The sequence below is a fragment of the Pecten maximus genome, chromosome 16, assembly GCF_902652985.1.
Source record: "Pecten maximus chromosome 16, xPecMax1.1, whole genome shotgun sequence".
Taxonomy (NCBI): Eukaryota; Metazoa; Mollusca; class Bivalvia; order Pectinida; family Pectinidae; genus Pecten; species Pecten maximus.
Window position 1 is genome coordinate 24,352,324 of NC_047030.1, and position 72,089 is coordinate 24,424,412.

The following is a 72,089-nucleotide window of genomic DNA, read 5'->3' on the forward strand; positions in this document are numbered from 1 at the left end:
TCAAATTTATGATGGAGAAACATCTGGATTTTATAAACCAATTGAGGAAACATATGATACTTACACAGCAGCTGCATGTGTGTTTGGCAAAGGCAACTTGCCCAAGCTTTAGTTGATTATTTAGATGCTATGATCACCAGCTGGCAAATGGATTTTCCCCAGTCTGGATAAGTTAGGGGAACGTTCTATGTCTACACTGATGTTGAAAAATTCATAGAACTTTACAACAGATCTATAGTATATCATGATGCATGGCGTTCAGATTTTTCAAACTCGACCTTCAGTTACAGACTTATGACACACAATGAAACGAAAAAATTATGATATAAATAATAGAAATCACTGGTACAATGCATATGATCCACTGTTCAACTGTTGATAGCTCATGTCACAAATAAAAGAAGAAAATTCAGATAAAAAGTTTTCTGCTTAACCACAAAATATATTGTCTCCAGTAGAGACACTCATGCACAAAGCACACAGAAATTGTAATTGATAACATTCACCAACCATTCTTTGGAAGCTGTTTTCGTCCTATCAGATCCCAGTTTGTCCCACCACAGATCAGGAGTTCTCCACTCAGCATGGATCCCTCCAGTGTCTAAACAGTCAGTCAAATTTTATCCATGTTTTTACACAAGGGAAAATCAAGATATTATGATGTATACCAATTAAAAAAATACAGTCAGGATATCCTGACCTCAGATGCTGGTAGTTACAGACCATATGATATATTTCACAAATATCTTAAGCAGTTGACCCTTAATTTTTTAGCAATTTCAGAAGTCAATTATCATTCAGAAGAAATTATAATTAGTGTATCTCAAAATTATGAAGGGTCAATATCTGTAAAATAGCCATGTCTCTTTATACCCAAGAGTTTAATCTTATTTTGGGAAGCAAAAAACATGTACTCAGGGGTCTACCAGATGCCATGGTCTAAAATTTAAAGCAACTATAATGTTAAAAATCACTAGGAGAAAAAAAAATACAATGTGTGGTAATTTCCAAGAGTTTGTTTACCGAAATTAAAATTGACTTCAAGAATTATACTTTGTTGATATCTAAAAAATAAATTTAAACAGAGTGGTCATGATCTAATTAATCTAATACCAATCATAGCCCACTCGGACCTTTCCATCATATATTCGAGAACAAAAACACATTTTCTTTTCAACGTAAGTAAATGACCTCATTACGTGACTAATCACATGACCAAATCTAAGGTAATAGTCACTTAAGTTTTTTTTTCTCAAAAAGAAGGCACACACTTTATTGTCTCATTTCAAAACAAAGTTTTCCCGTGCCATGCTCTTTGCGTCAATTACAGTAGATAATTTCATATTGACATGAATTCCCTACGCTCTTACTTTGTAGCACTAATTACAATTCAAATGATGACAATGACTTTTTCATATATATACAGTCATGAAGTCCAGCCTCCTCAAAATAAAATCAAGTAAAAAATTGTAAAGTATTCATATTTATAATTGTATATCATGTAAAATGTCAAACATAAAAAAAATGTGCAGTATATGGTACATTGTAGTTAGATACTATTGTCTGTCTAGTCTAAATTAGTAATATTTAAAAACGATAGTTTAGAAATAACACCTATAGGTATTCTGGCTATGTTTTAATATAGTAATTATATATATTGTGAATATAAAAATATTAGACTAGACATGATCCTCAGGGCCTGTGGTCTGATTGCTGGCTGCAGGCCAAGATATTAAAATATTAATAATATTTATTAAATATATTGTCATTTCGTTTATATTATCAGGCCTAATACTTTATACAATCAAAGTTGTAGGGCTGACGACACACAGTAGGCCCATATTTTAACAAAGTGCACCATGTTTACATTCTAAATCACGTGACACTGACAAGGGGTGATGATCAAACCAACCACGCACATATACTTTGTCTAAATAAATAAATGACAAACGCAATGTCATCACTGCACAACAAAAAATCCAAAAAGAACCTGCGAATCGCAATAAATAACACTTAACTTTCGAAAAGAATAAACAATAGCCAGTAGCATGAAACATTCATTTGAACAGACAAACAGGAAGGGAGGGTGGAGGAAGCAGTCGATTCTTTGTTGTGAAATCGATCTCTATCATATTGGATAAGTGATCACAACATTAGTCTTATTTATAATATATTCACCCTCGATCAGCTGATCACGATATTGAACCGGACCTTTATTTGTGTGTTGATATTAATACGGTGTTATGGTCTCTTTAATATGTTTCGATAACTTAGGTGTGACATCTGTTATAAACTCACAACGTCTGGATATTCTCCAACCACTTCTGTAGAACCATTGTTCTCTGCATCCTCTCTTGCATCGTCGTCAAAATCATCGTCTGAATCGTTGTTCTTCTTCTTCTTACGTTTGACTGCGGGATTGACATCGCTATCCGGGTTTCGCTTCTTTGGAGGCATACTAATACTTCTTTGAGAAACACTTTTTTTACTGAGTTTTCTTTGTAGTTTCCGCTGTTTTTAGAGTTTCTCTTAGCTCAGTTTCAATTATATTTTCAATTCCCGCGATTTCGCGTGCCTCACGCGAGACCTTTGGCGCGAAGAAGTTGTAACGCCAATTCTGATTGGATAGCTCCGGATCCCAGACAGTCAAAGGTCATTTGGAAAAATCATTGATTTCTATGTACAGGCCTATGTACATTACTCAACAGTAGAATATCAAGAAAAAATATCGATCGTCTTTTATAAAAGGAATAACTTAAAGCAGCAACACAAGTTCGACGTACATGCCACACAATCTCTAGTGCATCTTATCGATTTTAGAAAGCGTTACACTCGCAGTCCTAACACATTTTATGAAAGCGGCACAGTTTTACAATGTAGGTCTACCCCAGGCGTAATAGATAGGTGCCAATATAAATTTAATTGTTCTATCACAGACTTTGCATGTATTGGTGATACCAGAGACCCATATAACTATCTGTTATAGGTTTCTGGTAATACAGAAGACCATACTTAGCTTACTTTGTATGTTAATATAAGAAAGAATACACTATATAGATCTATATAGCCTAGTTCTATATGTGTATTAATTGATTAAAAGTATTGCAAATGAGAGTAAATTGATTTATACATATGTTGTCAAACTTTTGACAACCTTAAGTCCACTGCTCTGCAGACAAACGTATATATATTTAGATCTACACGGATTTAATTAAATTCATTAAACATATATATATTATATATATGCAGAGACGTATATATATATACCTGATATACAAGTCTCTGATATATGTTACTGAAATACTTCAGAATATTGTATCAGAGACATATATACACATCTCCTGTTATAGATGAAAATATCTTTATATTCCGAAACATATTAAATGTGTATATATGTCTCTGATTGTATCAAGTACATTTTGTTAAAAACCCGACCAAACATAACAAAAAATTTTTTAATTATAACCTATATACACTGTATATATATAATTATCTTTCTAAAACGTTTTGCTCGACAGAGCTGGACGGGACTCGGAACGCATAACCCGAATAAATCTCGAATCTTATTATCTTTACTCGACAGTAATATATCGTATATAGTACCAACATTAAAATATTTTTTAAATCACTCAATTTCAACTATATTAAACGAGCGGTTATAGGGACATCTCGTATAAGTATATTGCGGTGTGAGAAATCACGTATAGAATATAGATCTGTATAATATAGGTCTAGAAGTAATACAATTTTAGACGCGAATAAGTTTTATTGTTTCATCGTCTTCATTCGTCAGTCCATGAAAAATTGGATATATTGCAACCAGGTAATATGGCATTATGAAGAAATCAAACATTGTATGTAAACATGACTGATTTAAAAGACGATCTTTAACAAGCTATACCGTATACGAGATTCTCGACTGAGGTGATACCCCTCCCTCCTACTATTCGCCTTTGGAATACCTTGGACTTTGACGTCTAACATAGGCAGAATATGCCTGTCTAGAAAATTGCTGACGTAAACATTCCCATTTAAATAGTTTACATGCCAGATTAAGAAGTAGTAATAATAATTAATTTAAGATCACGTACCGCAATTTGAATTGATTTCCAACTTTGTCAATGTGGACATTGAATTAAAATTGACCATTTCTTCTTTGATTGTAACAAGTATGTAGCTCAGAGAGTAAAATAGTACCGTGAATTAAATGAGGTCACCCCACTAGACCTATATGACTAATTTTACAGTGGAAGTCGTGGATTATCAAATTAATAAAATGAAACAATATGCAAACGCAGCAATATATCCTTGATACTAATGGATTCAGTGGTCCTTTGGGCTGTAAGGCCCCTGGAATAAAATTGAATTGAATTGAATTGAATTGATCCCCTTCCGCGCCATTTCTCTCCCTCTATCACCCCCTTTCCTGTCAATCAAAGATGTTTAGTTTAGTTAAAATAAAAAAAATTAAAGATAAAAAGTATACAACTTACTTACGTCCTTTCCGTAACAAGGGCATATATACAAAGTTTGTCACTCAACAGATTTATACTAATATTTAATTTTAACGAAGACGAGGATAAAGATATAAAGAAGCAGATCGAGTAGATCAGGATCACCAACAAAAATAGAATGTGTCCCTTCAATAATATAATAATTTATTATCTATAAATGTTTGTATATGTATAGCAAGTCAGTAATGTACACTAACTTTTAAATTAAATTAAGGACTGCGTCTTTGATATTTCTCGACTCATATAGCACTTGCGAAACGGAGGTATCATAAGGAAAGAAAAACATGAGGCGAAAGCAAAAAAAAAAAAATCTGTCAGGATCGAGATATGAAGAACTTTGAACAGCCAAAATTTAATTATGGAATATCAACTGGTGATCATAGCTAGCACCTGACGCCTGTCATAATGTTTCCCTCGTCTTGAGCTATTTATAAGACATCGCAGCTAAACTAGGGTCAGCTGGGTCGGGAAGATTACTCGTCTAAAAACAAATATTTTCAAAAATTATTCGTAACATATTCTTCATCAACTGTAAACGAAGGAGACTTTCACACTTCCTTACATCCCCATCTCCACTCTTCCTACGCTCCCATTTCCTAAACAAAAGATAATTATATCTAAATTCTAATGCCATCTTGTGTAAAATACTGATGTGTTCTATAATATCGTTTGGATATGGCTTCATAAAAATAAAATCTAAAACTTCAATATCGCATTCAGTAATATGAAGTAAACAAAACGTCAGTCAATACAGGAAGGAATTATGGTTTTCGGTTTAGAATTTAATTTTTGATCTATACACTTCTGTCACGTGTCCTCGGTACGAATTCCCATACATATGAATATGTATTATAGTATCCGTAATACATTTATATATCGACCGTGGGTTGATAATTCTGTAATAGATATAAGGACCGCAGGTAAAGCATTCTTACCATGTCCCTGTGCTTCTGTTCACACCACCATTTTTTCTGCCTGTTACAATGGCATCGGTATCTGATAGAGCTGGATTGTACTTAAAGACATTTGAGGTTGGCTATTTTTATAAAGATGTACAGAAATATGTTTCATATATCGAGGTTTTTTTCTCTCATTGGTTTGGGATAGGGCATTCTTGTCTAATTTGGGAAGAAACTTGGTGAATTGGGAAAGATTTGTTATGAGTAAATTGCAAGTTTCGGGAATTCGGCTTAAATATGAAATAATTTCAGTGGGGAATGTGGCCCATTAACGGCTCCTATATATGTTAGATCAATTAACGTGTACACCAACGCTGTCTTTATGAGGATTGGATAATATAGTTTGGCAATCTGTTCACTCAACTACAAATCTTTCAAATGACAAAATATAGATGTATATATTAAAATGTATGCCTGACAGGATATGATTTTACAGCCAATTTAGATTGTAGTACCGCCAACAAAATAAACAAAAAGACGTACCTGTTGTCTCTTTCACGGTATTTCAATAAAGATCATGGGTTTACACATGTTTTATTTGCTTCAAAAGCATAAAGAATTAGGCACAAGTTATTACAGCATTACTAAAGCCTTCTCCGCAATATAAATTGAGAAATAGCATAATATGATCTCAACGAATACCATCTTTACACGAGTAATTCATATAATATTACCGAAACATTTGGCTGGGTTTCATATAATTTTCCTTGGAGCAGTAAATCCTTTAAATCAATGACATTTTCCAGATTTAATTTTTTTAATCTGAGAAAAGGGTATATCTTTGTGAGATATAGTGAGGAGAGATGAAAAGGAAACGATTGGCATTCTCACCGGGATTTCCACAAGAACACCCAGAAGTTTCTGTTAGATTTACTCTAAAATGTTTAATGAACTACATCTGTACCTAAACTTAGTATGCAAAATATTTAATTTTCTTTAACCAAAACTGTAGAAAGAAGGTGCATTTTGGTGATTTACTGGATGTGAAAAAGCGGATTTAAAATAGAGAGGGAGAAGATCCTGTTTCTAATTTCTAGTGACACTAATCAGCTTTCGTACTTTGGCCTGTTAGTAAAGCATTTCCTTATTTGTGTGAGCGCGTCGATTTCTGTTTTTTTTATGTCCTGTTTTTTTCCTTTGGCGAGACACTTTACCCTAATTGTTCTGGGTGACATATGCGACGGGTCTCCCGTATGTTGTTTAGAGGTTTGGCTTTACATTGTTCAACGTCCTGTCAACAGCTAAAGTAATTTAAGAACGACTTGTTTAGCGAGGTATTCACCAACTGCTACAAGGAGACCCCGCCTCAAATGTTTTGTCTTCAGAGAATCCTACTTATCAAGCCATTTTTTACGTAATTTTACTTCTGGATTGCATTACGTATTTTACTTTCTCGTTTGTACGACGTTTTTCCCCCCACATAAATGTGTTTTTCCTGTGTAGGTCAACATTGCAACATAATTCTACCCCCGCCAAAAATATGGTAGCGAAAAACGTAGTGGTGATTGCGATCATCACGTAGAAAGTTGATCAACCAAACGCTTAATTGGTATGCTCCTACTCGATTCTACATTGAATGGGCATGCGTCTCGTTGAGCGAGACTAGAAGCTAGTTGTATCCCGCAGAGTCTTTGAAATTCTTGACTGTAAATGAAAAGGTTGAAATGGGTTGTTTACCTTCAAAAGACAGCTCGAACGTCGACAAATCTCCACAAGCAGGGTATTTTGCAGTATCCTACACATTTCAAGAAATGAGTAGATCAGATGAGACACAAGAAACGGAACAAGAAACTACCGTAGAAACGAAACCAGGACCGACGCTTAGTCCAAAGACCAGGACTTCTTCTGCAAAAGAAAAGTTAGGGAGGCCTTTATTTGGTGGTGGCCTAGCCTCTGGATTTGGACAGTTTGACACTATGTTTTCTAAAAGAGTGAACGAGGAACAAGTGAAAGAAAAACCAAAGCAATCTGTTTCTAGGGAATTGGACATGACGCTTGTCTATCAGGTTCCAAGAAGTAAACTTAATATTAACCCTCATGCTGACGATACGAAAGAATACTTTGTAAGTAGAAGTCATCTTTGCCACACTTATAATTCATATACTGACCTTTCTGGACACAAGTTTTCTATATCAGACGAAGTGACAATTCTTTGTTAGAATTGCCCAGAGATGTTCTTCTTTTTCCTATGTATAGGGTCAGACTCAAAGGACCGTGGGAGATGGTAAATAAGAGGATTTAAAAACATTTTTTTTTGTTATGATATAAGATAAAATCAGGCTACTTATATATGTAGCAGGCCGGGTTTTAATTGTAAATACTGTACATAGTTGTATGGTCGCCTTCTAGCTTCCGGCTAGGGGGAATTTCCCTTTAGCTTAGTCGGTAGAGCGGCGGACCAGTAAGCCGAGGGTCGCGGGCTCGATCCCGGCTGGCTGCACACTACTACTCCTTGAACTTTTACATTGGTGCCGCAGACCACTCCAAGTGAAAGCAAGAGGCTTCCTTGGAGAGAGAACCTGGGTTGGTATGTTCGGGGGCGAACACGTTTGAAGGAGGGAGTAGTGTAGCAGGCCGGGTTTTAACTGTAGATACTGTACATAGTTGTATGGTCGCCTTCTAGCTTCCGGCTAGGGGGAATTTCCCTTTAGATCAGTCGGTAGAGTGGCGGACCAGTAAGCCGGGGGTCGCAGGTTCGATCCCGGCTGGCTGCACACTACTACTTCTTGAACTTTTACATATATGGAAGATGGTAGCAAGGGTTTCAGATCTATCTCCCTGTTACCTTTAACATTAATGTTTGATATGACAGAAGTTTGAAGTAATCATAGTAATACTTTTAGATAATTACAAGCTGTGTAAGTAATTGATATTATGGAAAGCTGCTTTCCTTCATGAATGTGACATTATCTTGCAGGTGCATGACTGCCGAGTGACCGGTCTGAAGGACACAGATGAAAATACAAAACAGTTATTGGACTATTTTCGGATCTCGCCACCATGACACAAAGTTTAAAACATTTTATGTAAAGTTGTGATATCCTCATAACCTTGGAAAGAGAGGAATCTCATCTATGGTTACATGTGATTACAGCATCCACATTCATCAGGAGGCAGTAAAGACATTTTCTTAAACCAATTCCATCTGAGAAGTGTCCAGTCAAAGAAAGGCAATTGGTGATCATCCCATACATTTAAATGAAAACTGTCATAAAGCTAACTTGATAAAGTTGATGAGTAAATGGGTGTTTGAGATTGCAAACTGAAAAAAGTGCTGGAGTGCTTATATTAATTTAATGTGTGCAGTTAAGGACATAGTGATTACAGCTCTGAGCAAGCTAAAAGATAATACATGTAATACATATGCATGTACATATATATACAAGTATTTATAAACTTTTTTCATGCTGAAATCAAGCTAGATACACCTTTAATAACATCATGATTCATGAAATAGATTAATAGATTTTATAATTGAAACAAGTCCGCCATGCTGTATAATAAACCATTTGATGGCGGTTAATCAGTGTGCTGAAAAGTAGCATTTCGGCTTACATGTGTAGCCTAAGTGTTTAGATTATTAATTACAGGATTGTTTCCTTATTTTGCCAGCTATACTGTTCTTGGTCAAAATGGTTAACTTGGGCATAGATATGGAACATCTGCTTATGCCAATACACATGTATGCAAATGACATTTTTTGCACTTGTCGTTCTGCACTTGCATCCTGTTGTGATGGATATGTAGTACAAATAAAATGAAATTAATAGAATACTTAATTAATTTAAAACATAGAAGATTGGCTCTCCGGAAAAAAATTATAGCCTGTTAAAGATATCTTTATTATGAAAAATTCATTAATTAAATCTGAGTTTGGAAAGGACAACTTGACCTATTTAAAAAGTGGAAAAAAACTCTTGACATTGTTGATTTTCCAAATGTGTTTGTTTTTTTTTTGTTTTTTTTTTAAGTTTTAAAAAAATGTCATTTTTAAGGATAATGTGTGCAAGTTACATGAGTATTTAGAATACAAAATGTATATCAAATCATGTATTAATATTTAAAATGAAATACCTCTGTAATTTCTCTAGTTAGCAGCAGATAAGTATTGGTAATCACTCGCCTTTAAATATTTGTTCTATCTTAAGATTTAGAATTGTTTATGATTAACCTCATAAAAAGTGTTCCTCTAAAAAAAAGTAAGAAAAATATACTAAATGAATATAATACTTTTATTGAATTTATTGTCTTGTTATATGCTGTTGATACTGTTTTTTTTCATTTTTGTTTCTTCTTGTTTTTTTTTAAATTGGAAACTTCAAATTAGAAGGACTCGCATAACTGAATATTTTACTATATGTTATTACTAGTGACTCCATCCGCTCAATCACTCATTGAAGTTCAAATGATGTTAAAATATGAAATTAAAATTTGAAGTTTTTACCACCTGATAGGATGTTATGGTATAGGTTGATAGCAAATAAGAACACACAGGTACCCGAATGACAGTAACCCTGACATTTACAGTGGACGCAATTAACGCCTTTTCCCACCTGTGGTCCTAAGTCATTCTATTTTCAGTAGAAGTTTATATTTTGTTTTCAAGTCTTAAGACACTACTCTTTTCTTGTATATAGGAAGTTTAGTACCTACAGTATTCCAGATGTTAATTAACCAAGAAACTAGCTACAAACCTAAGAAACATATTTTTGTTAGGGCTTTGATTTAGGTGAAACACCAGCTGAATGGCTGATTAACTTGTGCGAGTCCTAAAGGACTACCAGAAGCATTTTTTTTCCTCCAAGAGTATTTTTAGATATGCAAATTGAAAATCATTGTTGATGAAAATAAAATTAATATATGATATTCTTTTACTGAAAAGGTAAAATATAAGTCATGTAAACAATGCAAAATTCCATATTGTGAACAGTTTGACATTTCTACGATGTATATATATTATATACTTTGTTTATAATAATAGCAGTACTTATTGTTTATAACAATAGCAGTACTGGAATGTGAGTATATGTTTTATTTTTATGTCATAATCCAGTTTTCCTGTATGATTCTGTCCGTACTGCAAAGCTAAATCATGTTGATTTAAATGTATCTTAATTTATGCATTTTCATTTGTGTGAATGATAATTAAAACCTGAAATTTCTCATCTTATCTATATAGCTGTATATGACTGATACAGTTGTACTTATAGCAGTAGTATAATTTATGGAAAAACTCATTGTTATAACATTAAGCTCGGTATAATTTTCCTTTGCAACAACACTACTGTAAAACATGAACTGATCTTAAAATGATTCTCTTTTATGTTTGATTCTTATATCTATTTGTCATAATATTGATAAAGTGATCATATCAAGTCATAAATCTTAAAACCCTTCTTTGTTGTTTTTTAGCATGCCTGTCCAAAGGGCAGATAGACTTATGCATCACCTGGTGCAGCACCCGTCATGAATCCTTGTAGCAACAACCTTTTTGCCTTCCACAGGAACTGGTTACCAGGGAGGACTATATGTCTGTTTATCTTTTGGTCCACACTTTATCTTGTCCAGGCTTTATTCTGCACTAGCTGGTACTGGAACTTCATACTTAGTGGCATGGTTTCACTTAGGTGAGGCATTGTGTCCTGCATTAAAATTAGGTCACTCTGACCTACATTTTGATCTTTGACCTACATCAAAAATTGTCTGTACTTCATTTCCTACAGTTTTGATTCTGGAACTTCATAGTTGGGGTATGGTTTGACCTAGATGAAGCAGTGGGTCAAGTATCAAAAGTAGGTCACTCTGACCTCCATTTTGACTTCTGACCTACATAACAATTGTTGAGGCTCCATTTCCTGCATTACTTGTCACCGGAACTTTATACTTGGGTATGATTTGACCTAGGTTAGGCAATATGCCTTTTACAAAAACTTAGTCACTGACTGACATTTTGACTACATAAAAGAAAAAAATTGTTCTGGCCTAATCATATGCATTACATGTCTTCTCTCTTACTCTAACTTGTGACAAGGGTCTGAGGTATAATATACTTGGCTGTGGGATACTTCACTTGTCTGTGGTATACTATACTTGACTGTGGGATACTTCACTTGTCTGTGGGATAGTATATTTGTCTGTGGGATACTACACTTGACTGTGGGATATATATCTGACTGCAGGATATTATACTTGACTATGGGATTCTATACATGTCTGTGGTATACTATACTTGACTGTGGGATACTACACTTGTCTGTGGGATAGTATATTTGTCTGTGGCATACTACACTTGACTGTGGGATACTACACTTGATTATGGGATATATATTTGACAATGGGGTTCTTTACCTGTCTGTGGGATACTATACTTGTCTGTGGGATACTATACTTGACTGTGGGATAGTATACTTGACGGTGAGATACTATACTGGACGGTGGGATACTATACTCAACTGGGATACCATAATTGACTGTGGGATGCTATACTTGTCTGTGGGATACTATATTTGACTATGGGATACTACACTTGACTGTGGGATACTACACTTGTCTGTGGGATACTATACTTGACTGTGGGATACTATACTTGACTGTGGAATACTATACTTGACTGTGGGATTCTATACTTGTCTGTGGGATACTATACTTGACTATGGGATACTATACTTGACTGTGGAATACTATACTTGACTGTGGGATTCTATACTTGTCTGTGGGATACTATACTTGACTGAGATTCTATGCTTGACTGTGGGATACTACACTTGACTGTGGGATACTACACTTGACTATGGGATACTATACCTATCTGTGGGATACTATACTTGTCTGTGGGATACTATACTTGACTATGGGATACTATACTTGACTGTGGAATACTATACTTGACTGTGGGATTCTATACTTGACTGTGGGATACTACACTTGACTGTGGAATACTATACTTGTCTGTGGGATACTATATTTGTCTGTGGCATACTACACTTGACTGTGGGATACTACACTTGATAATGGGATATATATTTGACAATGGGGTTCTTTACCTGTCTGTGGGATACTATACTTGTCTGTGGGATACTATACTTGACTGTGGGATACTATACTTGTCTGTGGGATACTATACTTGACTGTGGGATACTATACTTGACTGTGGAATGCTATACTTGACTTTGGGATACTATACTTGACTGTGGGATACTATACTTGTCTGTGGGATACTATACTTGACTGTGGGATACTATACTTGACTGGGATTCTATACTTGACTGGGATACTATACTTGACTGTGGAATGCTATACTTGTCTGTGGGATACTATACTTGACTGTGGGATACTACACTTGTCTGTGGGATACTATACTTGACTGTGGAATGCTATACTTGACTGTGGGATACTATACTTGACTGTGGGATACTATACTTGACTGTGGGATACTATACTTGACTGTGGGATACTATACTTGACTGGGATTCTATACTTGACTGTGGGATACTATACTTGACTGTGGAATGCTATACTTGTCTGTGGGATACTATACTTGACTGTGGGATACTACACTTGACTGTGGGATACTATACTTGACTGTGGGATACTATACTTGTCTGTGGGATACTATACTTGACTGTGGGATACTATACTTGACTGGGATTCTATACTTGACTGTGGGATACTATACTTGTCTGTGGGATACTACACTTGACTGTGGGATACTACACTTGTCTGTGGGATACTACACTTGTCTGTGGGATACTACACTTGTCTGTGGGATACTACACTTGACTGTGGGATACTATACTTGTCTGTGGGATACTATACTTGTCTGTGGGATAGTATACTTGACTGTGGGATACTATACTTGACTGTGGGATAGTATACTTGACGGTGAGATACTATACTGGACGGTGGGATACTATACTTGACTGGGATTCTATACTTGACTGTGGGATACTATACTTGACTGTGGGATACTATACTTGACTGTGGGATACTAAACTTGACTGTGGGATACTATACTTGACTGGGATTCTATACTTGACTGGGATTCTATACTTGACTGTGGGATACTATACTTGACTGTGGGATACTATACTTGTCTGTGGTATACTATACTTGACTGCGGGATACTATACTTGACTGTGGGATACTATACTTGTCTGTGGGATACTATACTTGTCTGTGGGATTCTATACTTGACTGGGATACTACACTTGACTGTGGAATACTATACTTGACTGTGGGATACTATACTTGTCTGTGGGATACTATACTTGTCTGTGGTATACTATACTTGACTGTTGGATACTACACTTGATAATGGGATATATATTTGACAATGGTTCTTTACCTGTCTGTGGGATACTATACTGGACGGTGGAATGCTATACTTGCCTTTGGGATACTATACTTTACTAAGATACTATACTTTACTATACTATACTATACATTGATATGCTAAGAGAGAACAAAATGAAATACTATTAAAACAAAACATGAAAAAATAACTGAAGACAACGAGAGGGAGACTGGGGTTAAACATTTTTGATTGATATTAATAAGACATTTTTCAATATTTGATGAATACAACTTTGCAACATCTGTACAAAACAAGACAGAATCCATCTCGAGTACGTTGACATAGTGCGGTGTCCTCATATTGGCTGGCCGATTTGACAGGCCTAGTATTTTTCACCAAGGTAGCCGTTTGTTTTGATGTATGCTAATTTGATGTTAGTCTCTTGTTTTGGCTCATTATAGTCGCTGATGTCAACGTGCCTTTTATTTTCCCATTTTGCGATTCGTTGGAGGGACAGTCCAATAACACCGGATAGTGCCATGGAGATACCGGCTGCATAGAAAACTATATCGTAATCTCCTCTCCAATCGGACAAGGCGCCTACATAGAAACAAAGGTCCATTTTATGGAGACATCATCATGATCAGTTTGGTATCAATATCGTGTAAACATAGTGGGATGTACAGTGTGAGATGTAAAGTGTGCTATGTTAAGTGTAAGATGTAAAGTGTAAGATGTTAGATATAAAGTGTGAAATGTGAGATGTAAAGTGTGAAATGTAAAGTGTGCGATGTTAAGTGTGAGATGTTAAGTGTGAGGTGTTAAGTGTAAGATGTAAAGTGTAAGATGTAAGATATAAAGTGTGATATGTAAAATGTGAGATGTAAAGTGTGAAATGTAAAGTGTGCGATGTTAAGTGTGCGATGTTAAGTGTATGATATAAAGTGTAAGATGTAAGATATAAAGTGTGATATGTAAAATGTGAGATGTAAAGTGTGAAATGTAAAGTGTGCGATGTTAAGTGTGCGATGTTAAGTGTATGATATAAAGTGTAAGATGTAAGATATAAAGTGTGATATGTAAAATGTGCGATGTTAAGTGTGAGATGTAAAGTGTGAGATGGTAAGTGTGAGATGTTAAGTGTGAGGTGTTAAGTGTAAGATGTAAAGTGTAAGATGGTAAGTGTGAGATGTTATGTGCGAGATGTAAAGTGTGAGATGTTAAGTGTGAGATGTAAATTGAACATGTAAAGTGTGATATGTAAAATGTAAGATGGAAAGTGTGAGATGAAAGTTGAACAGTCATCTGTCGCATTGGCCAGACGCATTTTCACAATGATATTAGCACTATTTGGTAACTCAATATGCTTGTTAAGGAGAAAAAAGTGATGAATTTTGTGGCTTATTGACAGTTGCATTCAAAGGCTTCATATTAAGAAAATAATGCAGAACAAATTTACACACTGACATGATTTGTTAAATGAAGGCAATAGAGTTAAGTCACCGACACGTCACGAATTAAATTCGATAATGGTTATGATACCTACGAATTCACTGGATATCATTGGTTTTTAAATAAGCAAGAGTAAATCTATCATGAACTGATATTTTAGTTAGCAATATTAAGGACTAAATAGACTACTGTTTAAACAAATAGTAAATAATAATAAATGTCTATGAAAAGTTTTAACTTATAACATTTAAACAAATCATTTACAAAATAGATAAGTACATACCGCCACTCTGGGTAGATTTATAAGAGACGATAAAAAATGTTCATATACTTGTGTCAACATGTAATAGATGTTTGCACTGCTTACAATTAGTTAAGACATCGTCTCCTAAAATTATTATTAAATTTTCACAATCATTTAGATCCCTAGAATGTAAGCGATAATACCAAACCAAGCATTCTGTATAAAAGACACGCTTGCTATTTACCTTATATATTCGAAATATTCCTACATTATTCAAATAAGGTATTGCTACTGTTATCTTTCTTCTATTGAGATATCTCTTCATTTTGTATAATAAAGCTTTGATGCTCTTGACTTCATACAACAGATATACCAGTATCCTATAATTTGTTAGAATAAAGTATCTCTATTGATTTGACCTTAATTGTGCATAATGGAATATTGCTGTAGAGTTAAAGTATCTTTAAATTTTGTTTAACAAAGTAATGCTGTTTTGAGTTAATCAAATAAAGTTTCTTTCACACTTTCCAAATGGTATCGCTCAAATCATAATTCAATGTTTGTTAAAGTGAAAACACTGATATTTTGGGCTGCAATTATTGTAAAAAGTAAACTTGAATGTAACATTTCGTATATTACAATGCATTTTATGAAATATAGTTTACAAGTTCTTATCTTAAAATAACATTTTCGGAATAGCTAGTCAATTTTATAAGCTTGTCGATGACTAATAAAGTATACCTCCTATGGGAGAACCAGCGAAGGACGATATCCCCATGCTCAGAGACATCAGACCATATGACCTTGACAAGTTCTGTATACCCAGCAGCTCCACCATGATGATCGTCCTCAGGGTCATGAATACTCCTGTTAATTTAAAACAACTCAGATAAGAAAGGCCGTTGGAAGGGGCGTAACTCTTGTGACTTGTGGACCAATACTTTATAGACGGAGTCAGAAAAGTGAACATCATATGTACTTTGTCCAAGGATTACCTTGAATATATTTTTTATGTTGTAGAGGCATAAAAAAAATATAATGATAATAACGGAGTGTACTCTAAATTAACCACGACCCTTTGTTTGTTTGGTTTTTGTTTTGTTGTGTTAAACCTCAATTACATAGAGATATATTCAAGTTAACCCTTATAAAATAATCTATACTCTACAAAAATAATTTTTATTGATGGACTCTTTCCTATTACAAATCATTACGCTGTTCCATCCGCCAATCAAAAGCGACGTTATAAACGACGACGTCATTTGTTTACGTTATGGACTGATAACATAAATTTCTAGGCCAATGAAAATGTTTGTTGCAAAAAAAAATATTTACAAAAAATATTTATTATTGGAACAGAACATTTGTTTACTAGTCATACTCATAATTCAGACACATAATTCTTAAACCTTTATCTCGTATACACTGTACATTTTATTGTGTGCAATATTCTCTGTAAATATTGTCAAATCTGTTGATTTATTCTGTATTATTTCTGATATATATAGTAAAACTTCGTAATGTTATTGTAATGCTTTTTATCTATATTTTAGAATTTGCTATTTATGTTTTGGAATAAGTTATTTATGTTGCAAAAACTGGTATTTAAAATCAATGATGTTACAAAATGTTTTATTGATATTTAAGATTAAGCTATTTATGTTGAACAAATTGCAATCTATATTGTAGAATTTGCTATTTATTATGCAAAAAATTGTAAAACCTGTTAATAATTTTGTAGAACGTGTTACTTATATCTTAGATTTTGCTAAATCGTGTTGCAGAATTTGCTAATTAATGTTTTAGAATTCGCTAAATTATGCTAAAGAATTTGCTTAGTACTGTTGTAGAATTTATTTTTTATTTACGTCCCAGACAACTTTCACATGTTCTTCATCGTCCTGCTTCCCTCGAAAGTGTAGTCAGTGTTTTTGCTTTTGTTTTGTTTTGTTTTTATAATCAAATAAGATAGTAAGGGTAGTATTTTTGTTTTGCAACCAGGGGATAAAATATCGCCTTCATTAATGGAATGTGTAACGAGATACCTTATCTTCAGATGCAATCACATACTCTATCAAACAAATCGCCAACCATAGTTTGATATCGAACCTAGAAATATAGACTTTTTATTTTAGGTATTTCTTTATTTTTTTTTCAATTTGGGTAATAAGCTTTGTTAATTCAATTTTTAAATGTATTGGCATTGTTCACTCCCAAACACCAGAATCCATAAGTATTTTTTTAATTCACATTAAATTTAATGGAAGAGTCTTTTATCTTTCATGAAAACCACGCATAACTTTGTATTGTATACGTATGTAATATAAGATCACTTTTCTATTTAGAGCATAGCTGTAGAGAAGAAGAAAAGCTGCGGACCTCTACCAACATAAATGATGTTTTGGATTGTATTGATACAATCGTTTACTTTTATGATATAACCCATGAAGCAAATTATATTGAAACTTACAAGCTCTGGTATACATTACTGGTTTTCAATACAGAATTTCTTATATAAATAAAAATATTTTGAACATAAACCACTCATTTTGCAATATAAATAACAAATCTAAAATATAAATAACTAGATTATCAAATACAGCACGTCGACTCTACATAGTATGTCCATGGCTACACTGGATCATTTGTGATAATACAGGGTGTTCCGAAAAACTTGTCCCAACTTTTCGCCATCATAAAAACAATAAAATATTTAGTATGGAAAGATGAAATATGTTAGATTATAGAGTAGTAACATTTCATTAGTGTGTTATTTTCAATATTTAAGAAATTCCAAGCAGCATTGCTAAGTTAATGCAAAATTTAAAAATATCATGTGACGTCAATTTTACCAATAATGCAACATGTAACGTCATTTTATGCTACATGTATTCTTTTGTCTCAAACGGTTTAACATAAGTTTTAACATATTTTTTTCTTAAAAACTGATTCACTAGTGTCGACGATTTTCCATTTGCATAATTAAGTTTTACCACATCAATGTTTACGTTATTTTTGTTATCCATCTTGAAAAAAACACCCAGCTTACATCAAAAGCAATTATGACGTCATCAGTTTTTGTGCCGAGGTGGAAATAAATTATGAATATATATTCTCTCAAATGCAATTGACAGTTTGTAATTATATTGTCTAGGGGAAAAAAGATAAGATATATAGGGGTCCTTTTTTTGGAATACTCTGTATCATAGATATATTAGGATTTAAAAGGTCGTGCACTTACCTATGGTCGCTCCGGTAACTATGGCATAGACAGCCAAGACTTCAAACTGCCCATAGAATGGCACAAATATCGTAGCCACGCCCCCAGTAATGAGAACGACATTGTTAATCAGGATGCTGTTCGCCCAGGGTTTGTCGGATATGTATCCAACAAGGATTCGCGTCATAGTGTCCGATATACCTATAATTGATATCAGAAGTGAGCTTTCAAATGTTGACAGGTGTAGATCATTAGCCAGCGCCGGTAAAAAGTTGTATGGAACGAATGATCCTGAAATAAGAGTTTCATATTAGGGAAAGCATCGGTATGAATATATGTTATGTACAGATACTTCAGGATGGTTAGAATTCTCAAGGCTTTACTAAAAAGTTAAAAGCATAATAGTCATTATGAGAAATAAAATTTTATAAATATTTTTTATCTTTTTCATATCTAATTCTTCTATATATGTTATGTTCTTGTAATATTTTTCAGAGAGTTTTTATGAATACTTAAACTACCAATTAATATATATGGCTGAGTGACCCAGGTAATAGTTCTTAATAATGCTCATGATGTATGATATATTATGACTTTATCTATAAACATAAGTAACATTGTATTTCCTTGGCATATTATTACCGAGATGAAATATATCCTTACTGAAAGTTCCTTTTCTCGTTTGATTAGGAAGTTGTTGGGGGAAAAGACGTTCATAGATAAAACAAAGTGATAAAAATGAAAATAAAAGACTTTTGTATGCAGACATATCTTACCTAACATGAAAAGAAAACTAGATAACGCACTCACGACGACAACGGGTCGCGATAATAGTGACGTGTCAAATACATCGGTCAAAATAGCGCATACATGTGTACAGCATTTGTTCCACGTGATCCTGGTCACCTGTTCACCGTCATTACAGGTATTAGATTCATTTTGTTCAGACTTTTGACACGATCGGCCCAACGGCCGGAATAAAGAGGCAGCGACAGTTCCATTGAGCGTGATGGCTGACATGATCAACAAGGCACCACGCCATCCATATTTCGTCAGCAATACCTCGTATATAGGAGCGAAGGCAAAACACCCTATCCCTGATCCACACATCGCGATCCCAGTAGCTAGGGCCCGGCGTTTGTCGAAGTAGATACCCACGATCACTATGGAGGGTATGTACATCAGCCCAAATCCAAATCCTTCAACAGCCAATAAAAGACAAAATTTAAGGCAATGATTTGTTAAGTAAAGTTAACTAGCAACTGGACCATTTTGAAACATGTTTATCTTTGATGCAAGAAACGGTTGAAATATGGCTTTGCGAGTCAAGCCAGAGTGCAGAGGAGTGAGCCTTGGCAAACATTAAAAGAGTAGTTTGGAATTGGCAGTGTCAAAAGGCTGGTTTGCAGGTTGGAAAAGTCAGCATACAAATTTGTTGGTGTAGATAGAGGATAGTGGTGCATGTTGCTTCTGTCTTCTGATACTATGTGATTATTGAATGCCTTTCCTGAGATTGATTCCTGCAAATCCACAAAGGAAGAGTACGGTTAGCATATTCTGGAACATTTTCTTCAGGTTGGTAAAGTAAATATGATAGAAGCTATATGAAACAACCAATATGATATTTAAGAATGTGACGTTTCGATGACTACACTGTCACCTTCATCAGACTTATGACCAATGCCCAATTTCCAGTATTAAACAGTGACGAGGGTTCCACAGACTCTCGCATATCTATGACCAAGTGTTAAACAAAGCGTAGCCGATTCGACTACAGTACGTCATACTATCTCGTCCACTTCTTTGATTCTATTTTATGTTTACCATCTCGTCATACTATTTTCGAAATTGGTATCAATAGGATCATTATAGAGACAAAACATCCTAAACAGTCAATCGAGTCTGATGAAGGTGACAGTGTAGTCATCGAAACGTCACACTCTTAAATATCCTATTGGTTGTGGTGTGTTGTAAGGTTAACATGAATGTGATGTCTTGAAGAATTTATATTTAAATATTTTCAGTTGGTATTTTACCCTTCAAAAAACTGTAGTTCTCCATGGTTTTCTTGATAATGCATAATATATATTAGAAATAATACATGAGGTTCTTGATGAGAATAGGTGTGTGAATGTTCTTTCATGATCTTTTTTGACAACTGTTGATACCAAAGTATCTGTTGGTAAAATGTTACGCTGTAATTTAGTCAATAGCTATACTTATGATTGTTCCTGGTACAGGATTATCAATTGCTTGTACTCTTTTTCATTCTAATGGAAATTAATTAGTCAAAACAAATTTTCTATGTTAATATATGGGAGGACAAAGTGAAATCAGGCTAGATATGTTTTTTTTCTTCTGTTTTTCCCTCTTTGCCTTACAAGAGTGTCTATTCACAGTATACTTACCCCCGACGATGCCATACAGCAGGATCATTATGTCGAGATTAGGAGAAAAGGTGGAGAGAAAAATCCCGACACCGAATATTATCGATCCAGAAATGGTAACTCTTCGGGTACCAAACTTGTTCACTAGGGCTGCTGCCAAAGGACCTACATAGTATTAACAAGCAGTATATTGACCGTGAGACAGTGCATGTCAACATATGTTTTGATTAAGAGCAAATTTACAGTCGTTAGATAGATGTACTAATATTTCAACGCTTTTTTTTAGTTTCTTTCTGTGATAAACAAATGTAATGTTTCAAGTGACATATGAACAATATATTACATACCTGTGTATACTAAATATTTGTATATAATACTTACCTGTGTATATCAAATATTTATATATAATATATACATGTATTAACTAAACATTTATATATAATACGTACCTATGTATATACGAAATATTGATACATAATGTATTCTTGTGTATAATAAATATTTATATATAACACATACGTATTTTTACTAAATATCTATATATAATTCATATCTGTGTTTACTAAATATTTATCTATAATACTAACCTGTGTATACTGAATACATATATATACTACATATGTACATCACTGTGTATACTACATACATATGTATACTAAATATCTACATGTAGTATATACCTCTGCGTATTAAGCATCTACATATGCTACACACCTGTGCCAAACATGGTTCCAATCGATACAGAGTGGAGCATTTGAGTTTTTCCTTTGCTTTCTCCATAGAAGGACAGATATTCCGAGAAGAATACTCCAAAAGTTAGATTGACCCCGTCAGCAACAAAACTTATCATAAAGACTGAACACATCACCACCCACCCCCATCCCCCGTCTGGAGGTTGAGCTGACTTTAGTGGATCCAACCTGTCTGTAGATCCCTTCATACTTGCATCATTTTCATACGTCTTTTAGATTAAGCGTTTCTGGTTTACACAGAGGCAGTATACCTGCAAAATCAAGTTTTCAAGTAAAATTGAATGATTAGCATAATGATAGTTAAAAAATATCAAATCTAATAATCCATTAATTATTTTGTCAAATATACAAGTGATTTATGAACAGTGTAATATCAGATTGAGTCAAAGGGCGTGGGTTTGGATTAGTAAATATGTTTAAACATAATATACTAAATCATGTTTCCCTTAACTAAATTTTTAACAAGATTTACTTTTTAAAGATAACAGCTTAGTTCTAAAGAATGAATATTCATGAAGAATTAATTATGCATGTAGGGAGGAAGGTAGGTAAGACGGTAGGTAGTCGCTCTCTACGATCAACATGTAGTTGGATACTCTTGGGCTCTCCAATGTCCACTTACAGAAGACAAAGGAGAAATCACCCCGGTCATGCAGGGACCTTCATAATCTGTCCCCTCTTGGGACATGCAGTGAGATACAGCATATATATTATTGCCCCGCTTCTGCACGGGTAAATAGGCAATGGGCATATATATGCGACTTGTTTGATAACATATAATCTCTCTATTTGCCCATTTGCTACGGACGATTAGGGAGAAATACATCAGACCCTTTAACAGTCCTCATTCAACAAGACTACTGGATACACATAAATCGTGGAAGAAAAGCTTTGAAATATATCCGGAAATATTTGTGTTTGTTTCTTAATAACTCTGCGTGTTGACATTCACTTCCATCGGCTATCCATCTTTCTCGCGGCTGCTTAAATTAACTTCGTCAACACTACCACCCCCGAACCTTCAGCGTTTTATTCAGAATTATTTATTGGAAGAGCGCTTCATACCAGCTGTAGGGGAAATAAACATGACAATATTATGATTAAATATGTGCTTGAATGTTAAAAATGTTTGAACTTTGAACACACTACAAAAAACATGTACTCACCAAAGCTGTCTTTCGCGCTTCAAATCATTGTATCAGTACAGTTAGCGCTTGGCAGCTCATCCATGATACTGCTTAGTTCGAAAATGAATATTTGTGTGTACACGATTGGGGAGTGATCAACAGATGCACAATGATCGACTGCAAATACTTATACTTTTAAGAACAATCGCGTCACTTGTAGTTAGGTAAAGCATAAAATTCACAATATCTGTTAGCGACTTCTTTTAGTATTCCTTGCCTTACCTATATTATTATTTGTATAGCACTTCTGTAATCTTCCTTGTCATCCATGACTTATACATAATTCATGATATACGTCGATACATCTGAAGACACTAGCGCGGTTATTGTGATTTTGTGTCACGCTGAATTGAATTAAAAACTTAAGTTATATTTATTTAATACGCGTCGCGATTGGTACAACACAGTACTAAGAACAAATATGAGGGAAACCTTCTAACCTTGTACTAGAAATTCTGCTGAGTCAGAAGAAGATCACAAGACAGTGACCTCCTCACCCCCAACCCTGGTCAGGTACGGTTACGGTTACGAAAAACATATTACCAAAATACATGAATCGTAAGATCGTAAGATACATATGTAATAACACTACTGAGACGTCATAAATCAGTGTCGCGATAAAATTATAGATTAACCAAACCAAATAGAAAGTTTCAGATCACAATTCTCACACAATTCCCTTCGGAGTATTGATATGAATAACAATGTCCGTGACGTCGTCATTAAATGATGTCTATCTTTGACGTCACAAAAAATTGTGGCACCAGATTAAACATAGTTCATTGCAATAATCACAAACTCATCAATTTGAGATCAGCATTTTAATCAATATATATTTCACAATGAAAATACTCTCTTTTTTACAACATAGCTTCATTAATTGTAAAAAAAATATATACATATAAAAATAAATCAAGTTACATTGATCAATCTTTTTTTTTTTAATCCGGCAGCATAGGTTTTCGTGACGAAAAAAAAAAAAAAAAACAGTGAAAAAAAAAAAAAAAAAAAACCAACAACACTTCCGTGTTCCCGTCTCCGGTTAATTTAATTCCTTAACTTGTTACGATCATCACGAGTTCCATGACATTTGTCACTGCTTTCGGGTAAACAGAATAGGTTAACGGACATATGGACTTTAATGAAAACAGAAAGTCCAGTCAAAAGTATTCGAAGCTTGTTGATATACCTAATCGTTGTCACTACCCTTGTTCTCATTTTGAGAACGTGGATTAACCCGGATTTGACCTTGATTTACCAGGCGGAAGTCGTCGATGAAACAGAAGACGCTTACTTTTCCTGAACGCCTGGTATTGTTTTCATTGTTCTTTTTCAATGTGTCAAGAATAAGTATTTGATACAAGGATAACACAGTGGACGATCAAAGTGAAGACCAAACTGTTTTACTAAGCAAGGAGTTAGGATAGGAAATTGAAAATTTCAATAAACTTGGCTTGCATTAAAATAATTTGTTATTTGAAACATTGATACATACAGGAAGTAAATTTACAAGTCCACATTAGTGTAAACAAGCTATAGATTGCATGTCACACCTATAGGTAAAATGTGCATGTATCTTTTGTTACCATCCAAAGCTCCCCTATTGAATCCTTACTGATGTTATCAGTCAGTCACTGTAATATACACCGATGTATTTACGTTCTGTATTGTATGTGCCTATATGTCCTTAGCAAACTATATTGTAGTTTACGAGACTGTAGACTACAACTTACAGTGGTTCGGTCAGTGTAGGAATACAACTCTAGGTTTTATAAGTAAAATAAAATAAATGGCTACCAGCTAATTTCGGTATCTGTTACTATTTAGTCATATAAGCCACAACGAAAAAATAAAGCAACGTCACACATCATGACGCATTAGATTTATAATGAGAAGCGCCTTCTTCATTCCAACTTGGTGAATCTGTCACCATCGTCACACGGGCTCGGCTCCAAGTTTGAGATATGCGCAACACGACGATTTTAAACATTTATACAAACTGTGGAAATTGCAGTTATTAACATGGGTTTTTTTGGGATGCGTGTACATACAGGATTTTTAGTGTTATGGCTATTTCAACGGCTTACCTTACTCCTAAAATCCGAAACCGAGCATCTGTGAAACGATCGTGTCTATAACCGTGTAATACCCGTTCCACGTCGCATCACTTCCAAATGGTAACAATATATCAATGCGCTAAAAAAGGGGGAAAATAAAGCATTAATTATAAACTATCAGAGATTATACAGTTGTTAACATTTTTGCAAAATGTGCACATATATGTAAAATAGATGATAAAGCTGAATTTATGTAAAATCAATTTATGAGTGCATCGTTTACGATGACATGTGGAACTATATAACTCCTTGTAGAAAATTCGGCTGTTCTTGGAATTGAGCTTAATGACGTTATTAATATGATAATCGGGGAGTTCAGACGTGTTTTTGTCTCAGTCAGAGAAAACTATAAATGAATGAAAAGATAAAAATTGAACTGTTTCCAGATGCTAGTATATGGTCGATATGAATGGTGTGACACATCAATATAAATAATGACATTCCATTTACCGGTCACCTTATTTTATTCATAGAGACTGTATAATATCATGAATACATTTGAATGCTTAAGTATATTTATGATATATATTTTAATTTCACCAACACTCAATGATACGAGGATGCAGTCGGCCATTATAGAGAGTCTGAATTAACATATCTGTGAGATACTCGAAAGTTAAAACGAGAATATCATTAGAATGATAGATCTGATCGAAAATAGAAAATTCATACCTAAGAGCGTGGAAACAAAGGATAGTTATTGTACAAACAACTATTATAGTACAAACAATCATTATAATGCAAACAATCATTATAGTGCAAACAATCATTATAATACAAACAATTATCATTGTTGAAAAAGTAATTATAGAACAAAGGATTATCATAGTGCAAAGGGTCATGACAGTACAAACAATTATTAGAGTTCAAAAGATTATAGAACAAATGATTTGTTTATTGGAACAAAGGGTTAACATTGTACAATGGATTATTATAGTACACATGATTATTAAAGTACGCATGATTACCATAATACAAAAGATTATTATAATTCAAAAGATTATTATAGTTCAAAGGATTATTATAATACAAATGATTATTATAGTACAAAAGATTATTATAATTCAAAGGATTATCATAATACAAATGATTACTACAGTACAAAGGATTGTAAAATTTTGCAATGGTGAATATATTTAAGAATGAATTAAGCTGAAGATAAACTAAATTACGAAATACATTAAGCTATATAGGTAAAACACGTAACCCTCATCCACACAAACCCTGTCACTATGTTAACATGTTTTTTATCGTTTTCATTTTTCCACCTTCCATTCCACAAATTTGTTCCCTGGCCACACTGAAGAGTCCTATAAGAATGAGTGATGCAGATCTACATGCATATCATAATCCGGTATGGACAGTATCAATTATTAAAATGATATTCAAACATACAATTCACTTGCTTTTTAAAAAATCGTTTGGACGACTCTTCATTATTGCACGGGGCCAAAAATGTGGAAAATATCACAGTGTACAAAATGTACAAAACCACAAGATACACTTGTATTAGCAACTTTCAATTCAAATTGAGCGCAAGATACAGTAGAGCAGACTCGTCAGTAGTGATAAGGGTTGATATCAAGAAGGCGACCGGAAATCCTCAAAATGTCTGTGGGCATTATGTCGTATGTCGCGTTGTCACGCCAGTCCAATTCTGAATGTCGTATGTTGAATGTTGCGACACCTTCACACAGCTTATTCAGAATAAATGTCAAAATCTGAATGTAGAGGCACCAAAGCCCCGTAATTAAATGTCTTTGTGGGTACACAACCCCATAGTTCAATGGATGTGTGGGTGCACATCCCCATAGTTCAATGGGTGTATGGGTACACAGCCCTATAGTTCAATGGATGTGTGGGTGGACATCCCCATAGTTCAATGGATGTGTGGGTGCACATCCCCATAGTTCAATGGATGTGTGGGTACACAACCCCATAGTTCAATGGATGTGTGGGTGCACATCCCCATAGTTCAATGGGTGTATGGGTGCACATCCCCATAGTTCAATGGATGTGTGGGTGCACATCCCCATAGTTCAATGGGTGTATGGGTACACAGCCCTATAGTTCAATGGATGTATGAGTACACAGCCACATAGTTCAATGGATGTTTGGGAACACAGCCAAATAATTCAATGGATGTATCGGTACACAGCCCCACAGTTCCATGCATGTGTGGGTTCCCGGCCAGATAGGTCAATACAATTAATAATTTTCAAAATTAAAATTCAAAGGGACGGCAAGTACATGTGTTTATTCTGAACAGTGACACTATTCAAACGAAAGAAAATGTGACTATCAGTATATGGCAAACCTCGGGGTGTAAAGCCGTTCAGAAGTGTGAAGGGTCACCTGATAGAAACCGGGCTGAGTCAATTCCCATACCCCAATTTGTTAGAGCATCATTCTCCACGAACATATCGAGCATAGAAAAAAGATGTGCACACCGTCAACCAAACAACAGAAGAAGGGAGATAACCCGTGTATGCAATATACCAAACACTTGCGGGACTAGTACGGCGACACCATGGAGCGCCACACAATTAGGGAAAATGTTTCCAGATAGAAAACATTAGAAGACAATCGGACACTACAGATCAGCATCCATTCCTAAACTTAAACCATTCCTAAACAAATCAGTGGCGTAGGAAGTCGTCAAAAAGTGGGGGGGCAAAATTTTTTTTAACCTTAAATTTTACGCACTAAACAAATCGTATGCCATCTCCGCAAAATTAGCCAATAATTATCATTTCAACATCCCATGATAATTTTGATAATTTATGTAGTACAAAATAAGTTTTTTACGCAAATCAGAATATATATATTAAATATAGCAAAACATGAATCACCAGGCCCGGCCAGGATTTTCGAAAGGGCGGGGTGGGGGTGGTGGGGGTCGAGTAATTTAGTAATAATGCGAGCGCCGTAGGCGCGAGACGATTTTTTTTTTTGCGGGGTCCGAGGGGCCGCCCAGCGGGTCCAGGGCAGCGCCCTGATATCGGTTCAAGGGGGTCTAAGCCCTCCGCGAAAACTGAATATAGCACATTTCCAATAATTCGGGATCAGGCGCGGATCCAGGAGTTTTCGAAAGGGGGTTCAGTAATTAAGTGATCAAGCGAGCGCCGTAGGCGCGAGCCGATTTTTTTTCCCTTTTTGCGAGAGGTCCGGGGGCCGTCCAGCGGGTCCCAGGGTGGCGAAGCCCCCCTGTAGATCTGCAATCGAAAGGGGGGGGCAGTAATTTAGTGATAAAGCGAGCGCCGTAGGCGCGAGGCGATTTTTTTTTGGTATTTTCAAACCATTCCTAAAAAAATATAGTATTCCACGTCCTAGAGAATGGCATACACCACTTTAACTTCACTCATATCATTGTTTTGTTTGTTTCAGACTGCACATATTAAAAACAACATGGTACTGCAGTCGACACTTGAAAGACCGTTTTGTGTCAGCATGACGCAGTGACCTCGTGCTGGGTCAGGGTTCGAAGGTGACCACAGTGTGATATCGATGACGTCACCATCACTGTGCTGCCATTGTGTCGTGTATTGTCCTGATACGTAGAACCGAAAGTCTTGCTCTACAATAACAGTAAGATAAATGTCAGCCCCAAAAAAGTTTATAATCAGTAAAATGCAACTGTTGATAAACCAAAGAAAAACATTGATGTACAACAAGATCAAACTTCGCAAAGTTATCAGGACAAAAATGTGCGATTTTAAAGGTCATCTACGAAAAATCACTTTTCTGGTGCAATTCAAAAGAAATAATTTGATTTTTTTTGTTTTGTTATAATATTATATACATGTACATATCATGTCTTATCGTGAACCATGCAATTGCTATAATAGTATGTATCATGACTAACCAAAGACGAAGCTTTTGACATGTAATTTGTTAAGTTGTTTGTTTGTTGTTTTTTGGGGGCAAATGCACAAACGGTTATAATGTAAAACAGTAAAAAGTATCTTTTTTCCCCCTTTTTTAAGGTACAAGAAATTGTATTGCCCCAGAACATTTAACAATTTGGACTGCTGCCAGGGTTGAGGCCCTGGATTCAGTATCCTGAAAAATATGTCCTCGTGCAAGAGGGCTCTCATTCATCATCTTACATTCATTTACACATTTCATTCCTTTATTTTCATTCAATGTATTACACACATTCATACACACATATATGCACACCGTCGTTACATAATACATTACACAATACATACATGTACCTGCCCTGGATTCATTACTGCCTAAATAATTTGACTCACTTGATTGCATCTCGCACATTGATTTCGCACATACATACATACATACATACATACATACATACATACATACATACATCATACATACATACATACATACATACATACATACATACATACATACATACATACATACATACATACATACATACATACATACATACATACATACATACATACATACATACATACATACATACATACATACATACATACATACATACATACATACATACATACATACATACATACATACATACATACATACATACATACATACATACATACATACATACATACATACATACATACATACATACATACATCATATGATATTTCGATACTTCAGTCATGATCACCAGCTGTGAGTCAGTCTTGATATGGTCTAGCGTGGAAATCACTTACACTTACCATTACTGACCCACAACCTGTAATCGCACTTGATTGACCCATACCACATACATAATTACATACATACCACACATACATACCATACATGTACATACATACATACATATATACATACACTTCATGATAGTTGGATAGTTCAATCATGATCACCAGCTGTGAGCCAGTCGTGTTATGGTCTAGCGTGGAAATCCACACTTACCATTACTGACCCACAACTTGTAATCGCACTTGATTGACCCATATCACACATACATACACAATACATGCATACATACATACATCATACAAATGTACCTACACAAGTATACAATAAACATACGTGTTGAGTATATTCACCAAATATATCACAACTTTCAATCTCCTTTACTTTCGACACCGCTCTAATTTTCACACCAATTATGATCACTTGTGAATCCACACTTACCACTACTTGGAGGTATTCACAACATCACATAACGTATTACTTAATACATAATAATATGTAAATACACACAGTATATAAATACATATATATTTAACAAGGATGGATAGTATTGCAACAGCAATACAAAGTCCCCTGCCTGAGCTAGAATTGCACCTATTCATTTTTGAAAAATGGATTTTCGAGAAAAAAAATGCGGAATGCACATCAACTACATGTCATACTGATCATGTATACCAAGTTTCGTTAAAATCGGAGTAGTACTTTAGGAGGAGTTGTCCGGACAAGCCTCAACCAATGAGAAGCCGGCGGCCATTTTGAAAAATGAATTTTTGAGAAAAAAATGTGGGATGCACAACTACATGTCATACTGATCATGTATACCAAGTTTCGTTAAAATCGGGGTAGTACTTTAGGAGGAGTTGTCCGGACAACTGTTGCGTGACAGACAGACAGACAGACAGACGGACGGACGGAGGGTAAACCTAAAGTTCCCCCGTTTTTCAAACGGCAGGGGACTAAAAAAGTATCTTAACGTTGTCAGAGCGACCTCTTACTTAATAGGTTATTCTGCTGTATTTCAGTCTGTAGGACGGTTTGGCGGTCCAATGTTCTGACTTTCGCCAGCCAGGATCCCTGGGACACACACCAATCAGATGCACTGGTCTTATTCTGTCTCATTTCAATTACTTTGTAGGAAAAATCCCCAGACTCGGCATGTTTGTATCCCTGACTACGGTCATACACTGCGAACATGAACAAAACAAATGATTTTTAAAAAAAAACTGTTTCACTAGGATCTTTTTCTCGTGAAATATGAACTGTTTAACTAAGATGTTGTTCAATTGGGAAATTAAAAAAACAAATAGTTAAGGAATCTCTTTCATTTAAATGTTGTTCTAGTGAAATACGGCAAACTAGAGGATTTATGAAAACTTTTTTCACTAAGATCTGTTGTAAAATATGAACAGACCAAAGGATATAATAAAGAATTTTTCTGTGAAGTTGTTCCAGTGAAATATAAACAAACCAAAAGATTTATGAAAATTGTTTCACTAAGATATTGTAGTGAAACATGAACGAACTAAAGGATCTTAGACAATTGTTTTATTATTATCTTGTTCCAGTGAAATATGAATTAACCAGAGGATTTATGAAAACTATTTCGCTATGATCTTTTTGCAGTGAAATATGAACAAACCAAAAGATATAAGAAAATAACACGACTGTCATTGACATGATTACATTTTTCTTTTTGTTTCAAAAACTTTCTTCAGGGGGAAAGAGACATCAGTATAACAGTGTCAAAAACACTGGGCTCTTCGTAGAGAGTATTTGCTCGTTAAAATAACCCTACCTGTATTGTAGTAGTAGGGTACTTCGTCCCTAGAGTGCGTGGTTTTCCTGATGGAGGGATAGCCCTGACAGATTTGTCTTACCCTATCAAACGCGAATGACACACATCCATTCACGCTGTGACAGGTGATACAACATTGCAGTAAGTCAGCGCCATATGGCTGGAGGTTGATAAGCTTGCCCAAGTTCGAGATGGTTCGTATCGAGGCAAGGGCGTATCGACTTTGCATCGTCTCACCAACTGCAACATATACAAGTTAAAGAACGAAACAGCGACGGGTTCAGAGTATCAACTAACAGAAACCACAAGAGTCTGTAAGTGTCCTGTAAAAACGCATATGCATAATTGATCTTATCAGAAACATGCACTTTAGTGATATCATACTAAAGGTAAATGTATAAAAAGTCGAGTGATCGGCACGAAAGAGAATATATACATTATGTAAGCACTAATGAGGTATAATCTGTATGGGTCATCAAAGGATAGTATCAAAGACACACACGATATCAGCAAATTCAAAACAAAGTTTAGAGTTAGATACGGTTGAGTACAAGCTAAAATGGCTTCAGTGGCTTTGTACTACGAAGCTGCTTCCTCCTTCTAGGAGTCATCAGTAATGCTTAAGACCTAAAATGCTCATAGTAGGCGAAAAGTAATGACGTGTGCGTCACCCCAAACGTACTAATTCCTTAATGTAATATACTTATCATCTTTATGCTTAAATCATGAGGTACATAGCAGAAAACAAGCTATCAAAGAGATACTGGTTTAGAATCAGAATTGATTTTAAAATGACAAGATAAGCACGTTATCATTCTTAATAACAAAAGTTCATTTTATTCGTATCAAATGAAATCCTAACCTACCTTCCGGTAGATGTTTACATCCACCAAGGTCGAATCTAAGACACGGTCGATTCACCCATGACCTAGCGTTGATCCGGAAGTACTTGGCTGTGATTGGGGGACTGACGTCACTTCTAACAACGGTGCTTTTGTCAGTATTCCCGATAAACAACTGAAATGTTACGTGAATACATAAGCGTTCCAAATCAACCATTACTAATATAAAGAATAATATAAGAGTGTTGTTAACGGAGCAGGAGACGCCTGCCTCCTTGGATAATCTGGTCTTATTCTCCTTGTATATTTTCAAAGGAATCCATGTAAACCTATCTTTTTGTTACTATTTCGCCCTAGTTTATTTTGATTTTGATATGAAAATATAGTTTCGTTATTGTTGTTTTATTAACCTATCAAACTGATTAATTATTTCAATATCTAGGAATAGTTAATTTACCTCAATTTTGTTGTTTTACATTGGGCATCCCCGTACGCCATAAATGTGGACAAAATACCCATACAAGGTAGTGAAGTTGATTTTAAGGTTGTTTTTATTGGTATGTCGGTTTCCTTTGTTGTTTTTGTTTATTAAGATGTTTTATGCACTTTACCTTTCAAAAACTTATTCTGATTTCATATAATTGATGTATGAACAGCATGCTATTTATATACATTTGTATGTTGATAAACGTGTGGTTAATTGTAACATACTAAATCGAAATGGATGATAGAAATAAAAATGATAAATTTTCCCTAAGTTGAACAGAGCAAGTACATATATGTATCGGTAGTTTCCGTAATAGCATTACCTTAAGTTTATTGTCAGACGCCAGTACAGTTGTCCAGGAAACATTGTCTTTACTGTATTTCAAATAAAACTCCTTTACCCATTGTTCAACGTCACCACGGCCTTGTAGCGATACTGAATCAACGGTCGCCTCCGTTTCTAGTTCTACCTGTAAAAGAGCATAAGTGTATCACATTAGAAGTTGTAATGATTCAAATAGTATCGGAGTAAGATAGCTTTGTTACTAGGTAATTGTTAATATTTGCGAGGATTTAAATTCTCAAAATCGCTGTCATTAAAAAAAGCGCGAATATAAAAACTCATTGAATATTTATAAAGAAAAACATGGATAAGTCGAAGTCGACGGCACCAAGTAAAATATTCGACTTATCCGGTGGTTCGACGTAACCGTGTTTATATGTACGGAATATACAAAGACATAAATGACCCAAATCCATCGGTTGTTTACCATACACGTGTCCGATAACATTGTGCGACAAAGCAATATATGAAAGACAACACTTTACATCAATGAATTTTTGATCAGTTAAACAATCGTCTGACTAGCACTGGTCAGGTCATACACGTGAATACACACGCAGATACATGTTGTGTAAACAATTTGTATAAAACATACATTATAATATTATTCCATCTATAAGTAATCTAAGGATGGACATTTCCTTGCCCATGGATATATTTTATTTAAGAAATTCATTAGGTATTGCATCTATTGATGCACAAACTTTCTAACAAAAACAAATGTAGCAAATAAGATACGTCGATGTCCGTTTGGTATAACATTAAAACATTACTGGCATGTAATTGGAGGCGAAGATGAAATTAAATCAAAACAATCGTAAAACTTAAGGCCTCTAAAAATCAAAAATCACAAAAATAATTTTAAGAGTCCTAAACATGTTTTATTTGCGAATCATTGACAAAAAAGTAGCAATGATAATTTCGATGAATAGATTTTTCAGCATTCTATAAATATGAATATATATGCAGCTTGGTTTCAATGTTAACCATAAACGAATTCAAATACACATACACATACACATTTGTCCTCATCGGATGTATTCGACTTAAGCATGTGCACACAAATGTTTGCTGCAGAATGTTTGTAAGTCGGTGTTGCGCGAAATTTATTACCCGCGAACTAGTTGCGCCTGCGACAACCGCGAAATATTAACCCCCTGAAATTTAACAACTATACAGATCACTATCTCAAAATATATCTATGTAAATACATTTTTACCGTTAAATGCATGAAATTGTATCATTACAATAATCCACTATTCATCGCTAAATTTCAATTTTCCATTATGATAAGTTAACCAGTGAAAATACAGAAAATCGAGTCAAAATTGATTTACTTGTATGTATGAGTTAGTGTCTGCGATTTCCGAACACCATCCCGAAGAGCTTTCGTAGTTATGTTTTTCATAATACAGCCGTGCATTATCAGGACTGAAGTCCCCTTCCCCTGAATACGAGCTGGAGGCTGTAAATGATTCATTCGGAACACCAGAGAATCCCGACAAAAGGTATTCGGAACAAATCTTTGTCGTACCTGGAAGGAAAACAAGTAATTTTTGAACATCTATGATACGATATATCATATATGCATATTGTGTTGAAAAAAAAAATGAAAAAAATGACTATTTCACAGGATCGTACTAAAACCACATTAAGATGTTTCCTAAACTCATTACTGATTACAATATATAAAAGCTTTGCGTTAAGGATCGTTTATGAAAACTGTTACGCGCACATTTATCTTAGCAACATTTTATCAGGAATGGAAAAATCCAGGAGCAGCAGCCTTTAATGTAAATTCAGTAAGAGTTGCAGTAAATGTCCACCAATGAAGATACGTTTAAGAGTTTACTGTGTTGTCACCCACAAAACGTTTGGCGATTCAGAAAGGAAATTATGTAAATAGAGGGCCTGCATATATCACTGGATATTTCAGTAATCATAACAGAATACTATCATATAAGTTAACCGTTTTCTATGTTTGAGCTGCTTCTTCCAACAGTTTTTCACATGAAATTTGGGCCGAATCCCGTCGTTTTTTAAAAGAAATAAAGTATTTAAAAATGTTTTGCTATATATCCACAATTGGGTACTCTAGATCTCCAACCTCAAGGTGATTGACGTCTTTTGTTTATATAATTTTTCTACTTTGCCGAATAATACCACAGACTTCATTTTATCATAATCAGTCATTCAGGACTAGAAGCGATTGATAAAAAAACATATCTCAATTTCCTCTATTGGGCCCGTCCGTCCGGCCCTTGGGAAGCAACAACCTCTCTTTGTATCTCTATTGCATACGTATGCTCTAGACCAGGTTTCATCCAAAATCGATCCAGGGTTTCAGGGCAAGTAGCGATTTAAAGGAAATGTTGACGGACGATGGATGAACAATGCTAAGACCAACTGCTTACTGTCTAATGCTTGCTGGTCACTGTTACTACATGCTGCCTACTGTTTACTGCCTATTGTCAACTGCTTACTGCGTACTGCTGCAGGCTATTGTTTGATACTTACTGTCTATTTTCTACTGCATAGTGCCTACTGCTTACTGCTTCCTGATTACCACTGAATGCCTACTCCTTACTAAATACTGCATACTGCATATTGCTTACTGCCAACTTTCTACTGATTATTTCCAACACTGCATTATTCATTTAGTACTAACTGCTTACTATCATAAAAACAGAAACTCTGTACCTGTACTCTCCATTAGGAATAGGATAGTTGACAGTAGGCATTATTAGTTGACAGTAAGCAGTACTCAGTTAACTGCAAGCAGAATACAGTACGCAGTAAACATTCAGCAGTAGGCAGTAAGCAGTCGATAGTTGACAGTAGACAGTAAGTAGTAGGCAGCAAGCAGTCGATAGTTGACAGTAGACAGTAAGTAGTAGACAGCAAGCAGTCGATAGTTGACAGTAGACAGTAAGTAGTAGACAGCAAGCAGTAGATAGTTGACAGTAGAGAGTAAGTAGTAGATAGCAAGCAGTCGATAGTTGACAGTAGAGAGTAAGTAGTAGATAGCAAGTAGTAGATAGTTGACAGTAGACAGTAAGTAGTAGACAGCAAGCAGTAGATAGTTGACAGTAGAGAGTAAGTAGTAGACAGCAAGCAGTCGATAGTTGACAGTAGACAGTAAGTAGTAGATAGCAAGTAGTAGATAGTTGACAGTAGACAGTAAGTAGTAGACAGCAAGCAGTCGATAGTTGACAGTAGACAGTAAGTAGTAGACAGCAAGCAGTAGATAGTTGACAGTAGACAGTAAGTAGTAGACAGCAAGCAGTCGATAGTTGACAGTAGACAGTAAGTAGTAGACAGCAAGCAGTCGATAGTTGACAGTAGACAGTAAGTAGTAGGCAGCAAGCAGTCGATAGTTGACAGTAGACAGTAAGTAGTAGGCAGCAAGCAGTCGATAGTTGACAGTAGACAGTAAGTAGTAGACAGCAAGCAGTCGATAGTTGACAGTAGACAGTAAGTAGTAGATAGCAAGCAGTCGATAGTTGACAGTAGACAGTAAGTAGTAGACAGCAAGCAGTAGATAGTTGACAGTAGACAGTAAGTAGTAGGCAGTTAGCAGTCGATAGTGGACAGTAGATAGTAAGCAGCAGACAATAAATAGTAGATAGAAGACAATCGATAGTAGGCAATAGGTAGTAAGTAGTAGATAATAGACAATGGACTGCAAACAGTAGGCAGTAGACAAAAAGGTAGTAGGTAGTAAGTAGTAGACACTAATACGTAGATAATAGACAGTAAGTACACAGTTAACAGTAGATAGTAAACAGCAGATGATATAGGCTTAAGTCTGATGATCAATCCAATTGTTGATCAATAAAATATGTTGAAATGAAATAGTAGACAGAAGAGGGTCAGCAGACGATAGTAGACATTTAGCAGTGCGCAGTAGGCAGTTGGCAGTAATAAAAGAAGAATGTAATGGTATATAGCTGGCAGTACACAGTATAGCTGGTAATAGGCAGTCGAGAATTATTAGTAAATAATTATGTGTTTAGATAAATACATTATTTAATCATTTTATCGTGCATTTTCTATTTACACATGCACAGTTAATCAAAAGCTTATTGTCTACTTTTTCAATACTGTTAATGAGGTTTAACATTTTCACAAGAATGTAAGCACTTTCCGTTGGCCTCTTATCGGTTTCAGAAGTATCGATTTTAGGTAATAGGGTGCGCTAGGACGATTTATATAGTGAGTGATAATGTTCATACTTCGGTATTGGAGCTCTTCAGTATTTGAAGTATCAATGTCCGCATAGAAACGAACAGATGTTGATAAACGAATACAATGGAAAGGGTTAGATACCAGTTCAATTAATTATTTACAAACGATTTCCAAAGGCATGCGGTATGGTGTTTTCGGTTGTAGTTGTAAAAGCACCGTCCTTGTCGTTGCCATGACAACCGATCCAAACTGAGATCACGAATAACTTGACAAAGTGACAGTTTTATGCGCGACATGCCGTTTTTTTGTAATTAAAATTACAATCATACCTCGTATAGATTGATGTTGTGATATTAAATGTGATAATTTTAAACATAAGAAGAATGAAGACTTCGTGTCAGTCAGTGCAGCACAATACAGGACATAGTTATTAATTAAATTAGTTATTTACTTTGATTTCCAAAGGCATAAGGTATCTGATCAATTTTACCAACAACACAAAATGAAGCGTTCGTGTCAGGTAATGCAGACACAATGCGGGAGCCGTAAACAATGTGACGGAATGAACTTGCAACAATGTATATTTTACACGAATGCACTAATGAGCAACAAAATGGGACGCAACATTAACCCTTATGCGCAATATACGAATGAAATACTGAGATACTGAGGTACTGCGTCTGTGAATCAATGTATCACATGATCACAGAATCAATATCCATTTAGAGACGAAAAATTAATATCACTGTACTCATGAAAACTTCATATGGTCGAAGGTGCAATTTTATCTATACCTACAAATCAACATTAAAATGAAGTATTCATATGATCTAGATAATGTATCTAGATAGACTGTTTGTCTTTATGATCATGTCAGGATATCGTGCCGATCATCGCTGCACCATTGAAACGTTCTTTCCAAGAACGTGGATGTAGTTCAGTGGTATAAGCTGGAGGTATTCATGTCTAGACGACTTGGTGCAAGTGTAAGGTGTAAGTCTACCTTAAAGCTGAGGACGTAAGATCGTGTATATATATATTATAATCATACATACCTGTGCGTATAAAGTCTACATCAAAGTTCGTATGATATTCAATACAATTGGATACGTATCAATTACTATAGGTATCAAGTCTACAACAACCTTATTATGTATGATTGAAGATAAATTATATACTTACCTGAAGCAGGATGGATCAGTAGGAAACTCGCTGGTACAAAGAAGAAGAAGGACAAACACATCCTCGTTATATGTTTACCGTTCTTCCGTGTCATATTGTTCGCATTGTTCTTCTGTAAAGAAAAATATTGAAAGGGAGGCTGTTAGGTATACACGCTCTACCACAATGTGTGGATGTTATTAAACTCCAAAGGCATGACACAATCATTACAAATGTTGAATTTCATTCATTTATACCACACGTGGAATAAACATTAAACACGTTTTGATTGGCTGATACTGTAAGCTTTGACCGGAACTACTTTTCTAATCACGTGATTCAATATGAGATGTGCAGAATGTATACGTCTTCCGCCTATACAAATATTACCAATACGGACAGTGTGTGGTTCAAGTTACAGACATAATTAAGCATGCAGACAGGCAAAGGAGTACAATCAGTGCTTTTTTCTTAAAGAGATATAGATTTTGGTTTCGATCTATATAAAATCGTACTAGCTTCTGGTCAATTGTCAACAGAGCCACGTACAGGTTTAACATGATACTGTTTTGTGTGTCGGTCTTGATATCAATGCCAATAGCAGTTATCAATTAACTTTTAACCCTAAAAGATGACGTCGTTAGGTCGCGTTAAACCTCATCATCCCCCAACCTAAGAATATCTGAAACATCAAAACGTATGATGACTCCCTGGCCAATTTTGACATTGATGATTTCATAAACAACGAGTTTAACAAAAACACTAGAAAGAAAACAGACTGTGACGTCAATATAGTCGACAAGTATTTTCAACCTAAACACATTTTAATTTAGTTTTCACTTGTACATACACCTAAAATAATTGAAAGTGCTTAAATGACGATGATGATAAGTGAAATAAATGACGAGCTGAAAATGAAAATATCGCAAACCTTTAAAGACATAGATGCCTCACTATAAGCCAATTTTGCAAATCAAACCAACCACATATTCACTTCAAGGAATAAAAACAGATATGTCTTTGATTGCTATTTGTGAAGACTTAATGATGGATTAATGAAAAAGAGTAATATATTACTCAAGTGACAGTGAATGAAAACAATTTGGCGGGAAACACGCTTTGGTGAACAAGGAAAACGATAATGCTTCAGAAAGGTTTTGTGATAGAAATTAGATAGTATTCTTATATTTATTTCTGTTAATTTATTATTTTGAAGATAATAAATTCATCTGTATTTGTTATGGTGTGCAATAAACCATATCATTTGGAGATATTTTGTAAACGTCAGTTTTGCATATTATTTCGTGGCATTTCACTACCTAACATACCCTTATGGCCCAGCCGATAACGTAAACAGAACATACGTGGTCACAAAAGACGTTGGTACCTTCTCACAATAGCTTTTCTATTGTGTTAAAAACACAAACTCATGGTGGTTATATATGGTATTTTTTAAATTCTCGTTAGTTATATTTCGAATGTTTGAAAAATAACTAACGAGAGTAAAAGAAATATCATTTACTTTTTCTTACAAAAAATGTATTAAAGGGCACCAACGCTAAAATGGTATCTTATTTACACTGCCAACTGATTTTTTTTAAGGGGGGGAGGTGGCAGCGTCACTAAAATAATTGCATGCGGAATCGTGTATAAAATATATATTGTGGCAGAAACTCATAGATGTAGAAAGGTGATTAATTTTATAATTAAAACGCATCATAGATAAGTTTCCTCATATATATTGTATCATTGATTGATTATCCTTGATATTTCCACATTGTTGTTAACTAGCATCACTGACGAGTTCCAGAAGGACGGTTTAGATAAATACCAAATATATTATTAAATACAATATTACGGCGTCGTGATATCCGCCCCGGTACTTTCTACACGTCATTTACGTTGCTAGGTAGTAGGCGGCATCGGCCGATTTTATCAGTTACCCAGCTAAAGGCAAGCCTGCAAATCCTGAATGTTTGTACACAAAAGGCCAAGAGGTCCTGAATAGCTCCCCTGGATGTTTCAGAAATCACGATAACGTTATATATGTTTACTTACTTCTTGAGCTGCATCTCCCAACAACGGTTCAAAACAGGTGTGAACCAAATCCAGTCATTATTTTTTAAGTGTTAAGTTCTTTGCTTTATTCACTTTATTGGATCCCCTCTCTCCGGCGTCAAGGAAGCCACGCTTAAAACTCTACAACATTGAATCTGCTCTGGTATGATAAAGCTACTGATGCCCCCTGACTAGAAGGAAGTAACATTTCTGTTTTACAAGTTGGATATTATTTGCCTAGTAATGCTCCAGACAAAAATTACGTTACGGACTTGTATACGTCATAAATCACTTGTATAAATCACTTACTTCTATTGTCCGTATTGGACAATCTCCTGCAGCCCGAGAACTCCAAAACCTTATCCCAGTAATACTCAAGACCAATTTTCAGTCGTTTAGGATTAGTAGCTATTCAAAAGAAATGTTGACAGACAACGGGTGATATATAATGGTATAATCTCACCGGTTCTTGAGGACAGGTGAGCTAATAATGGTTTCAAATATTTGTTAGTCTTTTAATCGTAACAAACATATAAATCAACTTGTCTCTCTGTTAAAAACCAGATTTAATATATCTCTCTTATATCAAAACATTTGTGATCACGCTAATTCGTAGCTTATGAAGAATTGCATATTTTCGGTCGAAATAAGTGCTATTTGCCAAAATAAAACTTCGCTTTTCCTGTTCCGGTCACCAAATAACGTGTTAACAAAATGACCACAATAATTAACACATATAATATGTTTGAGCAATAATTGAAACCATTTCATCTGCTTCAACTGGCAATCGTGCTTGGCCGCAATAACACTACTTCATAATATTAATACACGAGCATTGTATAGAAGGAACGCTCTTCGACCATGACACAATCCATCGGAAGAAAACTTGAAATTATTCCTTAAAAGGTAATTCGTTTTTGTTTACTGCTTTTATGTATATTCATGATTTCTATATGCTTTTTTTCACAGTTTTTTACATTGCATTTGACAACACATGATGTAGGGATCAATTATAGTGCTTTACTTTATTATAAAATTGTTTACTAAGAAACTATTTAAAACTACTAAAATGAACCAGTTATGATCTCGACCTTGCACTAAAGAAAATCTTACTAAAATCAGATCACTCAGTGTAATGTTGTTAAGTGTAAGGTATAATCAAAAGTTATATGCGTGGTAAAATTTCATTATATTGATGTTTCACCCAACGCTTAAAAAAATACCTTTCATATATGTAAGTACATAAGAAAGAAAAAAACTTCAGACGGACCTTCAAATCTTAAGATACTGTTAGACAGCCATGACGCGCTTCCTATTCGCCAACAGAAATGTAATGTATTAGAACTTCTAACACATTTGTGTTCTAGTATATTCATACAAAATCTTTGAAAAACAGCTGTCATATAATATTTCAGAAATAGTGACAAGACGGACGTTACAGACGGATGATTCCGGACGAAACCCGGACGACAGGCGAACATGTCATTGCATTCTCATTATCTTCTAATATTATATAAAACATTATATAATATATATATATATACAATTAATCAAATATCATACATCTTAAACGCTAATGATATATCATATTTGTTTCGAAAATATCTTAGAAGATAGTTTTATGCTTATAGAATATATAAGAAATTTTATATAAAAGTCAAGACTTTCATCCTTAAGATATCTCGATAACCCATGTACAATACTAACTACTCTGTAATGTCGACACAAACAATACGAACTAATATCGTCATTAATGAATACAAACAAGTATCGTCACAAACAATACACCTGATATCTTCAACTATTGATACAAACAATATCCTCACAAATATATACAATATCACTTCACGAAGAAAAGCTAACCAACGTTTCACATATGAATTCAAATTAATATCCCCATAAAGAAATACGAACTTAAATCAAATTAATGTCTAATGACCCAGGAACGATTGCATAAAATACAAATTTAGGAGAGAGTGTGAAGTATGAGAAGGATACAATCATGATCTGCTGCCTATCAATTCTGACTTACCTTTCCAAAAGATCCTAGATAGACTTATATGTTTGTATTTTGTTATTCTCTACTTCTCCAGATCTCATTCAAAACATTGAGGAAACCAACACACTGTATACCTTTCTTGGTCTCTTGCACTGGACTAGACGGAAGCACGACACACCGTCTACTTCTTAACACAAGTAGAGGATCAGAAAACGCAATTAAGTTTTGTTCACTGTCGACACCTTTGGGTCTCCTTTACGTTACTATTACCAGTACAGCGGAGACAGCGCTAAACGACACTGAATGTTTTGGGAATGAATCAATAGTTTCTGTAACACGGTAATAAAAGGAGCAGAACACTGATACATACGACAGACCATGGCAGTACCAATGTACTGTGACAAATTGCTGTGAGAAAGTCTACAGGGAATTCGTACGAAAAATGCATGTCCGAAAGGAATTAAAGATATGGTTTTAATCATATTGATTTTTGACAATCTAGAACAATTAGAACAGGTATGTATTATGAACATCTAAGTATAGCACGATATTTGATTTATAGCAAGGAGTAGGCTTTAAGAATGCAAAGTGGTAGAGTCGATCCAACTAGAGACAGTTCGTATAATTACAGGCTTAAGATGGGAAACGAGCCATCATATCTTATATGAATAAACTTTTTTTTAACAACTTATTACAAGAAGAAAATAACATTAAATGTTAATTTCTTTAAAATTGCAATGATAATAATAAAAATCGCTCTCAACTTTGTAACTCAGCCATTTCTACGTTAATTTTTAGTCTTAGTTTTGTTATGTTTAAATTGATCAGAGGTGATAAAACAACCTTAATCAATACGAGGTATAAACGCAGTTTAACGAGAAAAGGGCATGTTGTGCATTAAACTTCAATTTTCATTTTTTGGTACATTAATTATTGCAGCTTGGATCGGCTGTTATGGCAACGACGAGGACGATGGTTTCCCAGAGTGTTGACTCTACAAAATTGCACGTACAACCGAAAACTTCTACACTACATCTTATGTCTTTGGAAATCATATGTCAACAATTGAAATAAAACGATCCTGTTCTGCTACACGTTTGGATACATTTTTGTTTATAAGATCTGAGGAGTTACCTCCCTTTAAGTATTATTTTCATTGTACGTATTTCCTAATATTCAAGGCTTCGTATGCGAGTTACTGCCCTTAGTGGAACTCTTTTTCGTCATTATTGTGAACAGTCGGCCATTACAACGATGAAGCACGTTGTTTTGATTTCTATTGAAATGTAGATATAGGCTTGGTCGAGCCATGAATGTAAGTGTCAAATCAAGCCGAAATAAGGCAAAAATAATGTATGTTTAATTGATGATGTTTAGAACCCCCATGCTTAGATAATTTCCATACTTTTCTGTATTTTGTCTCATACTTGTCGAAGCACATGGCCGCGTGAAGTCATTTCGGCCCAGACACTCGGTACAGTTGTTGCGGCAGTAGCGGATCACTTTGCATACAATCGCTGCACACGATTTTACGTGTTGTTGTTTTGACAGGTATTGTATATCTCCAGAAAGCAAATTTAATTACCTTTCTTGTGATACCAAAAGATCTGAATAGAATTGAACATACGAAATGAAACAAGCAAAACAAGACCTACCGAATTGTCGGCTATAGCGGATCAGTACGTCTATAACGGATCACGTCCCCTTGCGGGCCCCTGGTACGAGTCAAGTCACTTCAGGAGTACCTCAAGGAACCTGCTTGGGCCCCATACTCTTCCTCATATACATCAACGACCTACCAGACTACATCAAACACAGCACTCTCAGACTCTTCGCCGACGATAGCATCATCTACAAGACAATCAACAACATAGACGACGCACACAAATTACAACAAGACATAAACGCAGCAGGACAGTGGGAACAAGACTGGCTAATCAAATTTCACCCAAACAAATGCAATATCATATCCACTTCAAACAAACGCACCAAAACAACATACAACTATAAACTGCACGACCACACACTGCAACAAGTCGACGCCAGCAAATACTTAGGACTCGCACTACAGAAAAATCTCAAATGGGATACACACATCAACAACATCACCGCAAACGCCAACAGATCACTAGGCTTCCTAAAACGCAACCTGAAAATAAACTCACAACATATAAAAAAAACATGCATACAAAGCCCTAGTGAGACCCAAACTGGAATACTGCTCTTCCATATGGGACCCGCACAACACAAACCAAATCAACCAAATAGAAAAAATTCAACGCAGAGCAGCACGATACGTACAAAACAGATACCACAACGCAAGTTCAGTACAAGACATGATGGACAAACTCAACTGGCCCACACTTCAAACACGTAGACTCAAGACCAGACTCATACTATTATACAAAATCATTCACCATCATGTCGCAATAGACCCACACGGCATCATGCACCCAGTAGACCCTAGGACAAGGCAAACACACCCCTACACCTTCAGACACCTATCTGCCACCAATGACACATACAAATACTCCTTCTTCCCACACACAATAACACAATGGAACCTCCTCCCGGTGGCAGCAGTACAATGCACTACACTAGAGATCTTCAAGGCACATATACACAATGCAGCCCTTGATGATCTCAAACACACACCATAAACACACCCTCATAATGTTTTATCTTATAGTTTCCACTAAAAAAATTAATTTAAAAAAAACCCTCTCACTGTAACCAAATCCCTGCACTGTTTTTAATTCTTTTAAAGCATAGTACAATCCTTCTCACAACCGTAATCGTCATTTTTGACGGAGGTTAGTCAACCAAAGAAGAAGAAGAAGAAGTTTGCTTGGATGTGTCAAAACGCAATTTTCGGATGCCAATATACCCCGTCTAATATTAAATCGAAGCTTTTGTTCTGAATATACTAAACACTAGGTGCATAACAACTCAAAAAGATGGCTCTTTACAACTAACAACTTGAACGTCATTTCCCAGGACGATTTAGCGTTATTCAACTTTATGTTGACGACGTCACCGGTGTTAACGTTAGATATATTTTATGGGGAATACCATTTTATAGCTGTAGTAGATCTATCTATACGATATCGGTAATGTGTATTCCATCTCAACAAGTCAAAATTGTAAGCAGGAAACACTGATTGTATCTTTTATCCAAATTAAATACATGGAAATTGAGTGTCATCATGACACTCAATTTCCATGTTTTAATTGACATCCATGGAAAAAATACCGAGCCGTACATGACGGATAGTCTAGTCGTTAGACTGTTCTATTGTCAATTTTCTTATGTTTTCCTGTTTAACTCTGCGAATGAAAACAAAGTGATATAGTAATTACAAATCGGCATAGAGTTTCTTTCACATCTTAGAATAGAAATTAAAATTTTAGTTCACATGAAACTAAGAATTTTATAGGCCTGTTTTTTTTATACTCGAACATGTTTATGGTTTGAAATAACCTGAAACATGTTTAAGCTATTAATATAAACATAAACATGTTCAAGGGTTTTAAAAAACGCATTGGTTGAAAAAATGGTGTTAAAACAACAAGAACTAGAATTTCTAGCTACAATATTTGCATATATAAATTTCTGTAGCTAATAGCAAGAGATATTGCATGTTTAAGATTTTGAAAAATTAGCAATGAAATCATTAAGTAAGAATAAAGAGCAAAGTGACTTCACATTTCGGGCAACATGCTTATATTTATCTATTTTTGGAAAATTAAGTAGCGGAAAAGTATGTAAAAAATGTCAGGTGAATGAGCTAACAATTGTCTAGTCTACTAGTGTATGGAATTTCAAGAAAATACATTTAAAAACGAAGTCATACAAATTCATTGAAAATTTTTCAAAATGCATGAAATATAAAGTAAAAATATGACGTGACCGAATACTTTTGGCACATTACTGTATACTTCTTACTGTCTGAAAAATGAGATGTGCAAAGAGAACAACAGCATTTTTCAGAAATGTTTTAATATAATGAAATCATGCCGAAGTGATACTCCATATCACTGTCATCGTTGCAAACAAACCCTGGAGAACATGAAGATCATATCGGACCAAAGGGTTATTATGAAGAAATCAACAATCTTTAGTCTTTGTCCGACTTTCAGTCTCACTTTCGTTTAGAGAAATCAACATTTGAAAGTCTCCTCCCTCGCCTGTCAGCTCTACATCTTGCAGCAGCACTTGCTCCACCATCTTGAATCGATCTCAAACATGCTTTTAATCGCGGTTGAAGAACTCTTTAACCGTTTAACCGAGTGGTTAAAACCAAGCCATAAAAAATGCTTAACCATAAAAGTGTTTTAAACCTTAAACATGTTCGAGTATAAAAACAGCCCTTATATATTTTCATTCCAGTTTGAATTCTATAACTTTAATTTTTTTTATTGCTGTTAATTTTCATCAGAGACAGCATTGTTATATAGGCCTCTCTTTTCAATAAACTACTACAGTATCTTTAAAATAATAAAAATAATAATAAAAAGCAAAACATGTTGAATTGAAATATCCACCGAATACATTTGTATAATGTATGTGCTGGGTCGATCGCCGTCGACCAGCTGGCTCAATTCACCTTTAGACTGTTCATTGTTTACGACACTAGTGAGAGTAATAATTTATAAACTAAACTTAGGCATTGTAGATATTTTCATTTATTCTTTAATACAGAGCTGCATACACTCTCCTTGTCATCTCTGGAAAAAAAAATGTTGCAAAACTTGTATGTGATATTATACCATGTTTAAATGTTATGGACTTTGGCAGAGTTTAAGCTTATATAGGACACATATACATGTACATATTTCAAAATATATTTTACTTTTTAACTTCTTGTTTTTATCCTCTGCTTGACGGTTTACATTTGCTTGATCTTTCCTGATTTTATTTTTCATGATAAAGTTTATGTTTCAACATGCAGGGTTATTAATCATAAATGTTAGATTTAATCAAAACTATTTGAAAATTAAATTAATAGAGTTTCATGGCACTGGGTATTAACTGATTTGCCAACATTATTTTAAATTTTTTTATTCCATAAGGTCGACACAAGGAAAAGCAACAACAGTATATGATATCACAAAAATGTATAACTTTTAAAAGACTTGTCACTCTTATTGAACTTTATTGATGAATGCTCTAAGAGTTTTGAGGATTGCCCCGCCACTTAGCCCGTCTTTTATTCATATCATAATAAATGTATAGAATACATATACAATTGTATATAGAACCTAACATGTATATTATGTCGAGGATTCTCTGTATATAAATATTACATAATTAAATAACGGATACATATACGAGATTACTAGTATAAGGAATATTTAATTGTTATTAAAACTAACCGTGAACTAAATATATAAGCACATGTTTTTTATTGATTCAGTCCATTTAACCTAGTCAGTTTCATTTGGATTTTTAGCGAACAGGGGTATCTAATGTTTAAAAAACCTCATTATAATAGTTTTTCTTCGTTTAAACTTTAAAAGTTTAACACGACTTAACTTTTTTCTATCTTTCTGTAACTTTACATGCATAGTCTTATACATTTTTATTAACCTAACAAATGTTTGACTGTTATCTGCTTGGCCGTGTCGTTGATAATTGATAAAACTGTGTAAGTAATCTTCGCTAAACTCACATTATTGTGTACAACAAACACCCTCCTGGGAGTCGTACTTTTTTCATATCAGCTTTAGTTTTTTGAGTGATCCGCTATAGCCGATGATCCGCTACTGCCGTAACAACTGTAGTGCATTTTCGCATTTATTTTATATTGTAAACTTGCTGTTCTGTGACAGACAAGGGAGAATTATTTTTTTTTTTTTTTAATTTTTAATTTTTAAGACATTTTTAATACATAAATACATGAATAATCACACACACACACATACATACATCGATTCCAATCGGTATGTTTTTCACACTATCATTTTCACCATCATCACAAACTGTCTTTCATCATCATCATCATCATCATCATCATTATCATCATCATAATCATCATCAAACTCTCATCATCATATCATCATTACATTATCAAACTAATCATAACCATTATCTTATCGTCAAACTAATCTTCATAGCATCATCATCATCATCACAATCAACATTATAATCATAATATCATAATCATCTCATTATCATAGTATCTTCATCAACATCATATTCTCATCATCATACTAATCATCACAATCTTATCATCATAATCTTTTCATAATATCATCATCATTTTCATCATCATCATGGTCATCATCATTCAAATCATCATAATTATCATCATTATAATCATCATCATCATGGTCATCATCATTCAAATCATCATAATTATCATCATCATAATTATCATCATAGTAATCATCATCATGCAATCATCAAAATCTCATCATAATCTCATCATTTTTTCATCATCATCGTCTTCAACAAAACATCACAATCATCATCACATTATCAAACTAATCGTCATAGTATCTTCATCATCGTCCATGAACCATCATCATCATCATCATCATCATCATCATCATCATCAATAATCACAATCATCATATCATTTTCAACAAACATTTTCATCATTGTTTTCAAACAACCATCATCATCATCATACTCAGCAATAACAGTCATATATCATCATCCATCAACAGATCATCATCTTCATCATACATACTCATAATCATGAATATAATGACAAACATATATACAGAACATACACACATCCTCATACACCGACACAGAATATACAAACACACACAAACATATTCAGTTTCCTGGTAGCCTGATCAATCATGTCAAGGGCTATGTGTCTGTGTTGGTCATATCAACTCTTTCCACATCAACAGAGTCATTGACATGATTGACCAGGCTCCACACTGATTCAGTCGATTACATCTATCATATCCTCTCACAAAAAAAAGGTAAATAAAAATAAAAAAGCAAAACAACATACTGTACATCACATTCAAAACAATCTCATTCACGTACACATATGAGAGAGAGAGAGAGAGAGAGAGAGAGAGAGAGAGAGAGAGAGAGAGAGAGAGAGAGAGAGAGAGAGAGAGCTGGGCTAGTCAATACAATGTTAGGAATAGAGTGAGCAAAGTATCTTTATTAAGGGTTCTAGACAGAAAAAGAAAGAAACAAGAATAACACATGATGGAGATACAAGAAAGAGAAACTTTTATCAGTAATTAAATGGAATAATTAGATTTAGGGTATATGAAATAATTAACTGGCTGCAATTTCTAAAAGTGGTTTCCATTTTCTCCATTCATTGTCCAATATTGCTTTTGCCTGCTCTCCTTTACTATTAGCTATATATTTCTGTAATATGTAATAATCTTTCAAATAATTAATCAGAGCATCTGGACTTAAAGTTTTATGTAAACATCTTGTCCTATATATGTAAAATTTAATGATAATTAATACTTCATTATCAAGTGCGTTACCTATGGCAGACTCATTATTTATAAATAAGCCAAAAATGAAAGTTGACAAGGGAGAATTATTGTGAATTATATTAAGTTGAGTCGTCAGTCATGTCTTATAATGTCATAGTAAATAGATTATGATTGTTAAGTTTTATTATAACTGGTAAATGTCTAGTCAGTAGCCATATGGCACAGTGCCAAATTATGATGTAACCTGTTCAGACCGGAACCTCTGTAAACCGGAGTTTTTATAGTTTCCTTCCTATACTGTCATACAGGTCGACCTGTGTATTGTTATAGCCAAATTAGTGCTATTATCGGTCATTTATGGATTTTTATAGGTTCTGATACTGGTTACTTAGAACAACTATGTCAATTTATAATTATTAATTCAGTAATATGTTTTTGATTCCAAAATATAATTAGATGTTTGTTTCTGTATGTTACAGTCTTCACTATTACAGGTATAATAAGAAAAGAGGTTATTAGAGGACTATTACCATTACTGAGGTTAAAGTTCAAGTCTTTTCATCATGATCACCAGATTTATGTTGTCCTGGATAATTTGGATGGAAATCGACTACAATAAAACCAATACCAACACGTACTACATCTTTGAGTCAAGTTTATCTTGAAAGTGTAAAGTTACAGATCCATTGATTACGTTTATCAACGTTTGTTCGTCTGTATGCCGATTTTGATACTTTGAATACTGAAGAGTTCCAATTCCGAAGAATGAACATTAACACTGCCCTATAATTCGTCCTATATATAGGGGCCGCGGTGGCCAAGTGGTTAAGGTGTCCCGACACTTTAACACTAGCCCTCCACCTCTGGGTTGCGAGTTCGGAACCTACGCGAGACAGTTGCCAGGTACTGACCGTAGGCCGGTGGTTTTTCTCCGGGTACTCTGGCTTTCCTCTACCTCCAAAACCTGGTACGTCCTTAAATTACCCTGGCTGTTAATAGGACGTTAAACAAAAACAAACCAAATCGTCCTATATAAATGGGAGCCTGAAGTTGTATTATCTTAATTGGTTTTGGTCCCAGTTCCGAGTTCCGTTTACTTGGAACTTGGACCAAAACCAATAAAGCTAATACATAATCAGTTTTTCTTAAACGGAACTCGGAACTGGTTCCAAGTTCCGTTTTTCTTTAACGGAACTTGGAACTCAGAACCAACTTCAGGCTCCCATACAAATATGCAATACTCAAGAAACAGATAAGACCGCAAAAGTATGTGTACGTGAACAACGATAAGAGCTGTACATTCTGACAAAAAAGACAAACATCATAATCACTTCGTCCTGCTCAACTAGCATAGCGATTTTTGTGTTTCTTAGAAATGACTCCAGAACCAACTAAAACTGTCGCCATGATGGCTGACTAATACCCCCGCAATCTGCACGAGTCAATGGTGAATTGGAACTGTTAATTAGAGGCTAACTAAGATAACCCAGTAATATAGTGACCAGTTGCCATAGCAACCATAATTTTGAAAAGAAAAAAAAGTGGCATGCACATCTACACATGGTCCTCTATATTTGTGTGAAGTTTCATTGAAATTGGCCATTTAGTTTAGGAGGAGTTGTCCGGACAAACTTAAAGTTATGGTTCTTATCGGAAAACCTGTTTATAATGACCAGTTGCCATAGCAACCATAATTTTGAGAAAAATAAAGTGGCATGGACATCTACACATGATCATTAATATTTGTGTGAAGTTTCATCGGAATTAGCCCATCGGTTTAGGAGGAGTTGTCCGGACAAAATGCGTCTACAGACGGACGGACGGACAACCTGATCCCAGTATAACCCCCCCCCCCCCCCCCCCCCCCCCCCCCCTAACTTCGTTGCGGGGGTATAATAAAAAGTACTAAGTATCAAATAGAGAAACGACCAAAGATTACACCTGATTGCCAATTGAAAATGTGAAAAATAGTATTCGACAGGCGAGCGACATTTCTATTAACCCGTAAGTAAACTAATCAACGAGAATATGTACAAGTTACCTCCCCTTAAACAAAGCAGGCAACAAGCCTTAAAAAAGTGCACAACACAAATTGATAAAGCAAGTCATTGTTTATGATTTTGATGTGTTTTTGTTTTATATAAATATATAAATTCAATGCATTTGTTTATCTCAAATAGGCATTTTCGACCATATAAAGGCATATATGTATCTTATTACAAAATGAAATCAAAGTATGCGGTAGGGGATAGTGTGTTGTTTTGTTTTGTTGGTAAGAAATATTCGGCCCCATTCTCAATTCATCTGGATTGATTACATTAATAAGGAATAAATGATTTCCCCAGGAGGTCCGAATGATTTGGTCCTCGCCGAGATCGGCGATGACTAGTAGAAGAAGTTGTGCAAAACACAGCACCTAAAAACAAAAGACAAAGAAAACTAAAACCAACAAATGCAAACTTTTACATCATAAAATTTTCGGAATTAAAAGACTCTTCATAAATCACCAGGCCCTGATGACATCCCGTACCAATAACCCAAAACATTTACAAAAAAAAAAAAAAAATTGATATGTCTTTTAATTATATTCAACAATATACACTCATTCAACAGTGTCAGATATTTGTATTTCCCAATGATGAAATACATTGAATCATGTCGACTTTGACTTCAAAGTAAAACGTCAAACTAGTGTGAATTTTTGTCCAGGTGGGTTTTCTACTCTCGACCATGCGTATATTCAGGGACCATCAGTATGTGGCAAACCTCGAAGACTAAAGTTCTCCGGAACTGTGCAGGGTTACACGAAGAGAACTGAACTGAGTCAATTTCCTAATCCCCAGTTTGTTAGAGCATCATTCTTGTGTTCGCAGAACACGTTTCCAACTTGGTTTTGACCGTTGCACTTTCTGTCCCACGAACAAATTGAACAACACAACAATAGAAGGTATACTTCTTCTATGCAATGTACCAAACACTAGGACTAGTACGCCAACACCACGGAGCGCAATACATGCAGGGAGGACGTGTCCATATGGGAAATGTTAGAAGACAATATGACGCTTAAATTAAACTCATACCATTCCTAAAATATGACATTCCACGTCATAGAGGGTTAGTAGAATAAAAAGATAAACCCCTTTTACTTCAAGCATATCCGATTTGTTTGGGGGTTTTATTATAATTTTTCTGGTGGTGGGGGGTTGTATTTTTTTTTAGATTTCACATATTAAAAACAACATTGTACTGCAGTCGATACTTGAAAGACCATTTTGTGTCAGCATGGCGCAGTGACCTTGTGCTGGGTCAGGGTTCGAAGGTGACCACAATGTGCTGTCGATGACGTCACCATCACTGTGCTGCCATTGTGTCGTGTATTGTCCTGACACGTAGAAACGAAAGTCTTGCTCTACAATAACAATTAGACGAATTTCAACACAAAAACGTATAAAATCAATTAAATGCAAATGTTGTTACACCAAAGAAAAAAATTAATGGTCATATAAATAGCTAATCCAGAGATGTTTACACAAGCCAATAAGTCGCTACTCTTGTACAATTAAAAAAAAAAGTCATTTGATCAATTGTTATAATAGAATGGATCATGATAATAATGGACCAAGCTTTTGTCTGGTAATTTGTTAAGCTGTTGGTTCCTTTTAGCAAATTCACATACGGATTATGATGTAACAACGTAACAAAGATCTTAATGATGTCATTACAACCCCTTACTTAATAGGTTATTCTGCTGTATCGCAGTCTGTAGGACGGTTTGGCGGTCCAATGATCTGACATTGGCCAGCCAGGATCCCTGGGACACACACCAATCAGAGGCACTGGTCTTATTCTGTCTCACTTCAATTACTTTGTAAGAAAAATCCCCAGACTCGGCATGCTTGTATCCTTGACTACGGTCATACACTGCAAATATGAACAAACCAAATGATTTAAGAAAACTGTTAACTAAGCTCTTGTTCTAGTGAAATATAAGCAAACCAAAGGATTTACGAAAACTATCTTACAATGAACTCGTTCTAGTGATATGTGAATAAAAAGATGGATGAAAATTGTAAAATATGAAAATGTTTCATAAAAATGTTTCACAGAGATCTTTTGAAATCATCGGACCACAGGATTTATGGAAAAAAATCACTATGAACATGATTCAGTGAAATATTAACAAAGCAAAGGACTTGCTAAAACTGTTCGTTATGATCTTGTAGTGAAATATGCACAAACCAAATTATTTAAGAAAACAACATAACATGATATTCATTGACAAAATCGTTTTTTTTTGTTTTTGTTTTTTTCCTTTTCTTGTATCAAAGGCTTTCTTTAAGGAGCACAGACACATCAGAAGAGCAGTGTCAAACACATTGCGCACTTCCTAAAGAGTATTTGCTCGTAAAATAACTCTACCTGTATTATAGTAGTAAGGTATTTCGTTACTGGAGTGCGATGTTTTCCTGTTGGAGGGGTAACCCTGACAGGTTTGAGTAACACTATCAAACGTGAATGACACACATCCATTCTCGCTGTGACAGGCGATACAACAGTGCAGTAAGGAGATGCTATATGGCTGGAGTTTGATAAGCTGGCCAAGGTTTGAGATGGTTGGTATCGAGGCAAGGCCGTATCGACTTGGTACCGTCGTACCCACTGTAACATGAACAGGTTAAATAACGAAATAGCGACGAGTTCAGAGTGTCATTTCCGAGCTTACAGGAACCACAAGAGTCTGTAAGCGTCCTGTAAAAACGCATATGCATTATTGATCTTATGAGAAAACAGGCAATTTAATGATATTATACTAAAGATAAATGTGTCAAAAATTTCGAGTGAACGGCACGAAATAGAAGATATGCTTTAAGTAAATGCTAATAAGGTATAATCTGTATGGAACCATCAAAGGAGTGTATAAAAGACACACAAGAGATCAGCAAATTTCAAAACCAAGTTTAGAGTTAGATACAGCAGAGCCAAGATGACTTCAGTTGTTATGCTTCTAGGACAAATCAGTCATGCAAAGTGTTCATAGCAGGCGACAAATACACTCAAAAAAGTAAAAAAAAAATCATGCGTCATTACACATATACCTATCCATTAATACGATTTTCTTATCATCTTCATGTTTAATCATGAAATTCATTTCAGCAAACAAACTATGGAAGCGATACTCGTTAAGAAAGGAATGAATTTCAAAAATAGAGAGAGACAAGATAAGAAAGTTATCATACATAATCTAACAAAGTTCATTATGGTTTTTTCCAAATAATATCCTTACTTACCTTCTATTAGATGTTTGCATCCACCAAGGTCGAATCTCAGACACGGTCGACTCACCCATGACCTAGCGTTGATCCGGAAGTACTTGGCTGTGATGGGGGGACTGACGTCACTTTTAACAACGGTGTTTGTGTCAGTATTCCCGGTAAACAACTGTAATGTTACGTGAATACATAAGCGTTTCTAATAAACCATTACTAATATAAAGAATAATATAAGAGTGTTGTTAACGGAGCAGGAGACGCTTGCCTCCCTGGATCATCTGGTCTTATTATCCTTGTACTTTCTCAATGGAACCTATGTAAATATATATATTGTGTTACTATTTAGACCTATTCTTATTGATTTCGAGTTGTAATTACGTGTTCGTTATTCTGTTGGTATTCACTGTGTATGTTGATAGACGTTTGGTTAAAAATGTAAAATACTTAATCGAAATGGACGATTATCAGTTTTCACTCAAATTGAAGAGAGCAAGTAAATATATGTATCGATAGTTTCTGTGATAGCATTACCTTAGGTTGACTGTTCGACGCCAGCACAGTTGTCCAGGAAACATTGTCTGTACTGTACTCTAAGTAAAACTCCTTTACCCATTGTCCATAGTCACCACGGCCCTGTAGTAATACGGAATCTACGGTCGCCTCCGTTTCTAGTTCTACCTGTGGAATAACATTAGAATGACCAAAATAAGAAGTTATCACAACCTAAATTGTATCGGTGCGAGATAGCTTTGTTACTGTATAGTTAATGATATTCGCGAGGGATTTAAAGTCACCATATCCGCGGTCACTGATTATTGCCCGAAAAGAAATATACACAAATGTTATCTTTAGTTAAAATCGGTTTTGCGCGAAATTTAATACCCGCTAACTATTTCCGACTACGACAACCGCGAAAATTTAGCCCCGAAAAATTGATACAGTAGATCAATGTCTCAAAGTACATCTGTGAAGGTTGTGTTTTACAACTGTTTAATATTTCGTCTGAAATTGTATCCTTACAATATTGTATTATTCATTGCTTCATTCAATTTTCCATTATGAGAAGTTTACTTGTGAAAAATACCGCAACGTTGAGTCAAAATTGATTTACTTGTATGTATGAGTTTGCGTCTATGGTATCCGAACACCATCCTGAAGAGCTTTGGGGGTTATGTCTTTCATAATACAGCCGTGCATTATCAGGACTAAAATCATCTTGTCCTGAAAACGAGCTAGAGGCCGTAAACGCTTCATTCGGAACACCAGAGAATCCCGACAAAAGGTATTCGGAACACATCTTTGTCGTACCTGTAGGAAAAACTTATACTATATTTAAATGCATATTGTAATGTAAGAAATGAGCATTTGACACTTCAAACCCATATGATTGTATAACAAACACACTGAGATTTTCCTAAACACAATATAGATTATGTAATAATGAAAAGTTTAAGTTGAGGATTTTTTACGAAATCTGCTGGGGGCACTTTTATCTGAGCAAAATCTTATTAAGAATGCCCGGATTACACTTTCAAGTGACAGCACCCTTTAATGTGAATTCAGTAAGTCACAGCAAATGTCCAACACAGAAGACACGTGTTTTACTGTAAAGTGATGTCAGGCGCAAAAGTGTGGATATTGAGAGAGGAAATCGTGAAAATAACAAGAGTGCCAAAGGACTTGCATCGTTCACCTGGATATTTCAATAAAGATGACAAAATACTCTCAAATAAGTTATATTAAAACCATTTTCCTATTTTTAGCGGCCTCTTCCAACAATGCTTCAAAACAAACATTCTTTAAGAGGAAAAATAATGTTTAAGTTTTTGCTATATTTGAAATATATCGTTCAGGACTAGTAACGATTTAAATATTTATCTCAATTTCCCCTATTGGGCCCCGCTCCTTCGGTCCCAGGGGAGCAGTACCCTCTATTGATACAACGTTGGATCTCCTTTGCAAAAGTATGCTCCAGACCAGATTTCATAAAAAATCATTAATGTTTTCAGGACAAGTAGCGATTTAAAGGAAATGTCGACGGAAGGACGACGGATGAACGACGGATGAACGACGGACGAGCGACGGATTACGGAGCCAGCGCTATGGCATAGCCACACTGCCGTTCGGACCAGGTGAATAAAAATGAGCCTATACCAATATGAAAAGATTCATTAGATTCAAGGCTCAATAAAACCCATGTAACGAATCATTAGCATCGGTCATCAATGAATCAATGTCATCATAATTTCCCTCATATGCATCAGAATAGGCATACATCCGTTAGGAAATTAACATGTTTATTCAGCTCATTAAATATTCATTAAGTTTATAAGTGCGAACTGTATATTGACACTTCTCTCAGTTTTAACATGTTTCTTATTGACACTTTTCTTCTGAAAATTGATTAGTAGGTATGAAAAAAACATATTGGCTATTGGTTGATCTCACAACCAGGAATGGGTTTAGGTTAATATCACAACCAGGAATTTTCGTGTGATATCACATCCAGGAATTTTAGCGTGATATTACAACCAGGAATATATTTTAACGTGATATCACAACCAGGGAATGATTTAGCGTGATGATTTGATAAAGGCCTAAACTATATTACCTTCATCAGATAAATGACAAGAAGTTTATGCAATCTGAAATGAGAAACGTCAGAACTTAAATCAAATTGACATGTCTAATTGACACTAACAGTACTAAACACATGTGATTCATTTGACTCGGAACATATGCAGGTTGACACAATCAAGACTGTTTCATCAGAACGATTACCCGGATGCCAACATGGTAGTCACGTGGTATCATTATTGACAGCAATTAACAGTTAATTTATATCTACCAAAAATGGATATAAGATAATCAGATAAATATAAACTTAAGCATATAGAAAGCCCACTGCACTACGTGCAAATCATTCATTTTTGTATTTGTGTATTTATCTATTAATTTATTTTCTAATACATCAGGGGTTCATATCACCTAAAACCATATTTTTAGATTTTGCACCTTACAGTTTACGAAAAAATAAAGATAACAGAAAATCAGATAAAATTAATCACAAAGGGACTCTGAAATGTTGGATTGTTTTCATCGCCCATAGCGCGCCATCTCGTTCCTAGGATAGAAACTTTTCACGCGCTTTCACTTGGAACGGAGACTTTAAAACAACTATCATATGTGTTTCAAAATGTTGACACAACAAGGAAAATATTACAAATAGTATAACACAAAAGCTATATGATAGTACATGTACTAACAAGGTGGACCTTTCCTGTAATGCGAACGGAATTGCATAAACGACAGCGTCCTGATTACTGTGTACTGCCCAATGTTTGCTATATTTTAGTTATTTTGACTGCTTACTATGCACTGCCAGCTATACTGCCTACTGCCAGCTATACTGCCTACTGCCAGCTGTAGACCAACTGTTTACTACCTACCACTTATTGCTTACTATTCACTGCCAGCTATACTGCCTACTGCCAGCTGTAGACCAACTGTTTACTACCTACCACTTATTGCTTACTATTACTACCTTTTGCTAATGGCGTACTGCTACTGCCTACTGTTTACTGCCGATTGCTGACTACGTATTGCATTATATTCAATACTTGCTTTACTTTAACTATTTTGACAGCTTATTGGGTACTGCCAATGTATACTGCGTACTTCCGGCTGTAGACCAACTGCCAACTACTTACTGCTTACTGGTTAGTCTACTGTTTACAATCAACCGTAGTAAGCAGTAAACAATAAGAAGTAAATAGAAGACAACGTGCATTAAGCAGTTTGAAGTTGGCAGTAATAGAAGCAGTAAGCAGTGGACCTATAGATGGCAGTACGCAGTATAGCAGGCAGTACGCAGTATAGCTGGTGCATTGGTCAGTATGAGCAGTAAACAGTAAAAATAGCTATAATCTGGCAAGCAGTAGACAGTTATGCAGAAACCAGGACGCTGTCGCTAATGGAATTCAATAGCATGCAGGTCCAGACTTTTTCATAGTTTTCCCTTGTTTTTAATTTCTATTTTTTTTTAATTTTACCATTACGACAGTATTCTCTGTTGTTGGTGTCACTGCGTTGATGTATTATATACATGAAATTGAATACGAACGTTAATCAATACCATCCAGATGCGTTCATATAGTATTCATGCAAAACATGACTTCATGTAGCCCGTGGGAATTCAATATAATTCATTTTCCCGTACTACAAAATCCATAGTTCGCAACATTAACGCTTGTGTTTGAATTCCGATAGAATCGGGAAATGTGATAATATGGCTAATAACAATTAACTACATTAAGTGTCAACGTATTTGTTATATACGGGTAGAGATATAACTGTGGCTGTCAATCATCATACCACGTATCAATCCTCTAAATATGGATGAGATACGGAGCCATTGCGTCTGTGAATCAATATATCACATGACCGCCTAATCAATATACAGGTAGAGACGGAAAATTACTATGACTGTCTATACAATACTTATGAAACTCCCTTTGGTATATGTATGACATTCAATACAATTTGAGACATATCTATTTCTCAAGTATCAAATTTATAACAATCTTATCATGTATGATTTAAGATACATTACATACATACCTGAAGCTGGATAGATGAGTGGGAAGATGTATATTACAAAGAAGAAGAAAGACCAACCCATCCTCGTTTTACTGTTTTAAGTTCTTCCCTGTCATGTAACTCGCATTGTTCTTCTGTAAAGGAGAAAAAGAGAAGCTATTATGGGTATACGTAGGTACTGTATGATAGTCGTCGTTCATATAATGTACAATGAGGGTGTTATTATAATCCTCGTTTATAGGGGAAGGACACTGCGTCATTATCATAATCGCTGATAGAGGGACACGGCCTCATTACCATAGTAACTGATAGAGGAGGGACACTGCGTCATTATCATAATCGCTGATAGAGGGACACGGCCTCATTACCATAGTAACTGATAGAGGAGGGACACTGCGTCACTATCATAATCGCTGATAGAGGGACACGGCCTCATTACCATAGTAACTGATAGAGGAGGGGCACGGCGTCATTATCATAATCGCTGATAGGGGACACGGCCTCATTACCATAGTAACTGATAGAGGAGGGACACGACGTCATTATCGTAATTGCTGATAAAGGTGGTATATATAGCGTCATTATAATAATACCTTATAGAGGAAGGCGTCATTACAGTAATCTCTCATAATAAGGGACACGGCGTCATTATAGTAATATCTCATAATAAGGGACACGGCGTCATTATAACGATCGCTTACAGTGGAGAGACATGGCGTCATCATAGTAATCGCTTAAAGAAAATGGACACGTCGCCCTTCACCCTTCTCAAGGAATCCTGGCATATTTCAGTTGATTTGGACCGATCTTACAGAGAATCCCAACTCGTTCTCAGAGAATCTTGAAACATTCTCAAGGAATCCTGACACAATATCAGATATTCCTGACTTGTTCTCAAGTAATCCTGACATATTTCAGTTGATTTGGACCGATCTCACAGAGAATCCCAACTCGTTCTCAGAGAATCTTGAAACATTCTCAATGAATTCTGACCTTTCTAAAAAAAAAAAAACCAAGATAGGCTCTCAGGGAGTCCCGACCGTTCTCCGAGAATCCATACCGATCTCAGAGAATCATGACCGTTCTCAAAGAACCGGAATGAGTCCTCAATGAATCATGACCGTTCTCAGAAAATCCCGGCACATGAGATGTTGGCCAGTATTTAAACGATACACATCAATGATATTTACGATTTACCAGAATGTTTGATAACAGTGGTTGGGAGGACCAAAATGATAATATATTCGACAGTTTTTCATTATATTTCCTTCTTCCATGCAAAATAGTATATGACATATATATTGTGGTAGATAGGTGATTGATTACTCTATATCAAAATACATCATAGGTAAAGTACATTTCCTCATATATATTTTAACATTAATTGATTGATTTTCATTCTTATTTACACACTGTTAGTTACCTAGGATCATTGACGAGTCCCAGAGGGACGGTTTAGAAAAATATCCAGTATCAAATAGGTTATTACCGGCGTAGTGATATTCACCTTGGGACTTTGCACACGTCATTTACTAGTTGGTGGTAGGCGGTTTTATCAATTAACCTAGCTATAGACCAGTATGCAATTCCTGAATTATTGTACATAAGAGCCATAAGGGCCTGCATAGCTCACCTCGATAATTCAGTAATTATGGCAAAACATTCTCATTCCAGTTATATTACTTATATTTTCATACTTTTTGAGCTGCCTCTCCTAACAATGTTTCGACCGAAATGTGGTCCGAATCATGTCATTTTTAAACAAGATTTATTCTACAGTTGTTTGCTATATTTCCAGTTTTGGGCCCCCTTCTCTCTGGCCCTCGGTTTATACGTTGGATCTCCTTTGCTTAACATTGCTCCGGATCATTTCTTCAAAATCCTTTCAGTCGTTTCGGATTTGCAGCGATTTAAATCATGGTATAATCTCATCGGCCCTTCAGGCCAGGTGAGCTGATTATGGTACGTATCTGTTAGTCTTTTAATTGTACCAAAATATTATCTCTCCCATAATATAACATTTGAGATCATGCTAATTCGTAGCCTCGAAATGCGCAATTTAAGCAAATAAAACTGCGCTTGTTTCGCTTTTCCGATTCCGGTAACAAATTAGCCTGTTCACAAACGACCACCAAAGATCCGACTAAAATCAATTCGTTCATTGTACTTTCGTCTCTGTATATCGTTATCTGTAAGAAATGATGCCAAAGTGAAATGCGTGAAAATATTTCATTAAATTTATGTTTCAACTATGCAAGAAATACCTTACATAATATGTTAATATATAAGAAAGAAATGGAGGGTACTATCTGGAAGGCGAGAGCAACTCTAGACGAAAGTTCAAATCTAGAGTCTGTTTGGCAGCCATGATGCGCTTTCTATTCGTTAATGAAATTGTAATTTTATCTTTGTCTGATAACATATCAGTAAATGTGACATTATTTTTTTTCAGTGGACGATTCCGAGGGCGAAAGGCAATGTTATTGATGTGTACATTCTATTATATTCTGATTGCCATGTAATATCATATATAATGTTATATCATTTACCATTAATAATTTAAAGGCTTGTGATATATAATATTTGTTTCGAAGGTATCACGAATTTATGCAAACTTAAATCCTCATTGATATTAATATAATGTAATATATGTATAGTAAATATTAATTTACGTTTCATATACACCTGGGTAAATACTAATTAAAATCCTCACGAAGAAATATGAACTAATGTCTTCAAAACCAAATGCATAATACATAATGACCTCAGGAATGATTGCATAGAAACAAAGTAAGGAGAAAGTGTGCAGTAGGAGGAAGATACAATTAACGATCTGCTGTTTATCAATTCTGACTTACCAAGACATTCTTATATTGTTTGACTATGCACTGGACTTAACAAAAGCACGACATACTATCTATTTCTTAGCATAGTAAGAGGTACGACACAATGTTTAGGTTTTTTCACTGTCGACATGTTTGGGTCTCCTTTAAGTCACTATTCCACGTTCAGTCAGGGGAGACGGTCCTTAACAACACTGGATGTTTTGGAAATGCATCAATAGTTTGTGCAACACAGTATGAAAGTAGCGGGGCACTGATCCATCTGACAGAACATGGTGGTATTTAATACCAAAGCACTGTGACAAATTCCTGTAAGAAATTCTACAGGGAATTCGTACGAAAAGTGCTAGATGTCGGAGTGGAATTAAAGATCCTGTTTTAATCAGACTGATTTATGTCAATGCTAGGTCTTTCATCTAAGAACGTATGGGAATAGCTCGATATATAATGTATAACAAGGAGTATGCATTTAGAATGAGAAGACTTAGAGTCGATCCAACAAAAAGCAGCTGGTATCATTACAAGTTTACGACGGGAGCGAGTCATAATATCTCACATGAAGAAATTGGTTTTGTAACATTTTGTTAAAGAAGAAAATTACATCAAAATATTACTTTCTTCAAAATTGTTAATAAGAAATAGAGGATATATAACAGTGTCTTTTGTAATATCAAATGTATTTCACGTGTGGCTAATAATTTGATATTTTTCACGAGTGCGTGAAATACATTTGGTATTACTGAAGATACTGTTAGATGTTCAGCTTATTAAATTTTATAGCAAAATATACTGCGGAAGCTCAATATCTCCCTGAATTAATTGCGGTCCCCTGTCAACGCTTTAAAAATGAAATGTACGCCAAATCATGACGTTATGTATTCTATCCGGTATCATGACGTCATACAACATGAAGGAGAGTATGGCGTGTGGAACGTTGCAATATTCATAGAATTTATATATTTGTTCTAAAAAATAAATATTTGTTCTTAAAAAATAAATATTTGTTCAATAACACAAATATTTGTTCAAAAAAATATATACATTCAAAAATTAAAATTATATGTTCAAAAAAATCAATATATGGTCATAAAATATGAATTATTTGTTCATAACGTGCAATATGTGTTCAAAACTAAGATATACATTCAAAATTTGAATTTGTAATGTAAAAAATAAATATTTGTTCAATATTTTAAAGATATATTCAATATCTAAAATATCTATTCAATACGCAAAAAATATATATGGTCAAAAATGTTGCATTGTGGGACAGCATGAAATGACACCACAAGGGCTTTCGTTAAAGCGTATTTGATTGGATAAAAGAAAGCGAAAGTAGTCTTCATCTGATAAGTGTTTGAAATCGCGATGGGTGGTGGAGGTTGCAGAAGATAGAAACGGAAAACGCGATGAAAATGAAAATGGTCTCCGTTACATAGATCTCTAGACGTGTATTGTTGAAAATCAAATACAATGATTATGCACACATTACAACTGCATTTTAAACTTCAGTGGTTTCATAAGGAGTGACTTATACTGAACCTCCATTCAACCTTCCATGTGCATGGGGAAAAAAATATATAAATTCTATGAATATTGCAACGTTTCACACGCCATAGGAGAGCTATACACAAATCTTAATCCCCCCCCCCCCCCCCCCCCCCCCCCCCCCCCATTTTCGTTTAGAAGCAGAGTTCTGATTCGCCAAATCACAAAAAGGGATATTATACTAGTGAAAACTCACAATTATAGAAAGAATAATTTTTGATATTTCGCTAGTAAAAATGTAATAAAAGCCCCTCTTATATTAAAAATTCAATACAATCCTACATTAACTGTTGTGCTGTTCCTCTTCTACGCCAAAATAAATTGTCACTTACTGAATTCCACAGAAAAATTCCTATAAATTTTATATTTTTATCATACTTCTTTGATAACTTTACTTATAAACACTGATCACATTTGCACCGAGGGACGTTGATTTTCACATATATAAGGTAACAATGCAGTTTATGTTAGACAACGGAAATGTTTACGTTTTTGATCGGCAACCCACAAAATCAATATGAATTTTGGTATAAATATAAACTGTATATATACTTATTCAAAGATGTCCGCGCATATTTGGGTGGTCGGGTGGCACAGTGGTAACACAGCACTTTGGATATATTTTTTCCTGTCTTCTCTTTATTCCTTCAGTGTTTTTCTTCAGTGTTGATGACTCCTAGGAATGAGTTCATCATTTGCAGTTTACATGTATGATAACATCACTAGACCTGCCCTTATTGAATGAATATGTGCAAATATTACATTGTAATATCCATGTCCAGGACTGCGACACCATCACCATTGAGGAAAACACAAAATTAATTTCAACACATTCTTCGTCGTTAGATATTACATAGCAGAACGTCAATATCACTTTTGAAATCAGTGATGAACATTTTTAGTGTGAAATTTGAAGGCAAATGCCCGGATATCAATCGAAAATGTCAAGAAAACAAGCAGAAGGGAATATGTATCCAAGGTAATATAGGACACGATTCCCAAGATCAGTAGTTACAGTCTCACTTAAAAAATAACAATAAAACGTTTGCGTCTAAAACTTATATTACAAGTGTATTTGCAAACTTCATGTCTAAACAATCGAATCAGTCTAAAACCTCCAGTCAGTCAGAAAACAAAACAAAACAAGAAAGCACAAACACCTACCTGTACAAGCTATAGAGTTACCGACCTGACAACCTATTAGCCTGTCCATATTGACAATGGTCTGACGTCCGTCGCTGTAACTTGATCAGGTTTGACATACATAAGTAATTGATACAGGGTAACTCCCAATACAACAAGTGAAGAATTGTTTGTATTAGATTAATTATTTATCATTTAATTATGGCTAGCTGTTCAACTGATCGTACCGTATCTTCTACAATATAAACTTACGACTTTATCTCAATAATAAATCAAACACACAAATACAATGCCTGTGTCTGCCCGACAGCGATAACTAATGGAGCAGCATTTAATCAATAAATGTAAACATATATAAATACATCATTTTGCAAACATGTCGATCCTTCGTCTCATATCCCAACACCTTTGAAAACATTAAAAAAACTATTACTGATCAAATCCCATTCGACAGATGAAGCTTTGTTTGTTTGGGATTCGTTATCTATCATTCCATGGTGACAAGATGTTCAGCTGATTATATAGTCTGCTCCATACTATACACAAGACAAATTCCCTTTATCTCCAATAATAACTCAAACACACTGATATGTACCTGCCCGATAGAGATACATGATAGATATAAAACGAAAGGGCAAGCAGTGATAAAAGAACTGAAAGTCTAAAACCTAACTTAAAGTTAAACGAACCAGTTACGCTTGAAAAAAAAAAGTTGCTCAGATAAAGCAGTAAGCCGTAATTACATTCTTACAATTTAAGGACAATCTTGCAACTCACATATGCAAATTCTGAGTAACCTCCAAATATTTCTCCAAGGATTCCTCAACATATCCATCCTTGGCCTTGTCACTCTCCATCAACCATGACGTTTCAACACCGCTCATCAACAGCGGACCTGGCTGCCAAAGAAGCACATCCAGCGCGCATCGAATTCAAATTTAGATAGCAATGATTACCGTCCTTGCCTTGAATAACTGAGAGACGTATTCTTATAGATTAGAGAATATCCCTGTCTCGACCTCAAATATGTCCATCTGCGTTTGTATTATCACTCTTAGCTCTTAAAAGATGTGTGATTATACTCTCCGCTAAGTTTTCCATCCTCGCAGACACTACTCAAGCTCTTCACATCTTCACTTTCACCGCCTCTTGAATACTCAGGCCAGTAATCAATAACAACAGCATTAATACGCAATGTCACAGCCGAAAAAACTATTTCCCTAAACCCCAAAATTCCATTATTTCACGATCTTTTTCAGTTATATAAAATTAAACATATTTGATCTTACACAAAAGAAACAAATCCCACTTTATTACAAATTAAAGACCAGAATGGTGCTGATTTCCATTGTGGGATTACCAATGTCTCTCCTGCATCCGCCAACTTGATTTTGTTGACAACCCTACAAGTCAAACGTGGAGGAGGTACCCGCCAGTTAACTTCATTCTTCCATGATTGCCTGAAAGCATCTACACCTGATGAGTCTGTATCCCACCATCTCGTATTTTTTACACTTTACATTATAACTGCTTGAAGAACGATCCACTGTGTCCCTTTACCCATTCAATATCTACAATCTCAAAATTCTCTGATCAATACACCAGTCATCACTGTCCGCATTCCCGAGGCTTAATGCCAATATGATTGGCTTCACAACATTCATGGATTTCCATCGTTGTTTCATGTAAATCTGCCCCTCTTTTGCTGCCCTATTCTATAATACTTACAACATTCTTGTTGTCTGTGTACCACTCAACACTATGTCTTCCAGACAATTCTCAGAGGATTTCAAAACGCTTATTGTCTCAAGCTCTCGCCAAGTCGAACTTTTCTTTTCCTCCATTTTTGACCACCTCCAAACTACCCCTGAATTCCAACTCTCAGATATGAAACCACCATAGCCTTCACTCGAACCATCAGTATACAGTTTAGGTATATATCAACATATCATGCAATCTGATACCATTCAAGTTGTTTTTTTACCCAAAAATCCTTCTGTGGTATTGCAAACTCGCTTACCATAACGGGCGCATACCATCTGGCACGTGCATTAATACATGGATACAAACCTGTTGTTTTCAACAGTGCTACCTTTCCAATAGCAGTCTGCGAGGATATGATCCGTCCTGCCATACCTGCTAATTGTCTAGCTGATATCAGATGCTGTGCCTTATTCTGCCCGTAATGCCAGAAGTACTACTCGACAGTTTTTTCGTTGTCTTTTCTGTTATGTATACCTTACCTTGTTCTATACACCATTCAAGCCCTTACCAAATCAGAATTGGAATGCATTTCTACTGCGCAACTAAGAGCCCTAATTTGTCCAGATCATATTGTACCTCTGATTAGACTCGTTCACTTTATTCAGATCACTTGCAGCCCCATGTCATCATCTGGACGCAACATAATCTTCTTCCCTTGTGCTCTAAAGTGTTTCACTACAGTCCTCGTTACTAATGTGAAAATCAGCCTGCAGTTGAAAATAATTGATTGAAAAATACCTTCAGCCTTGCCAAAAATCCCATGAAAACTCCAAATAGTCATATGTTGTTCAAAAATCTGAATATGATTGTAAGTGGATTTAAGGTATAATCCAAATACAAAATCTCCCTGATTTCACCCTGATTTTTATATCTTGTGAGTTTATGTCTCGGCAATCCAATAACAATCATATTTGTCTTACCTGCAACTGTGAATGGTTTACTACCTTGGGCCTCTCTGACAATATACACCCTTTCTCAAATAGCTTGTCTGGAAAAAAACATTTCGTTATCCACAGACATTATTTGTCAACTCTGTATCATCGGGCAACGTGAAAAACGGTAATTCATAAACCTCTTTATGAATAAAAAAAAAATCTTATCTGTACACCAGGCTACCTGCTTACAGATTATACAATTCACGCGCAATTCGTTTTACCTCATCAATATTAATGAGTTAATTACACACGTAGCAAACAGATATACGTTTACTGCTTTACTACGAATCGCTGGAAATTTCCATTACCTTCAGAAAAAGGAAACATTTGATAGCATCTAAGTGTCATGAAATGATAAATTCGTCTTCCCTTGATGAACTTCGATGTTAATACTATTTAAAGAGCTGAAAAAATATGTATGACAAAATGCATTGTATCAATTGCTGAATCTAAGATTGCAAAACAAGAGGTCAAGACGGCCTGCACCACTCACCTGGATATTTCAGTAACCCTGCCAAAATACTTAATATAATTGTATTGTAATTATTTTCCTATACTTTCTTGTTGCCTCTTTCAACAATGATTCATATCAATGTGGACCAAATACTGTCTTTCTTCAATAGATTTTTTTGGTTTGGTTTTTTGTTTGTTTGTTTGTTTTTTTGTTGTTTTTTTTGTTTTTTTTTTGGGGGGGGGGGGGTCTTTATATGCAACATTAGATTTCCTTTTCCGAACTCTGCTCCAGGACCAAATTTCATCGAAATGCATTCAATCGTTCAGGACTAGCTAGTAGCGATTTAAAGGATTTACCTCAATTTTCCCTTATGGTCCCCGTCCCTCCGGTCCCAAAGGAGCTACATCCTCCGTTTAGACGGGTTTTTTTTCTGTTTCCAATTAGGTTATTAACTTCTTTATTTTCCATCTCATCTATACCTACACCTACATCTAATAAATCCTAGCATATATCTTTAAAAGTACATTTATACGTGTATCAGTCTATGTTTTAGTCAACACGTATATCTCGCTCTATAAATATATCACTTGATTTGGTATACCGGGAATATCCATAAGAGGAAAAACGACATAATAATTACTGTAGGGATAGGCTTGAGTTATAAAGGTAAGAGAGGCTTTTATTATTAACATGTTTGAAGAAATTAATATTCAAGTTTATTCATATGAAATATTATGACTCGTTCCCCGTTCCCCGTACCCGGCCTGTGAAGTTACGAGCTCCTTCTAGTTAAATCGAATCTAAGACTTCGCATTCTAAATGCCTAGTCCTTTCTAAAGATAAGATATCGTGCTATACCCATACGTTCTTAGATGGAAAACCTATTTGTTATCATAGTTCTAAATCGCCAGTGATCAATATGATTATAACCAGATATTTAATACCACTCCGACATGTATTCTTGCATTTTTAGTACGAATTCCCTGTAGAATTTCTCACAGCAATTTGTTACAGTACTTAAGTATTAAACTCCGCCATGGTCTGTCAGATGGAAAAGTGTTTTGCTGCTTTAATGATCGTGTTCCATAAACTATTGATCCATTTCCAAAACATCCAGTGTCGTTAGTGGCTGTCTCCACTAACCTGGGAATAGTGGCATACAGAAGACCCAAACGTGCCGACAGTTAAAACTAAACTGCGTCGTCATTGTGTTGTGCTTACGTCAAGTCCAGTGAATGAGACTGGAAAGAGTAGACTGTGTCTCGTTTCCCCAATGTCTTGAAGGAGATCTCCAGGGAAGAAGAGAATTGCAAATTAGTCAATCTTTGATCATTTGGTAAGGTAAGTCAGAACTAGTAGCAGATTTTAAGATGTATCTCTCTCATATATGACAGTTTCTTTTTACTTATTTGTAACTTAAGCAATCACTCCCTGAGGTCATTAGACATTTATATGAATTTGATTTTACAGACATTAGTTCTTATTTCTTCGTGAGGATATCAATTTGTATTCTATATGTGAAACATTAGTGGGTGTTTTTTTCGTGAGGACTTTTTTGTTTTTATTTTAGTTTGTACTTTTTCGTGAGGACATTTTTTGGTATTTTAGTTTCCATTTATTCGTGAGGATTTTTTTTGTACATTAATTATATCGTACTTGACAACAGAAATTTGTATTGTTTGTGACGAAATTTGTTTGTACTCTTTTGTGATGACATTAAATTCGTTTGTATTGTCTGTTACAACATAAGTTTGTATTCATCTGTGACGACATTACATTAGTTTGTATTCATCTGTGACGACATTACATTAGTTTGTTTGTCTTGTTTCGCACGACACAAATTCGTATTGTTTACATTATATTGTTTTATTTGTGACTACATTACATTAGTTTGTATCTATTTGTGACATTAAATTGTATTTATTTGTGACATGACATGAACATTTACTGTTTGTGACAATATAAGTTTGTATTTAATTATTTGTGACTACATTACATCAGTTTTCATCGTTTGTGATGACATCAATTTGTATTGTTTGTGACGAAACTTGTTAGCATTTCGTCCTGGGGATATTATAAGCATTTATATTTGGAAAGATTGTAAGTATTAATTCATCAAGACTTTTGTTATTAATTCGTGAATATATTGTTTGTATCTATAGTTGAAGACACTAGATTTCTTATATATTTATATATTATATACAAGGTATTTCTTGCGTTGTGTGAAATTGATATCATTTGAAGAAATCTTACCAAGCATTTCATTTTTGTATCATACCTTATATACACAAAATACAGAGACGTAAGTACAATGAGCGGGCTGATTTTAGCTAAATGTATCGTGGCCATATTTATTCGAGACCGGAACTAGAAAAGGGTTTCATTTGCTTAAATAGCGCTTTTTCGCCCTCAAAAAGTACCATTCTTCATTAGCCACGAATTATCGCGATCACAATTAATATGATATTGGAGAAATGCACTAACTCTTGGTATTTGATAGACACGTTCATTAATATGTTTGTTACAATTAACACATACGGGTGAACAAATACGGATGTACATTTGGAACCATTATCATCTTAACTCGCTAAAGGGCGGATGAAGCTTATCTCATAAAACAACATCCGTCGTCAATCACCCGTCAACATTTCTTTTAAATCTCTACTAGTCCTGAACAACTGAACGGATTTCATTAAATTTGGTTTGGAGATATCGTAAGCAAAGAAGATCAAATGTTGTATCCGCGGATGATGTGGCTCTCTTTGTGTGGATGAGCTTGGCCCAGTAGGGTAAATAAAACTAAATCTAAATTGCTTGGAGTCTGTAACGACTGGATGGATTTTGATGAAATTTGGTCTGGGGAATTGCTGGACAACGGTGATCCAACGAATAAACAAAGGGTATAGCTTCCCTTGGGTCTGAGGGGCATCAAAAGCAGATATAATGTTGTATAATTGAGGAGCGTGGCTTCCCTGGGGCCAGAGACAGAGAGGGGCCAATAGGGGAAATATAGCAAACAACCTTAACAAATACTTCTTTAAGAATGACCGGATTGGGACCACATTCAGTTTGAACCTTTGTCGGGAGAGGAGGCTCAAAAAGAAATACATGTAATACACCTAAAATTAGAATATTTTACCATGATTTCTAAAACATCCAGATAAGTTATACAGGCCCTCTCGGCCTCTTGTGCACAGGAATTCAGAAATTGTATGCCGACCCATAGCTAGGGTTATCAAAAAAAAATCGGCCGACGCCGTCTACCACCAATTCGCCTAAATGACCTGTGCTATGTACCATGGTGAATACCACCGCGCCTTTTATTACTTATTTAATAGTATAGTGGGTATTGATCTAAACCGTCCTTCTGGGACTCATCAGTGATCACAGGGACCAAAAAAGTGGAAATAAGACTGAAAATCAATCAATGATAAAATATGTATGAAGAAAATTTACCTATG

General features: G+C 35.1%; 4 protein-coding genes and 1 long non-coding RNA gene across 8 annotated transcripts in view; all 5 read right to left on the minus strand.

Annotated features, from left to right (window-relative positions):
• LOC117344553 (protein RCC2 homolog) overlaps window positions 1-2,574 on the minus strand; it is a 15,956-nt gene extending 13,382 nt beyond the window's left edge. The window contains exons 1-2 of the mRNA XM_033907331.1: window positions 2,299-2,574; window positions 511-601 (exon numbers count right to left, since the gene is read on the minus strand). Of these exons, the coding sequence (XP_033763222.1) occupies window positions 511-601; window positions 2,299-2,457 (250 nt within the window). The 5' untranslated portion in view covers window positions 2,458-2,574. The remainder of the gene's footprint in view (window positions 1-510; window positions 602-2,298) is intronic.
• An 11,415-nt stretch (window positions 2,575-13,989) lies between these two features.
• Window positions 13,990-26,094, minus strand: LOC117314547 (monocarboxylate transporter 9-like). 4 transcript variants are annotated; one of them, XM_033868612.1, is made up of 7 exons: window positions 25,096-26,094; window positions 21,784-22,072; window positions 21,091-21,234; window positions 19,459-19,881; window positions 18,704-18,973; window positions 16,204-16,329; window positions 13,990-14,366 (listed from the first exon to the last, which is right to left on the minus strand). In XM_033868612.1, the coding sequence occupies exons 2-7, from the start codon at window positions 22,007-22,009 to the stop codon at window positions 14,149-14,151; spliced, it is 1,407 nt and encodes a 468-aa protein (XP_033724503.1). In that variant the 5' UTR covers window positions 22,010-22,072; window positions 25,096-26,094; the 3' UTR covers window positions 13,990-14,148. The 4 variants fall into 4 exon arrangements, with proteins under 4 accessions (XP_033724503.1, XP_033724505.1, XP_033724506.1 ...); XM_033868614.1 differs by lacking the exon at window positions 25,096-26,094 and adding an exon at window positions 22,988-23,900; XM_033868615.1 differs by lacking the exon at window positions 25,096-26,094 and having other exon boundaries at window positions 18,704-18,883; window positions 21,784-23,900.
• Window positions 26,095-28,439: 2,345 nt separating this feature from the next.
• Window positions 28,440-32,579, minus strand: LOC117314797. Its single transcript, XM_033868901.1, has 3 exons — window positions 31,571-32,579; window positions 30,771-30,959; window positions 28,440-28,702 (listed from the first exon to the last, which is right to left on the minus strand). The coding sequence occupies exons 1-3, from the start codon at window positions 31,797-31,799 to the stop codon at window positions 28,509-28,511; spliced, it is 612 nt and encodes a 203-aa protein (XP_033724792.1). The 5' UTR covers window positions 31,800-32,579; the 3' UTR covers window positions 28,440-28,508.
• Window positions 32,580-53,216: 20,637 nt separating this feature from the next.
• On the minus strand, window positions 53,217-55,221 carry LOC117344709. The gene is made up of 4 exons (XM_033907539.1): window positions 55,161-55,221; window positions 54,492-54,731; window positions 53,805-53,993; window positions 53,217-53,481 (listed from the first exon to the last, which is right to left on the minus strand). Exons 1-4 carry the CDS (start codon window positions 55,219-55,221, stop codon window positions 53,288-53,290), a joined length of 684 nt encoding a protein of 227 aa, XP_033763430.1. The 3' UTR covers window positions 53,217-53,287.
• Window positions 55,222-55,366: 145 nt separating this feature from the next.
• LOC117344935 lies at window positions 55,367-56,624 on the minus strand. Its single transcript, XR_004536298.1, has 3 exons — window positions 56,454-56,624; window positions 55,874-56,020; window positions 55,367-55,511 (listed from the first exon to the last, which is right to left on the minus strand). It is a non-coding gene; the product is annotated as an uncharacterized LOC117344935 (long non-coding RNA).
• Window positions 56,625-72,089: the final 15,465 nt, after the last annotated feature.

Bases quoted from the DNA above. Each gene is read 5' to 3' on its own strand.
- LOC117314547 (XM_033868612.1), bottom strand. From the start codon at position 22,009: ATGAAGGGATCTACAGACAGGTTGGATCCACTAAAGTCAGCTCAACCT. The intron at 21,235-21,783 runs GTGTGTAGCATA...AATACTATGTAG, and splicing joins TGGAACCATGTTTGGCACAG to GTCCTTTGGCAGCAGCCCTA. The intron at 19,882-21,090 runs GTAAGTATACTG...TGGCTGTTGAAG, and splicing joins GCTGTATGGCATCGTCGGGG to GATTTGGATTTGGGCTGATG.
- LOC117314797 (XM_033868901.1), bottom strand. From the start codon at position 31,799: ATGCAAAGTCGATACGCCCTTGCCTCGATACGAACCATCTCGAACTTG. The intron at 30,960-31,570 runs GTAGGGTTATTT...TCATGTTCGCAG, and splicing joins ACCCTACTACTACAATACAG to TGTATGACCGTAGTCAGGGA. The intron at 28,703-30,770 runs GTAAGAGGTCGC...CTGTTATTGTAG, and splicing joins ACAGCAGAATAACCTATTAA to AGCAAGACTTTCGGTTCTAC.
- LOC117344709 (XM_033907539.1), bottom strand. From the start codon at position 55,221: ATGAATTTCATGATTAAACATGAAGATGATAAGAAAATCGTATTAATG. The intron at 54,732-55,160 runs GTAATGACGCAT...TTCATGTTACAG, and splicing joins ATTAATGGATAGGTATATGT to TGGGTACGACGGTACCAAGT. The intron at 53,994-54,491 runs GTAGAGTTATTT...TCATATTTGCAG, and splicing joins ACCTTACTACTATAATACAG to TGTATGACCGTAGTCAAGGA.